This window comes from Pezoporus flaviventris, unplaced genomic scaffold (assembly GCF_033815535.1).
Source record: "Pezoporus flaviventris isolate CSIRO_AGI_PZ_B2104156 unplaced genomic scaffold, CSIRO_AGI_Pfla_v1 ptg000148l, whole genome shotgun sequence".
Lineage (NCBI taxonomy): Eukaryota > Metazoa > Chordata > Aves > Psittaciformes > Psittacidae > Pezoporus > Pezoporus flaviventris.
Window position 1 is genome coordinate 264,876 of NW_026892696.1, and position 70,284 is coordinate 335,159.

Here is a 70,284-nt window from a genome sequence, read left to right on the forward strand (position 1 = left end):
TAAAATCACTATTTTCTTAACCCATTTTCAAGGCTGAGGAGCCTTGATTGAGCATTAGTGGGGTTTTCATGGGAAGGTTGGGAAAACAGTGAAAAATGGAGCATTTTTGTCTGTATCTTGCGTTGTTCGGTGGAAATCAGTTTGGTGAAGATGAGGATGGATGTAACCCCCACCAGCTTAAGCCATGAGGCTGGTCCCGAGCAGCTTTTGAGGCCTTTTCACCCATCTATTTGCAGCATCATTTTAGTGCAAAAGTGGGGTTTGGGTAAGGCTGGACAATGGTATTTTCCATTCCTACTGCAAGATGTGTGGGGATGGGGATGGAGATGGGAAAAGTGCTGTGGACAGGCTGCCTGCAACTTTTAATCTTATTTATATCCACCCCATGTCTGTCATCAGCCTATTTATACAGCTGTGAAGATGTCCTCTCCACAGTCTTATATGTAGCTATATCTGTGCAAATGCACTTGTACATTTATATAGCTCCTGGGAGGATTCACTTAGTGATGGGAGATGTTGCTTGGGGCTGTTTTGGGGTGAGCACAGTGGTTCTGGGATGAGCATCCTATGAAAAGCAGCAAAATACTTCCAGTGGTGGTTGGTTTTAAAGGAGCTTTTTTCCCCTTCCAACTTGGAGAAGCTGCAGGAGTATCAGGTACAAAGCACAGCCCCAAGTACAGCACCTAAATTTGGGGCCAGACTTGGGGGAGGTGATTCTAGGATGGAAAGGAATTATTAAGTTTTTTGGCAAATCATGGGGTTTGGGTGGGAAATGAGAGAAGTGTTTGGGCTCAAAGGCGATGTGAGCAGCTGAACTGTTTCAATTTGGGGCTTTTTAAGGCAGAAAGGGAAGCAATCTCTGTAACAAAATGTTCTTTTCAGCTGAAAAACCTGAAACCCTGCATTTGCAGGGAAGGAGGGAAAGGCCATGTTAATACTTTAACATACTCCCAGGTTTTCTAAACACATGATATTCAAACCCCAGCCCCCCCCCCCCCCCCCCCCCCCGAGTGACTTTCAGTCATCAGATACTGCAGTGCTGTGTGAAAAATCAGGGGGGTTCACTCCTCCACATCTTCGTTTTGGTGGAAACCAGGCTGAGAACATTGGGGCTGTTCAGCCTGGAGAAGAGAAGCTGCGTGGAGACCTCAGGGCAGCTTCCAGTGTCTGAAGGGGGCCTATAGGGATGCTGGAGAGGGGCTCTTCATCAGGGACTGGAGTGATAGGACAAGGGGTGATGGGTTCAGACTGAAACAGGGGAAGTTCAGGTTGGATACAAGAAGAAATCCTTCGCTATGAGCATGGTGAGGTACTGGGACAGGCTGTCCAAGGAAGTTGTGGCTGCCCCATCCCTGGCAGTGTTCAAGGCCAGGTTGGACACAGGGGCTTGGAGCAAGCTGCTCTAGTGGAAGGGGTCCCTGCCTGTGGCAGGGGGTTGGAACGGATGATCTGAAGCTCCTTTCCAACCCAAACCATTCTATGATTCCAAATCCAGCCTTAATACTGGCCAGTGGGCTTGGGGGACTGAATTTTGCCCGTATGGGAGGGGTGTTTTCCCCTCTCATGTGCCCATATATTTTGCTATAGGATCCCATTTTGGTGCCCAGATGAATGAAATAGGGGCTTTTAAAATGTCTTAACCACTGCCATGGATTTATAATTATTAATATAAATAATAATGGAATCATTATGGCCCCAAACACCAGCCCCGGGATTTAGTCAACACATGGTGGAGCTGAGGCTGGCTTGAGTAATGCTTTAAATTTTAGAGATTTGAGGATAAAAGCACGTTTATCCACAGTTAGGCAATGGGTTTGGAGGCCTTGGGGTTTGCTCCTGCCTTTCTGCATCGATGTTGGAGCACATTAATTGTAGTTTATTAATGATGACATGTGTGCTATGAAAAGCCCTGTCCTAACACGAGGATGCTCTTTTGCTCCTCGTGGTCTTCCAGTGCTCATCTTGTCAAGGGAGGAGAAAAGCATTGGGGAAATCACTTTAATTCCCTTCTGCATTACAGAGCTCAGATGCTTCATGTGATCTGGCCAGAGCGGGCTCCATCAAGGGCATTCAGCACTCAATGATACACTAAAAACAAAGGCAATGAGGTTTTTGAATGTGGGAAACAATCCTTTGGCTTCAGCTGCTTTGCTAAGGAAAACTCGTGTCAGGAATGCCAGAAAAGCTGCATTATAGAAACATGGGGTTCGTTTGTACAGTGGGGTTTTATTGCTGTAAAATGGGTGTTGTGGGTGGGAAAAGCCAGACCTAGGGCTCCTGTGATGTGGGCAAACGGTTTGGGTTAAGCATTATCTATTGGGTCACCCCATGATGATGGTTTTCTGCTTTTCCACTTCTGGTGTTTCGTGTTTGATGGAAAACTGCTTGTGAGGAAGAAAACGGATTATTTGAAGTCAGGCACCTGTGACTTGATCTGATTTTGCCCCATTTCAAGCCATTTGGGATGCAAAGAGGGATGAACTGGGCTTTGGGAGTGCTACGGTGGTGTATGTTTTTCCATGGGGTGATTAGCCAACGATAATGGGAATGATCTGCAGCCAATACCCCTTCACACCATGGCTTTGATAATGGGAATGTGGATGGGAGGATGTTTTGCTCTCCAAGCAATATGGGAAATCTCTCTCCTTGCCCAGAGAAGCTGTGGCTGCCCCATCCCTGGCAGTGTTCAAGGCCAGGTTGGACACAGGGCCTTGGAGCAAGCTGCTCTAGTGGAAGGGGTCCCTGCCCATGGCAGGGGTTGGAACTGGATGAGCTTTAAGGTCCCTTCAGCCCAAACCACTCTGGGATTCTATGATGATGGCTTTGCAATAGGGACTGCAGGATGCAGCTCAGGTGGGAGCTGGGATGCTGAGGGATGACGATGCTCTTGGGGTGAGAACTCTCATCCTTTGCCGCCCAAGTTAACTTATTTTAGCTCCCAGCAAGCATTTTCCAGCACCAGGGATGATGCAAGATCTGGGTTTTAGGGACTAGCTGAGATCCTGAATACATTACATAGAGTTTTCCCACCTACAAGGAAAAATCAGGTTATTGCAGGCTTAATGGGAACTTACTCCCCCAACTTGCTTTGCTGAGGAGCATCCCCCCAGTTTGGGATTTGCCCCATTTTGGGAAGCACTCAGCTCCTCTCAAAGGGCAGGGAGGGAGCTCTGTGCTGTTTTTTCCCCGTTTCCTCATTAATCTTGATTACAGAGCCCTTGTGCCCGACTTAATTTTCTTGTAGATGCCTATCAGTCATGTAGCTGGGAATCTTTCAAAAGCTAATGAGGAATCGCATCCTCGCCACGGTATTACTTGGATAATTAGTACACGGGCTGCTTCTGGAAAGGTCAGGAAAGAGGAGCTGAGAAATTTAGCCTTTTGGAGCCTTTTTTTGGACCAAATCAGGGTCAATGAGGACGGATGGAGGAGACTTGCCTGCAATACCCTGCCCTGGATTTAAGCTGCTCCCAAAGGATGTCAGGGATGAGATTTTGGACCTAGTTTTCCAGCTGGATCCGTTCCCTCGCAAGGATGGGAAGGACGGGGGGGATGACAGCTCCATCCCAGAATAGTGAGATTTTTAGGGTATGATGCCTAAAGGAAGTGATCCAAATGGGATGTGGTTGCAGGAAAACCCCTATTTATTAAAGGTATATGGAATAACCACCCTCATGGGCTGGATGGCTGCGTTTGGCTGGGAAAGGAGCATCACTCCCCATCGGCTCAGCTCATTTCAAGCCTTTCCAGGGGATGGAAACCCCAGGGGCTGTCAAGCGAGTGGCTTTTACCAGCCGCTGTATTCACACGGAATTAAAACCCAGGCGAAACCCAACTGAGCCAGACACCGCAATACAAACAGCAATATTCTTATCCAACCATTTACATCCCTTACTGTCTCCTTCAATGTCCTGACATCCGGCTGATGGCCCGGGCGCTGCTCGCTGGGTTTCCCTGCACTCAAATACTGAATCCGGAGGCTGCCAAAGACACTTTGCCGGGGGAAAACAAGCCCTGCTCTAAATGTTTCGGGATATTCAGTTTATGCTTCTCCCACTGGGTCAAGGCTTTTGCTCCAGGGGAAGGTTGTGCAGTGAAAAGGCAGAGCTGGAGAAGCGAGGGGCTGAAAAGCAGCTTGAAAAGGCATGGGGTTTGGTTTTGATTTATTCTTATGTTAGAATCATAGAATCATGGAGTGGAAGGGACCTTACAGCTCCTCCAGCTCCAACCCCTGCCACGGGCAGGGACACCTTCCACTAGAGCAGCTTGCTCCAAGCCCCTGTGTCCAACCTGGCCTTGAACACTGCCAGGGATGGGGCAGCCATCCCTGAAGGTTTCTGCCTTTACTTCCATGCCAGCAGCCCTTTTATTCTTGCAAGGAGGTATCTCAGAGTGTAACTATTAAACCACCTCCTTCTTTGGACAACCCTTCTCCACTTCCCACCCTTTTTTGCACCTTACCCATGGGTTACTGCATCCCAGGGTGGAAAACATTGTTCTGAAACCTTTTGTCTGAGTAGACGTTTACATTTAGAAGTACAAAAGGAAATTAGAAACTGTTTGGTGCTGTAGACTGAGATGAGCTCTTAGGCAGAAGCTCTTCCCTGTGAGGGTGCTGAGGCGCTGGCACAGGGTGCCCAGAGAAGCTGTGGCTGCCCCATCCCTGGCAGTGTTCAAGGCCAGGTTGGACACAGGGGCTTGGAGCAAACTGCTCTAGTGGAAGGTGTCCCTGCCTGTGGCAGGGGCTGGAGCTGGAGGAGCTTTAAGGTCCCTTCAACCCAAACCAGGCTGGGATTCTATGATTCTATGGGGATGGGAATAGAAAAGGGGATGAGCGATGGAGCCAGGGTTTGCAGCTCAGCACGGGGAATAAAACCCCCATCTCAGTGGAGACATCTCGCAGCAGAGGCTCTTACAGGAGCTGACAGCACCATTTGGGTCATGCGCGGGCTGTTAACCCACAGACCGGCCCTAAAACAGCAGCACGCTTGGCTTGGCTGAACTCGGTTTTACCTCGGGGCCACCTATTTAGGCTGAAGCTCTCTTAGGATGTGTGGGGATATGTTCCGCCTACCCCTGTTCATTGCATTCCCAGGAGAGTAAAGAAAAGGCACCGTCTCTCAGGGGGTCCATCAAATCCACGCTCAGATAAAGTGAGATTTGATTTCCAGACATCTCCGTGCAAGAATGAACTGCGGCTTTTCCCAGCGGATAAAAGGCAGGGAGAGAAGGGAGAGAAAATCCAGCTCACTCGAAGGAAATTCAGCACCTAATTGGTTTTATTTAATATTTGATGGACTGATCTGTGCAGAACCCGACTGCTTGCAGGGTGGTTATTTAAGAAACAAGCTTAACCCACCAGTTTTAGCAGATTGGTGTCTCCGGTTGTGCTGCAATCACAGCACAGGGACTGTTCCCCATCCTCATCCCAAGGAAACCTTTTGCTCCGGTGCTTCTTTTGGGCATATCTAAGCCCCAAAAGATGATTCTGGCTTCTTTGGGATGGATTATTTTGCATGGGGCTGGCTTTGTGCGGCTGGAGATGCGGAGGCTTTGTGTGATTTTGGGAAGCAGTAGGGTTAAGCTGGGCTTGAGGACTGTAAGAAAAGGTGTTGGGGAGACAGAGTGACCATATGGGACATGGGAAAATCAAAAGCAAATTGCAAAAAAAAAAGTTGATTAACAAAGAAAAGAGTTGTGTTCTTTAGGAAGTGCTGCTTCTAAGGTGGAATAGGAACAGAAAGGGGCATCCATCCTCGAGGAAAAGCTTCCTCCAGCCCCCTAATCCCTTCTGCCATGGCTGCTTGCAAGTCCTATCCCTCTCCCTCCCTACCTGGGCTCTTCATAAATAATAGTCACATCTCCCCCTGTGTCCAGGAACTAATTGGATCTGGGGAGTTGCTTGAAAACAAGGTCGTCTGAGCAGCAGGACAATGGAGGGATGCGCATCCCTGGCCAGTGTGTTGGTCTGGGGGTCTGAATGGCTCCAGGGCTGGATCCTGCTGCTGTGGGGCTGCAGAGAGAGGGGGATTGCTGAAGGAAAAGAGTCAAGTGGAAACTGCTGCCCCAGGGCTACTGGTGCCTGTAGCCCTCATCCCTCCCCATGCTGGACCACACATCCCTGCCTGCACCCCACAACCCTGCCTGCATCTCTTCCCATCCTGAACACATCCCTGCCTGCATCCTGTCCCCATTCCTGTATCCCTCTCCCTGCCTTCACCCCACATTCCTGCCTGCATCCAGCATCCTTCCTATGCCCCCATCCCCCGGACAGTGCCCCCCCCCCCGCCCGTTCCTGCACCCCCTCCCTAAACTGCACACATCCTCCTGCACCCCACGCCCCCCATACAGTACCCCCCCCCACCCCGTCACCCCCAATACACCACGCACCCCCCACATACACTGCACAGCTCCTCCTGCACCCCCTTCCGAGCCGTGCACCGCATTCTCCGCCTCGCACCCCCGTACACCCCACACCCCCTCCATTCACTGCCTTAACCTCCCCGACACCGTTCTGCCTCCTCCCCCTACCGTGCATCCCTTTCTCCACCCCTCATCCCCCCTCGCATCCCCTTCTCCTTTGACCCCCCCACTTTGCGAACCCCTCCTTTCATCCTTCTCTCCTTGGACACTCTCCAGAGACCGCTCCATTCCTATCTTCTCCCCTTGCATTACCCCCTTTGCTTCCCCCACTTCCCTCCCTCCTCCTCGCTCCCCCCCCCCCCACTTCCTTGCTTCCTCCCCCTTTTGCGACCCCTCCACTTCACTCCCCCCATCCTCCTCCCCTTCCCCCCCCTTCCTTTGCATTCTCCCCCTTGTACCCCCCCTCTTTACGACCCTCTCCCCCCTTACCCCGCGCTCCCTTCCATCGCTCCCGCCCCTCCAGCACCTCCCGGGGGCCGGGCCGGGGCGGGCTCAGCCGCCGGGGCGGGGTGGGGGGGGGACGGGGCCGGCCGCAGCTCGCTCCGCTCCCGCTCCAATAAATCGGCTTAAGGGCGGCAGCGCGGCCGAGACGCGCACACACGGAGCCGGCCCGAGCCCCCGCCGCGATGCCCGCCTGCCCCCCGGGCAGGGGGCTGGGGGGCCGGTGAGCCCCATGGGGCTGCCCCCCCCGCGGGCATCATGCGGACCATGAGCCCCTTGTGCCTGCTGCTCTGGGACATCCTCGACGTGGCGCTGGGTGAGTGTCACCCCCCCCCTCCCCGCGCACAGGGAGACCCCCTTCGGCCGCTGAAGTAAAGGGGTGCTCAGCTGCACCCCGATAAACGCGTGGGGTCTGCACCCCCCGAGGGTCGGGGGGTGATGGGGGGGGCTATAGAGGCTATAGGGAGGGGGGGCAGCCACCCCGTTTGGAGGTAATAGCGCACCCGTTAATAGGGCACTGGGTTTGGAGCAGCTGGTGGGGCACTTGTTAATGGGGCGCCCCTTTTGGACCTGTTAATGGGGCACCCCCCCTCTAAGGACGCTGGTGTTGGACCTGCTAATGAGGCAGTGGTTAATAGAGGACCCCTTAATAGGGCACCTGCTTTGGGAAGGGGTGCTGGGGGACAGGGTGAGGAGATAAGGGGATGCTCATCCCTCGTACCTTGAGCCAGCGTCATAGTGGGGGGGCATCGGTATCACCCTTCCCTGCTGCTCCATACCGCGGCTCTGAGTCCCAGCTCTGCTACTGATCACTCCATACAGGAAGGGTTCTGTGTCCTGGGGACCCCCATGAGATACAGCTTTAATTTGGGGGACGGAAAGGGAGGGATTGCAGCACCCAGGGGCACCCCAACCTCTTGGCCGTGCCCCAAACCCCATAGGTAGGATGGAGGGAAAAGCAGTCCTCGAATTCCCACTGTCCGAGGGGTTTACAGCTGGCTGAGCACCTAAATGAACATCTTGTGTCCCCAGGTTGCCCCACAAAGGTTTTAATAAGAGCCCCCCCACCTCCCCATCCCCAAAAATGGGGGCCCCAGGAGGCAGAAATTAACAGGGCAGGAAACTTTCCCTTCCTCGCATCCCGCAGGCTGTGGTGTGGTAGCAACTGAATTTCTTGTGCATTGAAGGCAATTTCCCTGCTCTTTCCACTTATCCCCTGCATGTGACCCCCCCCCCCCCCAGCATCACTTGCTGTTGGGTCTCAGGTGGCTGCTCTGTAATGAGCACAGCGAGCCCGGCTGCTCTCCGGGGGCGGAGAGGCTCCGGGTGCCGGAGGGATGAGCAGGACCTGCTCGGTATCCCCTCTGTTTTGGGTTAATAATATACTTTTTCCTCTCCGGAAAGCCGCCGTCAGCTGCTGCAGAGCACAGGGAGGGGGAGCAGCAGCCACGCTCTGCAGGGCTGAGCAGGGAGAGGGTCACACAATGGACCCAATTCTTTCCCAGCATCTCCAAACCCATCCCTCAAGGACCACGGACCATTGAGTTAGCCAGATCCCCACTTAGATTTGGCTGAATCAGGGGTGGGAAGGCACCCTGCATCCTCTGCATCCCTCTTTGATGGGTTTTATGTGCTGCCAGGCTGCGGCTGATGCTCTTTTTCCTCTTCCGTGCATCCTGAGCATCCCACTGGCATCGTGCTGCCGAACACACGGTCCATAATAAAACCTGTGTGGCTTGGGGTGGGGGGAACAGCAAATCCAGTCCTGCCTCCCTCCTGGATCTCCGCTCCACCTCCACCATGCTTTTATGGTCGCAGGTAGACGATTGTCATGGAGCAAGGCGTCCCTCCGGCTTCTCCCCATCCATCACTGGTGCATGGATCATTTTTCCTCATTTTCTCCCCTTTTTATCACTGTAAACTGGGTGATTGCTCTTCTGCTGCTGGTTTGTGAGAGCGGGCACGGCTAAATCTGTGCATGCAATGTGTATATAGGGGGGAAATAAGAGATAAAAGTTGCTTTGTGCTGGATCTAGAGGAAACCGGTGGCCCTGGGGGGGTCGTGGGTTATGAAGTGATGTGGGAGGAGGGTCTCATGGGCAGGTTCAATGGGCAACGCTTGTGTTTGGACATCCACGAGCCAAGTTTTGGCTCTTAAAATTGTGCTGGAACTTTGCTGCTTTCCCGTATCCTGAGGATCAGCTGCGTTAAGTGTCTCCCAGTGCTGGGCAGAGAAATGCTGTCCCGAAAAAGAGCCGATTTGTGCTCTGCTTTTCCAGTAAACAGCTAAAAAACCCTTGTTAGAGCCTGGGTTTGGGGTGGGTGCTCCCACCCCGACACCTCCCTTTGCTCGGGGCAGCAGGAGGCTGCGGAAGCCGAGCGCTGCTCCCGATATTCAGTGGGCAGATGGCTTTTCTGTGGCTGACAGCATCTTTGGCTGGAGCTGCAGTGTTGTAGCAGCAAGGGAGGATGTGCCCAAGGAGGTCCTTCCATTCCTTATCCCAGCACCTTCCTTTCAAGGGATGGAGCAGGATCCGGGTGGGAAGACGCAGCCGGAAGATGTGCTCTTCCCTGCAAGAGCATTTGCCCTCAGCATCTTCCCTATGTCTCCAAAAGCATTTTTAAGGGGGAATCTTGCCTGGTTTTACTGTCACCATATATATTGCTTGTCCGGAAGCTGCCCCAACGCTGCTGCATCCCGAAGACCTGCTTACAGCACAGGGGAAAGCATTACAAGTGCTTCTCATCCTGCAAAGCATCTGTACCTTCATGTGGGAGCCTTTTGGGGCTTTCCATCCATCTCCCCATAATGAAAAACCCTTTTCTTTACCCGAAGGGAACTGCTTGCTTCCTCAGTGCGCAGTAGGTCGGCTGGATCCTTACGGACGTGTTATACATCCCCCCGGGGAGCATCACCCCTTGTAATACAGCTTTTTGCTTTTCCTTATAACAAGCTCAATCTCTTCCCTTGGCCAGAAAACGTTGCCTAAGGCAGGGCTAAGTGGGTTAAGGAACCATCAAGATGAGAAAATCAGGGCATGTGGAGGAGGCAAGTGGCTGGACCATGGATAATGATGGAGCTGTAGCCTCGGGGCCCCCCCTTCCCTGGTTTTGGAAAGCTGGGAAGCCCCATCTGCAAGCAGAGCGATGGTTTGTTGGCATGGCTGAAACCAGGGCTGGCTGATGAGCCGGCGCTCAGCTTGTCACCTGAAATATGCTTCCCATAAAGGGTTCGTCGGGGTTTGTTTTACAGCCGTGTAAAATCAGAGCCGTGTTCTGCAAGCGTGGAAGGGAGGGCTAAATGTGCTGTGTTTTGATCTCAATGAGATATTCCTGTCCTCGTCCTCCGAGGGCTTTGCTTTAGCTTCTGTATTCCCCCCCCACGGCACCTCCTACGATGGGAATATTCAAGTGTAGCTCCTTATTTGAAGCTGCTTTGGGGTTTGCTGGGCTTTGCCCCAAAAGGGCAGCTTGGCTGGGGCTGGGCTTTGCAGGGATGTGCCCATGGGGATATCCCTGTGCTGCTTCTCCAAGCCAGCTCCTTCTCCAAAAACCGGCTTGGAAAAATCCCTTTGCAGTCATTGCTTTTATCAGCAAGCTGGATTTTTACCCCCTCTTCATTCCCAGAAATCCCCCAAAGCTTTTCCTTACAGGGATTTTCCCAGCTTACATGCAAGGCTGCTCCTCGCAAGCCTGGAAAAGCTCATTTTCCTCCTTTCCATAGGAAAATAATGGTGTGTGGCTTTTACCAGGGTGATGGGAGCCACTTGCTTGTGTCTCTGTTGAGCTCAGCTGGAGAAAAGAGGGATTTGGTGGGAATTCGTGTGTTTGGGGGCAGTGAGGGGAAAGGAGGAGCACCCTCTTTGCCATGGAAGCAAACCCTGCTTAATTCACCTGCAGATGCACGGCACTGACCTGAAAACCCATCCCACGCTCCCTCCATCCCTCCCTACTCGTGCTTTTCCCTGGCAAATCTTACGTTCAGCTTTAGGGTCAAGCTCTTTCCCACTCTTTCCATGAGTTCTGCGCTTCAGTGCAGGATCTTCCCTTCACCTGGTAACATGCATCATCGGGGGCTTATTAATAAGCATCACTGGGAGATACTCCAGGCTTCATTTCTCCATGGAAACCCTCACACATGAATTCATGGCAGGTCCTTGGCTGCCCCTGAGCACTCCTGAAGCTCCTTCATGTGTCAGAGCTCAGATTTGGGGTATTTACCCCCCAGATTCACTTGCTGCAGCAAGTATTTGGTATTATTAACACCCCCGCTAAAAAAATAAGCGTAGGGATACTGTAGGGTTTGGGATGTTGGTCCTAAAATATGGAAGATTTGGTTTTAGGAGCCTTAAGCTAAACAGCTTCTGCTATATGCAGTGTGCTAAATGCTCTATACAATGTGCTATATGCTAAATGCAACGTGCTAAATGCAGTGTGATACTTGCTAAACGCAAGGTGCTGTATGCAATATGCTAAACAGATCACAGCCCTCCTATATGCCCTGGAGCTTCTCTGATGCCTCCAAGCACTCCCAGGCAAGGTCCGCCCTTAGCGTTGCATCCAGGCTTGAGCAATGTGGAAATGCAGCTCAGCTCCTGCATGGGTGGGTTTTGTGGAGCATCCAGACATGATGCTAACCATGTTCTCACCAGCCTCCCCTTCCCATGGAGGTGTTTTGGGGCTTCACATGCTCCATCTGCTTTCTCTTTTCTGGTTGTCTTGGTAGAAATGGTCTTTTCTGTCTGAAAAGCCTGGACTGGGACTGTTTGACCCGCTGTCGCTTTGCTCTTTTCCCCAAGTGCTTCAGGATCTGCCAAGGAAAAGCTCTCCACCGTGTTGGGATAAGAGCAGGTTTTATTGAATCCAGATGCACGGATGGCTTCAGAATTAGGCTGAGACAGGGGCAAGGATCATGCTAGGGGAAACGCCTTCCAGTGAGGTGGTGATGGAGCCAGTGCCTCACCCTGGCAAGGATGGAGATGGCCAGGACCTGTCTGGGGCCATGTACAGGGAGGACAAAGCATCAGCCCTTTGGGACCCAATGGTGATGAGATTTCCTCAGTGCTTTGGCTTTTCTCCCCTATCTTCTACGAGAAAACGTTGATTTCAGTGCCACCAAGCCAGGCTCTTTGCTCAGACATCAGCAGAGAGGGAAAGGCAGGGAAGGAGCCCCCAGATCCCTATTTGTCGGAGGCAGGAGGTGCAGCTCTCGCCTTGCGAACTTCTCTGCTCATAAATCCTGCTGCAAAGAGCCGAGCGGGGAGGATGCAGCTGATGTGGCTGGTTTTGTTCCCTTGCCAAACGGCTCTCTTTGCCCTTTTGTTTGCTTTCTGCCGAGGCACTTGGAGTACTGATGGGCTTGTTTATAACTAATGACTGGTGCTCACATTATCTCTCCGCAGCATTATCTCCTTCCCACTTTTCCCCTCTCCTTCCTAAAATAAACCGTCAATCACAGACTTGTTTTCAGCGCTTTGGGGACTGGGTTTACCGTAAGTGCCAAGGGCAGGCAGGCTCATAGCAAAGTGCGGGGACAATAATCCACCGCTGTGGATGCCCCTATGGATTTACCACGTCAAATTAGGTTTTTAGGGTCTGCAAAGCCATTTGGGAGGAGAGAAGGTGCGGGTGCTGCTTGTTTCCACTCTCAGCTGGCTGAGAAATGGGGTTCATCCCCTCTAAACACTGCATCAGAGCCCTCCTGATGTGCTTGTCTGGTGGGGGGACTTCAAGTCCTTTTGGGATGACTCCTTGCTGTGTCCCTGTGATCTTACAGGGTTGTCAATGGGGGTATGTGTGTGTTTGCGGCAGAAGCCAGCGCTGGAACTGGTTCTTTGAAATGCAATTAGTGCTTGTATTAGCTAGAAGCAAAACTATCATTAATAGGGTCTTGCCAGCCCCAGCAAGGGAGGTTTGAAGCGGGGAAGGAGGTTTTTTCCAGCACTGGGTTGAATCCACAGCAACGCTCTGCCTGAGGCCTCCAAAGAGGTTTGGGGAACATCAGGAAAACCCACATTGCCCAGCAGAGGGATGCTGCAACCCAATGGGAAGGGGCTGTGGGGGTGGAAATGTGGCATTGCCAAGCCCTTCCCAGCCTCCAGACCACACATTTTGTCCCTTCTGGTGCTGGAAGCACATCCCCATCTGCAAAATCCTTCTTGGCTGGAAGAGTGGATGTCTCAGAGGCACTGCAAAATGGAGCAGGGGAGGCAGGGATTTAGCTCATCTCCTGCCCAAACCTCTGTCTAATTTCCCATTTATATAATGCCTTCAACAATATACTTTGGAGGGGAGGGTGAAGGGGATTAGCAGTGGTTATTTCAGCCCTGCTCCTCCTTCCTGGGCTTGTAGATAAATCCTGATGCTGCATCCTATCGGGCCAGGACAGGGGAAAATGAGAGCTGGAGAGCTCTCCGTAGGGACTCACCTGCTTTGCATGTGTATTTGTACCTATTGGTTTCTTTGCCAAGGAATCTGCAGCCACGGGGATGGGCTGGAGTGATGCAGAGATGCTCTGTGATGGGGTTTTGTTCTCCCCAGGGGAACAAAATGATGGGTGAGATGCAGGGTGACAGGGGGGACATGGTGGGTGGCACTTGGGTTCACCTCTAGGCGGTCTATCACCCATGGAAATGCTTTTTGGAGGGATGGGTTTCATGGGTAACCCTGGGTTTGCTGATAGCAACATTGCTTTTGATGGTGCTTGTGCGTCCCCAGGGTTTTTCTCTTGTTGCTGATCATACTTGAAAAGAGGAAGATGAAGAAAGGGGCAATTTTGGCTGCTGGTTGTCATCATCACGGGTGCCAAGTGATGGGTTTAGGAACCGCTGGCTCCTTGCTGGGGGACTGAGATGGACCATAACAGCAGGAGCACCTTCTTCATCACGAGTGAGCTGTTGGCTATGTCTTTACTTCTACAAACTAGTCTGGAAGGGCATTTTGGTGGCCAAGTGGTTTAGATTTCCATCCCAGCTCTACAACTCTAGAGAGTGAGTTTCAGAGCTTGGCTCTAAGTCATGCTTAGGAAGATTTCCATCCAGAAATCAGGCAGTCCTCTATGTACTGTGATCTGAGGTACCTCTCCTGCTCCATCAAGCATCTTTCTTGTAGTTTTAAGCCCAGGAAAGCCCTTTTCCCTGCAGATTTAGCTTCTGCACAAGCTGTCAGGAGGGGGGAACCACATGCACAGGCTTTGCCATCCCACTCCTATGCCCTGCTTTCAGCACCGAAAGCGTCCCAAGAGCTTGTGGTTGAATCTGTCTGGTTTCCTTGCTTTTTCTCCTAAAGATATACCTGCCAAGTTGTATTGCAGAAGGATGTGGTGACTCAGAGCAGGGTGGGAGGATTTTGGCACCCCAAAATACATACAGCCAGCTGCTGGGGAGCAGGGGTTTTTCCATGGAGGACGGATAACGGACTAGGTCTGCTGATGGAGAAGCACCATGTAGCGGGTAGATGCTGCTCCAGAAAGGGTGCAGAAGATGTATCACCACCAGGAGGAAGGTTGGGTGATAACGCTGCTGGTTTGGTTTCCAGACAGACCATCGTTCATGGAGGAAAACCCTCTCTGCTCGCATCATCCTCCCCTTGCAACTTGATAATGAGATGTTTTCTGTAAGTGCTTTCTGAGGTGCCTCTTTCTCGTCTCGATTTGTGTCTTCCTGCATTATTATGCTATTAGAGGAGGGAAGCCCTTTGCAAGCAGTTGATGTGTGCAAACTGGCTGGAGATAGTTGGGTTTCCTCCTGACGGGGAGTGAATTTACACCGCTGTAATTATAGCAGCGGCGTGGGAGTGGAGTGATGCTCGAGGAAGCGCAGGCGAGCCCCATTTCCAAATTAAACCCTTCTGCTCTTAGAAATGTGTCTTTTAGTTCTGTTGTCGCTTGGTTTTGGGGCAGGAAAACCGTATCTGGGTGACTTCCTGGTGGGAAATGATTTGGAGGGAGCAGGAGTTGGGCACTTGGATGTTAAAGGATGCTTGTGCCTCTGTGTTTGTTTGCATGGACCCCCCTCCTCTGCCTCCTGATCTGCTAAAAGCTCCCTGCCGCGAGAAAACAAGCCAACTCTTTAAAATGGAAAGGGCTTATTTAAACAATGTTATCTCTCTGGTGAAGGGAGAGAGCATATTGAATGGTTATATTTAGTGCCGGGTGTAGGACAAAGCAGATGCAGAGAGATTTTTAACGCGGGGATGTTAATCACGCCACACCGCCCCGGAGATGTGTGTGTATATATATATATTTATATATGCAACACACACTTGCTCAGACACCCGTGTACTACTCACTGAGGGTGAGGATGGGAGCTGAACAGCCCTTCCTGATTTGCTTGTTGACCTTTTTTCACCCTGGAAAGCCCATCCTGGCAGGGCAAAGTGATGCAGCTCTGGGAGCTGGGGGCCCCTTGAAGGGATGTGACTTGGTCTACGGGGATGTGCACAGCCCGTTGTCCCTTCTGCCCCCCAAAATGGGATGGGGATGGGAAAGAGAGCACTTAAAGGCTTGCAAATGGGCTGTTTAACAACCCAGCAGTGCTCTCCCCACAGCAAGCCGTGAGGAAAGCCTACTGCATTACCCAGCCTCTATTACCCACCCTCACGGGAGCACTGAATTAAAGGAAATATTTTATGATCCCATGCTTCATTATGTTTTATTAAAAGCAGAGCATCGGCCTCCCCTGCCACATTCATCAGAGCAGAGGCTCTGTTGGCCTTTTTTTTCCCTCCCTCCTAAGCTCTTTCTGCTGTCGCTGTTGCTCCCAAAGCATCTGACTGCTTGGGTTGGTTGTAGGGCTGGTCCAGGGTCTCCCGGCGCAGGAGGATAATAAGCAGTGGGGTGAAAAATGTGGCTGTTGGTTTTATCTAAGGATGCTCCGTATCTGAACAGGCTCGGGGATGTGAAATGCTGCGGGAAAAGGGATGGATGCAGGAAAGTGGAGTCACGGGGAGGTATCACCCCATGGAGGTGTTTGAGTCACGGATGGAGCTGAGCACATCCCCATGAAAAGATGCTCAGAAAAGCCTCCCCCTGTTTTTCTTCTTTGCTCCATCTCAGGCTGATCAAGCCTGGCATGGAATGGCTCCATTTTGGGGGAAAGACCCCCCAAAAAAGCCAAGAACCTCTCTGCAGAGGGTTTGGAGTTTGCTATATAACCATATATAGAAATTATATATATATATATAACCTTTGAGATCAGCAACAAAAAGCCAGACAAATATTGATAGCTGGGCAGATCTGGAAGCAATTGGGAGACAGAAAGGTATTAATTAGCAGTGATTTCTCAATGGTGCAGAGATGGATAGGGATTAAGGTAAGACCCATGTGCATCCTCTCCGTGAGAGCGGAGGAGTAGTGGTAAATCAGCGTCATGAATCAGGGCTGTAAGAGGGAGATATTCTTTAATCTTATTAGCAGCACGGCATTACTGGGACACCAAAGGGATTATTAATCACAGAGTGTAAATCGGGGTAAAGAGGGTAGCTTCAAATTAGCAATCCTGCTCTGGACAGCGAGAGGGGTAGCAGGGATGGAGGAGAAAAGGCAGTGGGGTGAAGGCTGAGTCAGGTACCAAGGGAAAGGGAAAAAAGCCCATGCCAGGGGATGAGGGTGAGGTTGGGATGTGGCTGCCCCTTACCTTGGCCAAATTGGTGCCCAGTGCCAAAGCCCAGAGCTGGAAAATCGCTGTAAATTGTGTCCGTTACAGGGTATGCAGGTGTCTGTTTTATCAACCCGACTGTGTGTCTGTCCCTCCATCCTGTCCTCTCATTCCTTCACCCTTCCCTCCACCCATCCCTCTGTTGCTACCCCCATCCCTCTATTCTTTCCTCTATCCTCTTTCTCCATCCCTCCCTTTCTTCATCCATCCATCCATCCAATCGTCCATCCATCCATCCTTTCATCCCCATCCATCCATCACTTCTTCCATCTCTCCCTCCCTCTCTCCCTCTCTCTGTCCTCCATCCACCCCTATCTTAACCCCCCCCATTCCTCCCTCTCTTCATCCCTCTCTCCATCCTTCTTGCATTCCTCAGAGTCCTTCTCTGTCCCTTTCTTCCTCTCTCCATCCTTTCCTTCATCCCTTCATTCCTCCCTTAATCCCTCCCTCTATTTTGCCATCCCTCCCTCTGTTGCTCCTTCCATCTCTCTCCCTCCATCCTTCTCTCCACCCATCCCTCCCTCCCTTAATCCCTCTCTCTATTCCTCTATCCCTCCCTTTTTCCATCCCTCCTTCTGTCACTCCTTACATCCTTTACCCCATGTACGATGAGCAGAAGACACCAGCTGCCTCTGGACTGCTCCCGATGGGAACACAGTGGGTTTTGCAGCACTGGAGCAAAGAAGCACTGTGGCTTTGCTGCTTTTTAGCACTTAGCTAAGGACGGTGCCAGTCTGGCTACCCCAGGCTCCCCCAGGGTCTTTTGGGGTAAAAAGCTGTGTTTCACACCTTAAATCGCAAAAAAAAGAGTGGATTTTGTGGCATTTGGGACTTCTGCCCAGCAGCAGGCTTTATCTTCTGCCTTCCTCTGCCTGAGGTTGTGCCTTTGGAGAAGTTGTGCAGAAGGAGGATGTTAATACTAATACTAATCCTTTTCCAGTTACACGGAATCGATGGTGTGGGAAGAGCTGGCTCACGGCAGACACCCAGGGAGGGAGGGGAAGGATCGATGGCTGCCTCATTTGTCACCCATCAGAAATGAGGGATAATTGAATTTCCTGCAACTAGAGAAATAAGTAAGAGAATTCATCATCTGGGTCATGGTCAACAGCTGCCTCGACCACATTGGCACAGCCAAACCCTGCTGGGGCCTTGCTGGGACTCTTAACTTAGTGGGAAACCTGATGGTGGCATCTAAACCTAAACCCTCATTGGTGAAATCAGTTTTCCCTCTTCTGCCCTTTCTGAGCTGTTGTATCAGCAGCAAAAGCTGGAAGAGAGGAGGTTTAGGGAGGATTGTGGTGTTTCAGGTGGGAAAATTCAGAACTATGCTTATTTGTTGGAGTAGCATCCCTAAGAACCCCTTGCTCTTACTCCAGGATGGCATTTTGCATCTCAGATGGGTTTGGAAAGGGGCTCACTTTCCTCTTTGCAAGTGGGGAAATGGAGGCACGGAGCAGGACTCGCTCCAAAAGCATCCTTTGAGCAGCTTCCTGCTGCTTCCAGCGTTGCTAATTACCCCTGCCTTGGATTATACTCTAGATTAACACCACAAGCCTGGTTTCATACAATGAGCTGCTGCGGTTGTAATCCTCACCCTGAGGGCTCAAAGCAGCAGCAAAACCATCGGCTGCTGCCGGCAAAACCATTCCCAGGTCCTCCAAGAAGTGGATCCGGCTCTGGGGTTCAGGCATCTTTTATCGCAGGTTCTAACATCTGTATCTAACCCATCTGCTCCAGTGTGGGGCTCTGACAAACCAGGCTGCCTACACGTAATTGCCTTTTCACTCCTGAATTACATCTAAGGGATGGGTTTTGCTCACTGGTGCTTTCAGCTCTGGCTGGACACAAGATCCTTGATCCCAGGTGAGGTTTTCCGTAATCCCCTGTGCCTGGGGGAAGCATCCAGATGTTGCATCTTCCAACCCTGACCCTTCTGTGATCTTCCTGATGCCAACATGGGTAGACATGCCAGAAGGGACCCAGCTAATGGGGAATCTCTCCTGTGTCAGGATAGAAAGCTGAGCCTGCTGCTGGAAGTGTGGTGTGGGTAAGAAGCACATTCCCAGTCCTTTGCAGCGGAGGATTATGATGTGGTATCTCCTTCTCCTGCCACACTTAATTCTGGATTAAACGCTGCATCTGCGTGGGGAGGATTTTCCTGGGCAGTAAGTGGAGCTGAGCAGATCCCACTGCCCTCACTGTGATGCTGCTTGCTTAAAAGTACTGGAAAAGCAAAGGGATATGAATTGATGAACCAGATTGCAAGGAACCCGGACATCCCGGTCCTGAGCATTATTCCACATCGTAGCCAGGCATCAGGGAGGCATCTATTGCAAGGTTTGTAGGGAGATTCTGCATCATCCCAGAGGCATTGCATTGAACTTGGTGGCAGGTGATTGTTGCTGCTCAGCAAAAGGGGGATTGTAGGAAAATTCCTTGTCTGGTGAGCTTGGGATTTGCTGGAGAAAGAGAAAATCCTGCTGCAAGACTTTGTGGGAATACTTGTAATTGCCGAGCTTGGAGGAGTGGTTCAGAGTGCAGCATGGGGGAGAGCTGGTCAATGGGGTGAAATAAGGATGACTTGGGGGGGTTTTAGCAGGTCCTGAGGTTAAGTGGGATCTGCAATGAGGCATTAGTAGGCAAAGGAGAAAGCAAATCTCTCCTGGGAGTTATTAGCAGAAGTGGCACACAGGGGGGAATTATTGCTCTGTACTCGAGGCCGGGGGGTGGCAGCAGTTTTGGGTGGAAAAACTTTAAGGAAAATCCATTTGCCACAGAGGAAATCTGCAGGAGAGTGAGAAATCCTGCGGGAGCTGGGTTTGCTTCATTAGGGAAGGGAAAAGAGGGGGTGAAAAGGAAGGGATGTGTACTTAGAGCTGGTGCAACACAGCCTGCACGGGTGGCATCTCCTTTGCTCCTTGTTTAGCCAAAATCTGTTGTCTTTAGTTCATGGGTTGGAAGAAAAATTGGGGCGCAATTTGTTTAAAAGACTCTGCCTTGAATAGCTGTGGGCTTTTCAAGCAGCATTGCAGGCAGTCAGCCCCTATTTGCATACATGCAAATGAAGAGCACCGTCTCCATTTAAAAAATGGGGCATCTGAGGCCCAGGTTGACCCGGGCACGATTTGAGCTTCATTTTGGCACCAGCAGCTGCTCACACAGCTGAGGAGAGGCCAAGAGGTGCTGGCAAAGGCATTGAATCAGTGATGCCATTGGGTTTTCAAGGTAATTTGGCTCTGCTGCACCCAGCTTCCTTCCTCTCCTGGAACAAGACATCATTTAGGACCCTAAAACCCGCCCAAACTAGGCACCCAGGATGGCCAAATCCTTAAATAACCTGGAAATGGGGATAAAGGAACAAGAGCGATGAGCACCATAACGATGACAAACATCCTCCCCTTCCAAAACCCAAACCCAATGACCCATCACAGGTCGTGGCCACCCATTTTATCAGCCATAAACCACAGCTGGGTGCTTCAGTGCTGCACTAAAGCACTACATTTTAATGGCTGTATCAGTAGGGTGAAGATGTGGTAGTAAAATAGACTCACTCCCCCCCCTTAAGCATCATTAGGAGGTGGAGGTGTGTGTTGTAAGCTGTTGGGGATGCGCTGAGCACGCCAGCTGAGTGGGGAGGAGATAGTATAAATAAAGTTTTACTGTGCTAGAGTAAATGCTGCTAAACATACTTCACGTCTGCGTGGTGGTGGGAGATAAATATTCAATCTATAATTTATGTACATGGCTTCCCAGCCTGTGCAGGGTTTGGGAGCAGCTAATAAAATGCAATATATCAAGAAGACTTCTCGATGCAGCAAGTGCAACCCTGCTGATAATCTGCGTGGGGTTGCAAGACCCATCTTCTTCATGTTGGCTGCTTCTTCTGGAGTTGATTTATAGGGCTTGGATGGATGTTTCCCAAGTGGCTCTTGGGTTTGGTTGGGTCTCTGGGCTTTCTTCATGGGTGTTTTCATGGTTGGGTCTCTGGTTTTTCTGCAGGGACTCTTCATCAGGGACTGTAGTGATAGGACAAGGGGTGCTGGGTTCAAACTGAAACAGGGGAAGTTCAGGTTGGAGACAAGGCAGAAGCTCTTCCCTGTGAGGGTGCTGAGGCGCTGGCACAGGGTGCCCAGAGAAGCTGTGGCTGCCCCATCCCTGGCAGTGTTCAAGGCCAGGTTGGACACAGGGGCTTGGAGCAAGCTGCTCTAGTGGAAGGGGTCCCTGCCTGTGGCAGGGGTTGGAACTGGATGAGCTTCAAGGTCCCTTCCAACCCAAACCATTCCATGATTGTATGTGTATGTAGAGAAATGCTCATCTAACGCTCTTCACCCTTGGGGGTGCTGAAGTATTACCCAAATGGAAAATATATCTCATTCATCCCAGTAAGGTACCCTCAAAATCCTCCTGCTCCCTGTTATCCACTGCCTCTGCTTCCCTTCAGATGTCCTTATTCTTGCATTCGCCCCCAAAATGGCACTTCACCATCTCTCATGTTGTAGTCGGTGGGTTTGGCTTTGCAGTGGCTTGCGTCTCTAGGGTGGGCAGCATGTGGACCTTGGCTTCATGTCTTACACCACCAACATTGTGCCTCAGAGTTTGCCTCTGGGACACCACCTGACTTTTAGGTTGAGGGATCCATTGAGAATCAAAATGATGCATCCAAGGTCATCCGGAGTGTTTGTAGCAGGGCAGGGGCTTGCTCCAGATGAATGCTTCAACTGTTTTGCCTCAGAACTTCCATCTTTTTACTGGAACAACCGATTTCCCAAGGCTATCAGGCAAATGCCTTGACGGAAATGTAGTACAAGCACTAACTTGGTGCTGTGAGTAAAAGAATCCAAGCTAGAAATGGGCTTTCTCATCCTGTGCTCCGGTGAGCTGGAACAGCCTTGCCGATGAGCCTTCACTTAGGAAAGGCGTGATGAAGATGTTAAAGCAGGGTTTTGTTCCAGTCCGTGCCCAAGCCACGTACCTCATACAGATGGCTCTATCCACCATGGATTTGTTTGTCATGAGACGTGCACCAAAGGTGACAACAAGCTTGTAGAAAGCTGGTGTTTCCATCTATTTTATTAGCCAGCCCTTGGTGATGGATAGAGCTGGGGCTTGAGTAGTTGATAGAAACAAATAAGAGAGGGGAAGGGGGAGATGAGATGAGCAATGGAAAGAGAGAAGGAGACACTGCAGCACCCCAAGGCTCCCACAACCCAAATGATGCATTGCGTTTGCATGCCCAAAGTGGTCCAAACTCTCCCTTTCTGTGTCTGAGGTCATTTACCATGCCAAGGTTGTGCTGATGTGCCGGAAAACCCTACCGAGCTGAAGCATTTGAAACATGGTTTTAGCCCAGCATGATCCATTTTGAGCCTGGGTCTTTGTTTCTCTGCAGCTTACGATGTTACTGCACCATACCAGTGCTTAGCTAGAGGCACTGGTATATAAGAGCCAATCTCTGCCCTTAAGAATATCAAGCTGACTCTAGTGTTCATAATGAGGACAAAACTAGTGTAAGAATTGATTTTTCTGAAGGTGTATTGACAGATCTCTTTGGGAAGCCCTTACTTGATTGCTCGGTGTTGAAGATGCTCTCTGTGATACTAAGACTGCTGCATACAAGTGGTGTTGAGTACCATGGCACGGCGCAAAATCAGGCATCATTTCTTTCTCTTTCCGACTAGGATACTTTTTCTAGGAGAAATCTGGGATTTAAGGAGGAAAGGAAAGCTGTGGACAGTGTCCAAAAGTCCAATATCAATTGGGTTTTGGCACCAGCACTGAAATAATTGGGAATTGGGTTTGGTTTTTGCATTGGTGATAAAATCTGATGAGTAGATCTTTATTGTTTTGTTGTTTTGACCCATTTTGATTATGAAATCCTAACTGAAGCAGACCCCTTATGGCCTGTCTGTCCCCAGGAGCCCCTATGAAGTGGTTTTCTCAGTTCATCTTGATTTAAAGGGGGTCAAAAGGCCAAACCAGCCCTGCTCAATCAATGCATTGATTAGAATTATTGACTTACATTACAAGGAGCTAACATGACATGAGATGCATCCGTAGGACCTGTCAGGCTCAGTGCACCTATTGCATCCTACTTAGGCAAAGAAAAATGGACTAAAGCATATCCTATACATATTCCCTTTATATTCTATACATCTTCTCTGCATTACCTAAGGATCTAGGGGCTGGTTTGGTCCAGTAACCCCCCATCAAGCACAATCAGAGCTACAGCTGTGAAGTGTTTCCTCCCACTTATGCAAATGGCTGAGGTAAGAGGCATCTAATGAAATGTTTGTACTTTAATACACCACCATGTGAAGGAAGATGAATTTTAATTATGGGCTCTTAATTGTTTGGTCGGCCTGTTAATATCCTATTTACACAGTATTAATACAATTTGCTCTCTGCCAGCAGGGCTCTTCCTCACAGCGGGTGATGTTGTTTCAGTGGGTTTACTTCACGGACCAGCTCCATTATGCAAAAGCCAATGTGATTTTGGGATGGGCAGTGATGGGCTGCAGGATGCTCAGCTCTGCTGGAGCTCAGCTTTTGGATTGCTTGAAGGAAAAGCTAAAAATCCAAAGAAAACTGAAGCAGTTTATGCCTTTACAAACACGAACAGGCTCCCCGCAACCCATTTTTGATCCCCTTTGCAAAAGGACTGTGCCCTTTGGAAGCACGATGCTGAGTCCATCTGTCACATCCTATTCCACTCGCTGTTGTTAAACCTGTGTTAAAACACTTACTCCATCATTTACAAAAAACATAAATAAATCAGTGCGGCAGCTTTCTAGGAGGAAAAGCTCCAGATTCAGCAAAATTTGGCCACTCCAAACTGGGGCAGATGCGAATCCTTCACTGGTTCTTACCCCTTGCAGGCCTCCTGGGTTAGCAAGGACAGACAGCAGCACATTATCATTGTAAATCGACGTGGAATATCATAAATAAGGCATCGGCGGAGCTTGGCAGGGAGGGAGAAGGCATTTGTGGTGCTCCCAGGAACGGGAGCAACTGCTGGTGTTTAATCTTTAATGAACAAGATGTTGCAAAGTGCTGCGAGTCAAAGCGCGTTTGCTTAATGCTCCTCACGCCTCGTGCAGCGGGTGACATCCCTGTTTGCAAGGCTCCACTCGTGGCCATGAGCCCTTGCACGCTGGTGGCTTCCCCTTGTGCTGGCCATCGCCTTCCTGTGGTTATGGATGGGGAGCTGGATCACTCCCTGCTGTTTTGGGGTGTGATTTGTGAGCATCACAGCTGGCTCTTTTGCAAGGGGCAAAGTGCCTCTTTAAGCAGCAAATGCCTTAAATCCTAGAGAACAATCAACTCTGCACTAATTAGGGAGCTCCTGGTCCCTTTTTCCCCCCCTCCCTCCTTGTATTTGCACCCCAAAATACCATTGTGGGCTTGGCAAAGTGACTGCCGGAAGGCTGGGGAGAAATTGGTGTGAATTATGTATGAGCCCTGCTAATCACAGGCTGATTAAAATGATGATGTGTTAATATTATCTCTCCCTGTCGCCTCTGCCGAGAGGGATGTGTTGGCACCTGATGGATGGGGGGGACACGGTGGGGGCAGATGGGGCAGCTGCATCCCCACGTGTCCTCTTCTCTGGCTCCATCCCAAGGTGTTGCTCTGCTCTGATCCCTGGAAACACCTTTTCTGCTCCAAATGACCAGCACCAAATGCAAGGATGGGGATGGGTTAAAGGCTGGGGATATGTCCCAAGTGGCTACAGTCCATCGGTGGTTTGAGGTTGGCTTTTTGGGAAGTGCTGGGAGGTGAGAAATCAGGGAACAGGAGAGATTCTGAAAATCCAAAGGAGCTTGAGCAGCAGCTCAGGGAGGGGATCCTGCCCCTCTGCTGTGCTCTGGGGAGACCCCCCCTGCAGCCCTGATCCAGCTCTGGGGCAGCAGCACAAGAGGGACCTGGAGCTGCTGGAGCGAGGCCAGAGGAGGCCATGGAGATGCTGCGAGGGCTGGAGCAGCTCTGCTCTGGAGCCAGGCTGAGAGAGCTGGGCTGGGGCAGCCTGGAGAAGAGAAGGCTCCTGAAGGGGAGACCTGAGAGCAGCTCCAGTGCCTGAAGGGGCTGCAGGAAACCTGGAGAGGGGCTTGGGACAAGGGATGTAGGGACAGGCCAAGGGGAATGGCTTTAACCTGCCAGAGGGGAGACTGAGATGAGCTCTTAGGCAGAAGCTCTTCCCTGTGAGGGTGCTGAGGTGCTGGCACAGGGTGCCCAGAGAAGCTGTGGCTGCCCCATCCCTGGCAGTGCTCAAGGCCAGGTTGGACACAGGGGCTTAGAGCAAGCTGCTCTAGTGGAAGGTGTCTCTGCCCATGGACAGGAGCTGGGTGAGCTTTAAGGTCCCTTCCAACCCAAACCATTCCATGATTCTATGTAGGTTAAAAAATACCAGGCACATGGGGAAGATGCAGAAGGGTTGCTTTGTGGTGCTGGGAGACACCAAAAGGCTCCTTCACCCCGAGGTTTCCAAGGGCACCCACGCGTGCTGTAGTGGCTTGTGCTTGAGTGCTTGCAACCCACCCACTCAGCCACTCTCTCATTCCCCTTCCTTAACAGGACAGGGGGGACCTCAGCCTATTTGGGATGCTCCCATGGGGCAGAAACAGGGCTTTCTGCCAGTGCCTTGGTGGAAGCATCCTTTTGCATCCTCCGCTTGCGTGGCCGGGGTGAAACCTGCCCCCTCCTTCGCAGCTATTCTGTGATTGAAAGCACTGAGCATGTTTCAATGTGCTCTTTTTATTAATGTGTCACTCCTGATTTAAAAGGACATTTCATTTATCTCTCCCTTCCCCCTCCCCTCCTTTATTTCCACCCCCCTTTAAAGTGGATGTCGCAAGAATTCCCACCGCTCACTAGCAAAAATACTCTTCTTTCCCCAGGGATGAGATCTAATCAGAGGGCTGGATTTCCATAGGGCTGAATCTAATCCGAGGGTGGCCTGGCATAGCTTGCACTAAGGAATATGTCTCATTTCAAAAGAGCAAAGGGGAAGGAGAGGAGCCTCGGGGTTCAAAGCTGCTTTTGGGATGCTGATAACACAGAGGATGATGGAGACGGTGGGTTGGGCTCTTCCATTGGAGGTGCAAATCTGACGCTCAGCCCTGTTTAAATAGGACTTAAAAGTCAGTAATAATTGTCACTGCTGGTTTCTTCTTCACAGTAAATCCAAAAAGGGACCAAAGTAGGGGTTTTGAGGACTGGTGACACTTTGCCATCCTCTGCTGTAGGAAAACAAAGGGAAGGGAGGGGATGAGGGATGAGATTCAGGGTATGAGGGATGAGATACGCACATCAGCCACAGCAAAACAGCAGGTTTGGGACAGCTCCATCTGGATTCCTGTGTTATTTTTCAGTACCTGGCTTTATTTTCACTGCTTTTCCCTCTCCCTTACACACATCCTTAGCATTTATGGGGCTGGCTCCTCCAGGGATCATGCATCTGTTTCTCTCCTTCATCTCCTTCTTTTTCCCACTTTCTAGGGTGATTTTGCTCTGAATCTGGGCAGCTGATGCTCTTCAAGCAGGTGGATTTTCACCTTCCTTCCCCTTCCAGGTGCTGCTGGGGCTCCAGCATCAGCCGTTGTGGAGTCCCTATCCCCCTAGCACTGGTGCAACAAATCACAGAGCTCCAGAGCTTTGTCTTTGCCATGCAGGATCTGCTCAGGAAAGCCAGAGCATCCTCTGGTTACACTCTGGTGTTTTTAAGGACCAGATATCCTCCCAGCACAGCTGAGCCCAAATTACTGGGCATGGAAATGGGAGCTGATGGCCTGGTGGCCATCTCAAAGAGGGTTTTGTGGCTCACGGAGGGAGCAGGGCATATTTGGGCTGTATTTGGAGCCATCTAGAAGGTGCAGGTTGGGAATGTGTTTGCAGGGGGATTTACTTGGGTCAATGCATTTGCTTCACGTGAGTGGAGGTGATTTATTGCAACCATCCCCAACTTGGCTGGTTTTGAATTTAAAAGGCACCAACCATCAGGAGATGGCCTAAGCACCACCAAAGCACTTGGCTGGGCTGGAATGGGGATGCTTTAGCTTCCCATTGTTGTGCATAGGGTGTGAAGCCCAATGACATGGGAAGAGGGATGGAAAACCACCTGGAGATGATGCAGTTATGAACCAGGATCTCCCATCTCTCAATAATCCGTGGACACAAGGGAAAATGCAATCTTAACTCTGTCGTTGTCACCCATTGGCTTTGTTTTATCACCCTGTTGATCTGCACCGGGGCAGAAGGAAGGTGGAATCTTGCCTGCCTAATGAAGAGGCAGAGCCTTTCCAGACACATGGAGGCTCCATCCCTGGCTTGAATCCATCCCTGCTTTCCTCTGGGTGGCTGCAGAATGTTTGCTCATCCCTTTCCCTTTGCTCTCCTGCCTGTTGCTCACCTCCCTATTGGAAATGTCAAAAGAAAAGCAAGGGGAACTGGGGCACCCGCCACGAGACCTCGCCTGACCTTCCTCGCATCCCTCCTCCTCTTCCCTCTCCCATTGCTGCCTCTCTGTATCTGCAGAGTCCGAGGGGGTTGTGTGCTCTGTTGGCAGCCGCAAGGAATTAATCCCTGCTTTAGCGTGCTAAAATAAACCCTGTCCAGGCAAGGAGAGAGGCTGGAAAGAAGCTGGCCCGGAATGAATGTGAGGATCGGGGTTGCTGTCAGCAAGGAGGGAGGCATCAGGCTGGGGGTGCAAAGGTGCAGTGTTAAACCCCATCGTGCTGTGCACTGTTTCAGGGCTAAAACAACCTTTCATTCAGCCCCCATCCCTGCCCAGTGCTGCTGTCTCCTGCAGCGTAATGCTGCAAATGCTCACCACCACTAACAAAAACCATGGTTTATCCCATTTCCTTGCATCCAGCAAACCTGCTCCCGTAGCTCCCCCCGGAAAGCAGCACAAAGAGGGTTTCTTGAGTTTTAGAGCCCTCAATATGCCAGGCCACGCTGCTCTGCTGTTGCAGCAGGCACGTGTGCGTGCAGCATGCTCTCCCGCAGGTCGTGGTTGAGATCATTGCAAAAACACCAGCAACTTGGTTTACAAGGGATGGGAGCCTCAAATCGCTGCCTGTGGGACATAGGAAACCACCTTCCCCTATTCCAAGGGATCTTCTGTAGAGGAGTCTCAGTTTGTGCAGCCCCATTTCCAACCCTGCTCCCGTTATCCAGGTGCTCTGGGGTTTCTTTTCCCCATTGTTTTTCCACCTGATGCAAGCAAATAACGGCTTTTTGTGGTAGGTTAAGTGCTGGTTTGGGGTGTCCTGGTTGCAGACACGGATACAGTCAGGGCAAGGATGCTAAAGGAGGGTTTGGATCTGCCCGGCTGTCAATCTGACATCTCCCAGCAGCCAGAGGAAATAGAGGAGAGTAAAACAGAAATGTGAATGCCTGCCCTCCTGACCCTGCTGCTCCGTGCTCCTGCAATCCTTCTGCAGCAAATCGAGGGGAAACAAGGAGAAAAGGGCCAGACAGAGCCGCCGTGCTCTGACTTCCCGTCTGCTACAAGCACAGCTCCTGCATCCAGCTATAGGGAGATGGGGAAGCAGCAGGCTGTCAGCCAAAGCCAGGCTGTAAAACCACAGGTTGGGCTTTGCACATCCTCTGATTGATTTCTTCCTGTAAGAAATGAGTAATTTAGAGGGTTTTCAAGCAAAGCAAGGAATTTGTCCTGCAATGGGGAGAGAAGCAATGGGGGAGGTGAAGTAGAAGCTGGGTTTAAACTTGAACAGGGGAAGTTCAGGTTGGATTTAAGGAAAAAGTTCTTTACTGTGAGGGTGCTGAGGCACTGGCACAGGGTGCCCAGAGAAGCTGTGGCTGCCCCATCCCTGGCAGTGTTCAAGGCCAGGTTGGACACAGGGGCTTGGAGCAAGCAGCTCTAGTGGAAGGGGTCCCTGCCCATGGCAGGGGTTGGAGCTGGATGGGCTTTAAGGTCCCTTCTAACCAAAACCATTCCATGATCTTCATAGGAAGGGTGGGTTTGGGTTTGCAGGTGGGGGAGGTGGCCAGTGGGACCAGGGCTTTATGTGTGAAACAGCGTGAGCCTCAAAATCTGCGTGCCCAGGGTTTATTTGGGCAAACGTGCTCAGTTTTACAAAGCTGGGGAGGGGAGAAGCAGCTGAATGCTTGTTCCTTGCGTTTTGGTGCTATAAGCTGGTAAATAAGGTCAAGAAGGATTTTTCTCCCATTTTCTACTTCTTTGTTGTATTGGGAGCAGCCAAAATTCATTGCAGCAATGGGGCAAGATTCCGCTCTGATGGGCTTCCCTATGCGTTATCCCTGTGTGGGATGCAGCCAGAGCTATTAATACTACAAAACCACTTGAGAACAGTATTTAACCCCCTTCCCCATCCTTCCCCAGCAGCTCAAGCCTCATTTTCTCCCTTTTTTGTACCTTTTCCAGCCTACCTGACAGTGAGCATCGAGCCGCTGCCGCCCGTGGTGGTGGGAGATGCCGTCACTCTGAAATGCAACTTCAAGACAGATGGGAAGATGCGGGAGATCGTCTGGTACCGGGTAAGCAGTGCCAGTGCCTCTTCCTTGCCCTTGGGGACAGGGACATGAAGCCACCCGGCTGCTTTGCTCCTGTCCAACAGAAGGTCAAGGCTGGATGGTGGAGAGAAAGGCAGACGGTGCTCTTGCCGATGGGAATATCGATTCGGTGAAGCGGGCAGGCAGCCTGGCCTTTGAAAAGCTGAGCAGGGAGAGATGTAAAGGGGATTTGTAGTATCCTGAGGGCTCCACGAGGCTTCTTCCAGGCATTTTGTTCTGTTTTCCAGGTGGATTTGGGGTTGGCAGGATTGGTTCTGGGGTGCTTTGCACTGAGGGGTTTAGGAGCGGGGGCTCAAGTTGGCACCGCTGTGGGAAGAGGATTTGCATGTTGGGTGTGGAATGATGCAAAAAAAGAGAGTGGTTTTCATGCAAAATCAGGCAAAATTGAGGGTGTTCAGGGCTTGGGCAGCAGTGCTGGGCTCTTCACGCTGGGCTCCTGAAGGAAAACCTTTCCCCTTCCTGTCCCTGTCCCTAAAATACTCATGGATGCGGGGTGCTGATCTGGAGCAAAGCAAGACTGGTTTTATCTGGGGAAAGGGGGATTTGGAGGCTGTGGCTGTTCCCCCCTTCCACCATCACTCCCATCTGCACCAAGCCTGGTTCCAGCCTCAGGTATAACAGTCCAGAGCAGTATTCTTGCCTTTCTCTGGGGAATTTCAGCATAAGCTGTCAAACACAACTAAACCCCCTATGATGGTTTGACTGGAGGAAACTCAAATTCCCAGGATGGGAAAAAAATCAGCTCTTTGCCTGGATGTTTGCTCACAGAGGAGGCAAAGAAAGAGCCAAGGGGGCTGGTGGCATTGGGTGAAATCACTGCCCTTCATCCGAGGATATGTTTTGGTTTACCATCTTGTTTCTGCTCCCCAAACAAGGAGCATCTTCTGCCTTCAAGCTGTTATTTGCCTCCTGGCAGGTTTATCTATAGGGAAAGGTGCTCTCTGGACTGATATATATTGAATTGCTGAAGCGTGGTGCATGCAGAGGAATATTTCCATCATGTCCTGGCTGTTTGTGTTTAGGTGTGTAGGGAATGCAAGCAGAGAAACAGCAAAATACAACCCAAAACCTGTCCTGTACCTTAAATGGCACCTTGCAGTCGGCTTCGTCTCCCCCTTATTTTGGGGAAGAGGATTTTTGTGCAGTGCTTCTTCCACCATCTCCACCAGGTTTTTCCTTCCCTTTCCCACTCGGTAAGATTGGATTAACCCACTTTCCCGCGAGCTGGGGATAGATTTGTTTAATCCCCCTGCGTGGAGGGATGTAGGAGCCCTTGGTGAGAGGACGATGTGCTGGGGTGGCCGAGCAAATTACACTCTGAGTAACCACAGAGAGAGTGAGAAGGGAAAAAATAACCCAGCTTTTATTTTTATCATCACAAATCCCCTTTTCTTCCCTTTTTTTTACCTCCCCTTCCCTTTTTCTCCTTTCCCAGGGATCTTCCTGCATTCGGGAACTGATTTTTCTCATAGAGCATCTTAGGATTTTCCAAATTCCCTTCTGATTTTAGGGTTTTTTCCCCTTTTTTCCTCCCATCTTGTCTTGCTCATGGACTTTTGCAGCCCAAACCCCTGTGCAGAGGTCATGGATGGTCTCCTGTGGGCCAGGTGGAGATGCTGGGGCTGTGCAGTTCTGTTCCTACCATTTGTAAACCATCCTCACAGCATCTCTGTGAGCGCACTGAAGCACTGGAGCGGGGTGTGGGGGGTCCCTCTGGGGCTCCCCTTTCCCTTCCCCATGTCTCGTTTTACAGAGGGCAGAGTGAGCTCCGTGAGTTTAAGGATGCAGAGTGGCTCCAGAGGCACACACTGGGTTGGGGAGGGAGGGAAAGCAGAAGGGGCAGCACAGCAGCAAGCACAGTGGCAGCAGTTTGGTGTAGGCCATAGGGTGGGTGCATAAGCCATGGGGTGCATCCATAACCCCATGACTTATGAGGTGCATCCATAACTCATGGGGTACATTCATAACCCATTGGGGTGCATGCATAATAACGAGTTGGGAGCATGCAGAACCATGGGGTAAATGCTTAACCCACTAGGAAGCATGCATAACCCATGAAGTGTTGTGTGTAACCTGTCAGGAGCATGCTTAACCTGCTGGGAGCATGCACATCCCATTGGGATGCATGCATAACCCATCAGGGTGCATGCATAACCCATCAGGTTAGGTGACACACGTATCTCCAACCCATCGGTGTGCATGCATAGCCTGTTGAGAGCATGCATAGCCTGTCAGGGTGGGTTTATAACCCATGGGGTGCATGTATAACCCATGGGGTGCATGTATAATCCATGGGATGCATCCGTAGCCAATGGGGTGTGTACATAACCCATCAAGGTGGGTGTATAACCCATGGAATGGCTGCATAACCCATGGGGTGGGTGCATAACTGATGGGGTGGGTGCATATAACCTTTCAGGGTGGATGCATAACCCATGGGATGGGTGCATAACCCATGGGGTGTGTCTATAAGCCATGGGATGTATTCATAACCCATGGGGTGGGTGCATAACCCATTGAGGTGCGTGCACACCAAGGCTGTGAGGTGTAAACCAGATTCTTACCATGGGTAAGGCAGGTAAAACCCCACTGAGAAGCACCGTTGCTGCAAACCAGCACCCCCAAACCCCCTCTGCAACATGGGAGCCCCATTGCTGAGGGGCAGCAAACAGGGGTGGCAGCAGCAGACAACTTCTCCCTCAGTTCTCGGCATGAGCCGCTGCTTTAGGTTGCTTCATGCAAGGACTGAAGGAGACCTGGGATGAGCAAAGGGGGCTTTTTCACAGCCCAAACAGGAACATGCACCATCTGCAGAGGTGATAATTAATATTCACCCACCCCTCCGTGCTGAAGTCATCTCCAGAAGGCGCGATGTGCCTGAGAACATGTGCAAACATGGGTCTGGACCCCTTGTGCGTCAGGCGAGCACCGAAAACCCCTTGTGCAGAGGACAAGGGAGGTGGCATCCTTGTAATGAGTCCAAGGAAGACACGGAGCTGTCAAGCTGTTCTCTGGTGTCTTGGGGGTCACACTGAGACCTGATTAGTATGGTCAGTGCCACGCTGCAGCAAGGGATGGGGAGGGAGGAAATGACTTTTTGCAGCAGTGCAGAGCTCTAAAGGAAAATAATAGGAAGCGGGAGAGGGAGGGAAAATCCTCAGGGTGTCTGTTGTGGCTCTGCACAGACATCTGGCAGCAGCCTGTACACACAGCCGGGGGCTCGGATGATGGCAATCGCAATAAAGTCTTTTGCACAGCTCTGGTGGCAGGCGAGGGCTGGGCAGGATTCCCTGGAGGAGGGCAGTGATCCTGTGCTCAGCATCCCTCTGCCCAGTGGGGCCAGGGGTTTGGCTTAGGGATGTACAGCTGGAAGAGCCGGGGGGTGGAGGGGAGCCCTTGGGTCTGGGGTTGCTCTGCCTCAATTAATTAGAGTTTGGTGCTCAGTCTAATTAGCAATAAGGAAAAGAACAGAGAGACGGGGATGGTGGTGTTGTCTGCAGCACCCTAGGCAGGCATTGCTCTCCATAGCACCCATGCGTGAGGACTTATCTACTCCTCTGCTGTGCTCTGGGGAGACCCCCCCTGCAGCCCTGATCCAGCTCTGGGGCAGCAGCACAAGAGGGACCTGGAGCTGCTGGAGCGAGGCCAGAGGAGGCCATGGAGATGCTGCGAGGGCTGGAGCAGCTCTGCTCTGGAGCCAGGCTGAGAGAGCTGGGCTGGGGCAGCCTGGAGAAGAGAAGGCTCCTGAAGGGGAGACCTGAGAGCAGCTCCAGTGCCTGAAGGGGCTGCAGGAAAGCTGGAGAGGGGCTTGGGACAAGGGATGTAGGGACAGGCCAAGGGGAATGGCTTTAACCTGCCAGAGGGGAGACTGAGATGAGCTCTTAGGCAGAAGCTCTTCCCTGTGAGGGTGCTGAGGCGCTGGCACAGGGTGCCCAGAGAAGCTGTGACTGCCCCATCCCTGGCAGTGTTCAAGGCCAGGTTGGACACAGGGGCTTGGAGCAAGCTGCTCTAGTGGAAGGTGTCCCTGCCTGTGGCAGGGGTTGGAGCTGGAGGAACTTTGAGGTCCCTTCAACCCAAACCATTTCATGATTTACACGGGCCACACGGGAGGCGAGGGCGATCTGGAACGTGGAGTGGCACTGCAGGATCTCCTTCAGGATAAAAAACACCACCTGGCACTTCTGAGCACTCAGCACCTTCGGCTCCATCTCCATCAGCGGGTTCCTGTAATCCTGTGGGAGATGCCGGTGCATCAGCATCCCTGAGCCCCTGTGCTCCCCATCCCAAACAAGGGGGTCTCCCACCTGCAGGATGCGTTTCAAGGAGTCCACGTAGCTCCGCTCGCTCTGCACGATGGAGCCCTGCCTGGCAAAGGCTGGGGCGGGGGGGGGCTCAGAAACCAGAGGCCAAGGCAGGTAGGAGCCGATGCATTACAGATGTTGGTGGTACTTCTCGGAGCTGCCTGATCAATGGTGACAAAGCTCAGTCCCTGCGGGGGCTGCCTCTGTCGTTGCCCATTAGGAGCAATGAGACGTTACAGCTCCGGCCGGCGTCTCCCTCGGTGGCTCCAAGCGGGAAGTGTTGCTGGTGACAGTGATAAAGTCACTACTTGCAGCGGCATCAGCTCCAGGGGAGGGGGAAGACAGGATGGAGGAGCCAAGTGAAGGACACCCAATGTCCTGAGGCTGTTGCAAGCCCTTCCTATACCGTACAATGCTGCTGGGACAGCCCAGATTTGGGGGGGTTGGTTTGGGGGTGCTGGGGATGGTCCAGACAGGAGGCATCGGGATGCTGTTTTTTACTTCTCACCCCTTGAAACTCACAGCCCCCTCCTTATTTTCAAGCCAACCCCATTTATGGTGGGTCGTGCCTCTGATTTATAAACCTGCTCTTCTATAGGGTAAAAAACTCGAGTTCTAAGGCTGCAGGGATGCTCTGTAAGATCTGAGCAAAGCTGCTGATGGAGAGATCTTGGGCTGGTAACTGCGAGAGGTTTGATTCGTGCCATTCATCTGCCTGGGAGATGATCATTTACATGTCAGTGTGGGGAACTCTTTTAATTCCTCATGCTTAGGCAGGGAGAGGAGGTCACAAGCAGCAGCACAGTTTATTGAGTTCTTTATTACGTCTGGGTATGGGCATCACTCTGGCTCCAGGGATGCAGTGGGGAGCCTGGGCTGCGCTTCCCAGTACCTGTTTGATCAAGCATGTGATTTAGTGATGCCAGAGGGGGGCACCAGCATGGGTGCTGCCCTTTGGGAGATAAAGATGGGTTGTAGTGCTCATTTTGGGATCAAACCATCCGGATTTGGGCAAATAAATCAACTACTCTGTATTTTTGGAAGACAAGCGTGCTGCTGGTGGTGTTCTGGATGGTTCTGAGCAAGGAAGGACTGAGTGGTCCGGCAAGCTCAGGGCAGGAGGAAGGATATCAGCTAGAAGAGAGGTTTCCCAGCACGATGTGTTTCTCCCAGAGGCTGTGACATGGTTTTGGATGTAGGGATGCTGCAAACCCCTGGAAGCACACTAAGCATTGCGCTCACGCCCTACAGCCCCTTCAGGTTATTTTCCCTCTTGCCGTAGCAAGTGCTTGTTGCAGCTCCTTGGGGAAAGGGTGTAAATTCAGCCCTAAGACTGGAGCCCAGTGATGCTTCATGTCCCAGAGTGCTATGGAGAGGCCCTGTCCCTTTATAATCACTTTGTCCTCCACAATCCCTCCCCACCGATCCCCTTGGTCTCCCACCCATCTCTCCCTGATGCTTTTCTAACCCGTGAGCGTCCCAGCGAGATGCTCCAGCAATATTAATGGTACCAGTGTATTTTGGGGACAGCAAAGGGCCGGATCACCAGTGAGAGGAAAGAGGCAGGATGGGGCTGCCTCTGTGACAGCAGGAAGGAGCAGGAGGTTAATGTCTCCCTGTACAGTGGCAATTGCTGGTGTTATGTCAGGAATAAGGTTTTTACTAGGGCTTATACATAATGCAGCAGGCAGCCTTGGGCTGCCTGAGCTCAGCTCTGCTGCCCTAAACCTGCCTTTTCCTTGTCCTGTGACCCTTTATTCCTACTCCTCAGTGTGGGCACATAATGTGGGGCAATCACTGTTGCATGCTGCTGAATTGTCATTCTTTTTTAACCCAGCAAGAAGTGGCTTGGCTGTTTCTGCACCCCTGTGGCTTCACCAACTTCATATGCAGCTCCTCTCCAAAATAATTGACCCCAGGGCGCACATAAAAGGCTGAAAGTAGGTCTAATCCCTGGAGAGAGTCTATTCTATATGTGCCTTTCCACAGGAGCTTATTAACTGCCTGTAATTCCCTAAGGATACAACCAGGCTGCAGCATCTTGCCTCACTGTGCATCCTCAGGGGGATACAAGGGGTCCCATGGGTGGCTTGAGTGATGCTTTGAGCTTCATTTTCCACTCCCATCCTTGGATATAGCTTCATGCTCCCTGGCTTTGCCCACATCTGTCCAGATGTGCTGGGGAACTCCTGTGGCTGCAAACTCCTGGTCTACGAGCATCACCTCCACTGCTCCCCATCCCCATTCCTTGAGCATCCCTCCTTGAACCAACCACTCTGTTGCATCCCCAACATAATCCCTTTGAGATGATCCATGAAGAGCTTCTCAGCCTGGGAGCAGCTCCAAGGTTTCTCCCCACACCTACCCCAGGGCATCAATAAAAGCCAGGGAAAATCAGACACGTCCTTGAAAACTTCCCCTCATTCCCAAGGCCGAAGATTTACAACACTGATAATTCTTCTTGCAGTTCTTTATCCCACATCCGTGCCAGCATGTATTTTCTTTGCAATAAAAGCCTCAGCCTTGACAAATAAATGTGAAGAGGTGGTTTTAGTGTCAGCAGTTTGGGTTTTTTTCCCCTTTCTTTTAGCCATAAAAAAGGGGAAAAAGATCAAATCTGGAACCAAAGACGAGCTTTGTCCAAGTGGGGAGAGAAATGCTGGGTGGCAAAACTGGTTTCCTCCCTGAGACATGCTGGTTTTGGGGGATAATCCCCCAAATCCCTTTCGTCTGCACCTGGCTTGTGTTAAAAAATAACTATTCTAACCCTCTGATGGACCGATCTGAGCTGTTACAGCCCCAAAACGTGCATAAACACACACACACACACACATTGCTTTCCTCTGCCTTTTCCTCCTAATTTTGTGCTAAACTTTGCTCCTCAGAAGGGATGAAGATAAATCTGAGGACACTGAGGGGCACAGGGAAGAAATGAGCCCTCCCTGCTCCTAAAAAGAGCCTTTTTCTGCTTAGAGCAGACAGAGATGGGAGTTGGCAACATGATAACGGGATGGAAATGCACTGGATTTGCATTTGGATTCAGCAAGCTCATACTAGATACATAATAGTTATTGATGCTTAAGAAAAATAGTGAAGAAATTAAAGATAAATATAATAAAAACATATTACAAATGAAAAAGTGGGTGTGAAGATGCTCGTGCATTTGCAAACATGACCTTGGGCATCTCATATCCTGGTTTTACTTTTGCAGGTCACCGACGGTGGCACCATCAAGCAGAAGATCTTCACCTTCGATGCCATGTTCTCCACCAATTTCTCCCACATGGAGAACTATCGGAAGAGGGAGGATTTGGTCTACCAGTCCACCGTGCGGTAAGTCACCTTGACATCCTCTTCTCCAGCATGCTGGCTGCTTCCTGATGCCTATTTTTACAAACCTGGCCCTATTTTGGGGTAGTTGAAGGTATTGAAGGACATGGAGCTGTTGGAGCAAGGCCAGAGGAGGCCATGAGGATGCTCAGGGGCTGGAGCAGCTCCTGTATGGAGACAGGCTGAGAACATTGGGGCTGTTCAGCCTGGAGAAGAGAAGCTGCGTGGAGACCTCAGAGCAGCTTCCAGTGTCTGAAGGGGGCTGCAAGGATGCTGGAGAGGGGCTCTTCATCAGGGACTGTAGCGATAGGACAAGGGGTGATGGGTTCAAACTGAAACAGGGGAAGTTCAGGTTGGATACAAGAAGAAATCCTTCGCTATGAGAATGTTGAGGTACTGGGACAGCCTGTCCAAGGAAGTTGTGGCTGCCCCATCCCTGGCAGTGTTCAAGGCCAGGTTGGACACAGGGGCTTGGAGCAAGCTGCTCTAGTGGAAGGGGTCCCTGCCCGTGGCAGGGGTTGGAGCTGGGTGAGCTTTAAGGTCCTTCCTAACCCAAAGCATTCTATGATTTGGGCAACACTTGACTCTTTGATTGTCTTTGTCTGTCTCAGGGATTCATTGCATTGCAAAGAAATTACCACGCCTTAATGCTCCATCACCACATATCCTAGGGTTGTCCAAATGTTCCTTCTTGTCCCTAGGGAATAGGTGACATTGGTGGCGATTTCCAGGGGTGAAAAAGGACAGAGAAAAGCAAGGCTTGGGAAAACAACAAAATCGCTATCTATATTTAAAGCAGGCAGCATGGAAGTTAGTCTTTGCTTCTTTTCCAAGTGCAAAATCACTTGCAGGGGTGTCAGCTTTATTACTAATTACACACTTGCTTTATTGCCAATGGTATAAAAGGAAAACCAAACCTGGTAAAAACTGCCAGGGGGAGACTTAATTCAAGGTGAAAAAAGCCAGGGTGAAGTATTTATTTTCCACAATTATTACTTTTTACCTCTTTGTGTCCTTTTTAAATGAGAAGTTGCCAATCGCATTCCATAGCTCATGTTTCCCAACGTCGTAATAAGAATTCTGTGGCTGATGGGGAAAATACAGTTGTTTCACCAAGGTGATGTGATGTTTCCAACTCCAAATGTCTGTGTGTGGTTGGAAAGGGCTTGGGCAGGGCTGGTCCCATCGGATGAGTGTGTGCGCAAGTGGAAATCCCTTCTAATTTCTTAGAATTTGAGTTTTAGGGGTTTTTTTTTGCTGTTTTTTTCTGTTACACTCAGAGGTGGGTTTTTAGTACAAGGAAGAGCAAGTGTGTTGGGTGGCTGCATGGGAATAAAGTGACTATGGAGCGGAAAACAAGCAGGAAAGCAGGGCTGGAGAGGACATGGTATGGGGTTGCTTAGATGATGCTCAGGGGAGTCTCAGGGTGCTCAAGGGTTGCTCAGGGGGACTCACAGGGGTTGCTCATGGGAAGCTCAGGAGAAGCTTGGGATGTTCAGAGGTTACTCAGGGGTTGTTCAGGGAATATTCAGGATACCCAGGGTCTTGCTCAGGAGATGCTCAGGGATTCTCAGAGGATGCTTAGAGGTACCATAGGCTTGCCCAGAGGATGCTCAAGGATTGCTGAGGAAGGTCAGGGGATGATCAGGAGATGCTGTGGGGTTGGTCAGAGGGTGCTCAGGGGCTTGCTTAGAGGATGCTCAGGCAATAGGTTGCCAAAGGAACGTTCAGGAGATGGTCAGGGGCTTGCTTAGAAGATGCTATGGGGGTGGGCAGAGGATGGTCAGGGGCTTGCTTAGAGGATGCTCAGGCAATAGGTTGCCAAAGGGATATTCAGGAGATGATCAGGGGCTTGCTTAGAAGATGCTGTGGGGGTCAGAGGATGCTCAGGATCTTGGTCAGAGGATGATCAGGCAATGATCAAAGGTTGCTCAGAGGCTTGTTGAGGAAATGCTGTGGAGTTGGTCAGAGGATGCTCAGGCAATAAACAAAGGTGGCTCAGATGCTTGCTCAGATGCTATGGAGCTGGTCAGAGGGTGCTCAGGGGCTTGCTCAGGGGATGCTCAGGCAATAGGTTGCCCAAGAGGATGTTCAGGAGATGCTCAGAGGCTGCTCCACTCTTTTATTTTGTTTCCCCTTGGAGCACAGGCTCTGCTCAGCAGCTCGCTCTGATGTTGTACACATTTCTGACACAACTAATTGTTGTTTAGAGCTTGTGTTGGCGGCTTCACAAAGGGATTACACATTCCCTAACTCACCAGCCTTGCTTCCTGCCATAAACCCAGTGGTTTCACTCAATGCTGGATTTGGCCATTGCTCTCCTCAAATAGGGAAGCAGCAGGAAAGTTGGGGTATTAAACCAGACTAAAACATCCCCTGTGCACGGAGCGAGACAACACAAGCATCCCTTGATCAAGGGACAAGGACACGCCATGTTCACCCGGTTATGGCACACTGCACCAACCCCCAGCTGCTTTTTTTGGCTCAGAACCCTCCATTTTCCTCCCTTTCACCACATATTGTAGAACTAATAGCATTTGCAAGCAGAAAATTTCACCGCCCTAGGACCAAGAACTTAAAAGCATCGGTAATCATCGGCACGGCGCCGGCAAATCATCCGTGGAGCCAGGGATGTTCATGGTAAAAGTCTTTTCACACAGTCGCCTTTTTACAGAGGAAAACAGCAAGTTGCCTGGAGAGAAAGGAGATATTTCTTGGAGGCTCTGAAAAGACTTGTTTTCTGAATCATTGGCTTGATGCTCTATTTGGAGGGGGGGGTCTCCTGCCTCATTTTGGGCTCTGGTGAAGAAATGGAGCACTATTAGGAAGGGTTTAGTGATGGGTCAGGTGCTTCCCAGCCGTTTCCACTCAGTTTTTCTCCCCCTTTCATTTTACCCTTCTGGATTTTCATCTCTTCTTTTCATCTTTGCAATGGCACGGGCACGTCGGTGCCGTCCCACGGAGCGTTATCCCGAGCGGCGCGGCTCTTATCTGCACGGCACAGAGGGCTGCCGGGGCTGCCTCTTTTCATAGCGGCTTTGAACGCCGCCCGCTCAGATGTGAAGAGCAAAGCTGAGAGATATCCAACCCTGGATTATTTCCTTTCCCCTCCTTTGATTAAAAACCCACCCTTGTCGAGGAAGGCACTGCTTTATGAATATCTATATAGGGTTTTTTTCCCCTTATTTCCAGCATGCTTAGAGGACACAAAGGACATAACGGTCAGCGTTTTGGTTTCGCAGGGCTGGGCAGCCCCTCCCTCCGGTCCTTACCCATAGCAGAAGCATCGAACCGACCCAATTAGGACCATTTTACACCCAAATCGACGTGCAAACCCAAAGGGCTTGTCCTTGGCAGCCACTGGGACACGGTGTCCCCAGCTTGGTGGGGACCAAAACTGCTCCTGCAAGCCACTAACGAAGGGTGCGGATGATTTCCCACTTGATGCTTGGGTAATTAGAGACTGAAACAGATGGAGGAGGCTTAGTTGAAAGCATCAAGGCCATTAAAAGGAGTTGCCAAGTGACTGTTCGCTTCGACAGGGCCTTGTTCGTGCTGGTGGGGGGCTCGTGTAGCAAGGATGAGGCATGGGAAGGCAGCCAGAGGCTTCCAGAAAGGATCCATCAAACCAGAGCCAGATTTACCCCAGGACAGAGAAGCCCTGTGAGGTGCATGCCTCAGTTTCTCCAGAAAAGCGGAGGGGATTAAGCAGGGAGTGGCTTGAAGGGTGCTCCATGTAGGAACTGATCCTATCCTTGTTGCTGTGGTGGGATTCTGCTGACCACTGAGGTGGGATAATGCTGGCTGGCAAGGCAGGATGGTGCTGCCAACCGGCAAGGTGGGATGCTACTGTTTGGTGAGGTGGGATGCTGCCAGCCAGCAAGGTGGGATGATGATGCTGACTGATGGGGTGGGATGCTGCTAGTCAGCAAAGTGACTCCTTTGCAGCTGGTGTGATCATCTCCACCTCCAGCAGCACTGAGCCTTTTGCACATCTCTTCCTCTCCTGGTTTTCTTTATATCTCTATAAAGACCCTAGATAATCTATCGATCCATGTGTACTCTGGGTTTGCTTGGAGCATTTGATGCTTTTCATCTGCCACGCTTTGCTGCAGCCATTGCATCGCCTGAGCGGTCTGTAATGTTCAGTGTTGAGCCTTTAACATTGGCGTTCTGCAGGTGTTTGATGTCCAGGCTTCGTGGGCTTCTGCTCTTGGTGGTGCTTTTAGCTCCCATATGCTTCCTCTTTCTATAATACAATTACTTCCCCTCCTGAGGAGCTGTCAGTGCCGCTGAACTCCAGCTGCTGAACCACATTACACAGCTCTCTCCTGCAGCCGCTGCAGTTATTAATAGTGTATTGATCCCTGTCACCAGTAAAAAGCAACCCCGACACCTTGAGATCCGGATGCTGACCACTGCATCCCCCGGGGAAATGGGGTCAGGATGAAGGGGGAGCAGGTGGTGAGCTCTATCTCTCCTCCCCAGCCTCCCTGAGGTGCGCATTTCGGACAACGGTCCCTACGAGTGTCATGTGGGGATTTACGACCGAGCCACGCGGGAGAAGGTGGTCCTGGCCTCCGGGAATGTGTTCCTGAACGTGATGGGTGAGTGCAGCCCTGCATGGGTAGGAATAGAGGGGAAGCAACTGCAGGGTCTCAGGGCTGGGAGACAGCAGGGATTTGGTTCATTTTTCCATCCCCAAGGATGGGGGTGAGGATGAGGATGGGGACAACAGGTCAAAGGAGGTGATCCTGTCCCTCTGCTCTGCTCTTGTGACACCCCATTTGGAGCACTGTGTGCAGTTCTGGGGTCCTCAGCATAAGAAGGACATGGAGCTGTTGGAGCAAGTCCAGAGGATGCCACAAGGATGATCAGGGGCTGGAGCAGCTCCCGTATGGAGCCAGGCTGAGAACATTGGGGCTGCTCAGCCTGGAGAAGAGAAGCTGCGTGGAGACCTCAGAGCAGCTTCCAGTGTCTGAAGGGGGCTACAAGGATGCAGGAGAGGGACTCCTCATCAGGGACTGTAGAGATAGGACAAGGGGTGATGGGTTCAAACTGAAACAGGGGAAGTTCAGGTTGGAGATAAGGCAGAAGCTCTTCCCTGTGAGGGTGCTGAGGCGCTGGCACAGGGTGCCCAGAGAAGCTGTGGCTGCCCCATCCCTGGCAGTGTTCAAGGCCAGGTTGGACACAGGGGCTTGGAGCAAGCTGCTCTAGTGGAAGGGGTCCCTGCCTGTGGCAGGGGTTGGAGCTGGATAAGCTTTAAGTTCCCTTCCAATCCAAACCATTCCATGATTCGATGGAGATAAGGACTAGGACGGGGATGAGGATGGAGATGGGTGGGTGTTGAGGACATCACACTAATGCCCCTGCTCTGCTCCCTGGCAGCTCCTCCAACGTCCATCTCGGTGCTCGCCGCTGACACACCAGCACCCTTCAGCCGCTACCAGGCGCAGAACTTCACCCTGGTGTGTGTGGTGTCTGGTGGCAAACCCGCCCCGCTGGTGAGCCCCCAGGGGTTTATCTTCCATACGTATCTGTGAAGCAAACACAAATATATACATATATATGCTAAAAATATATCACATCTGTGTGCTGATTTTGAAGGCAAAATAAGTCAAATAGCTGCCTGCTACCCCAATCTCACCCTTCAGCATCTTTCCATGGGGACCTTGGGAAGCAGCTCCAAGAAAAGCCACCCAAGGGGTGGGATGTGGGGATGTCCGGGGTGGTGACCGTCCCCACTGGTCTCACTGCCCCTTTTGTCCCCTCGCAGGTGTACTTCAAGAGGGACGGGGAGCCCATCGAGGCCACGCCGCTGCCGGAGCCGCCGGTCGGCACCGGGAACTGGGCACCGCGTAACCTCCTTCACCGCGACTTGGATGACACCAAGGTGCCAAAATCCCTGACGGATGAAGGCGAGGTGGGAGCTGGGCAAGCCCCGGCCACATTGGACCCCCCAAGGGGGCTGGCGGCCGAGCGGGATCCCGTCACCGAAACCATTCCCGAGACGGTGGTGAGCCGGGAATTCCCTCGGTGGGTGCACGTGGCAGAGCCCATCTACTACTTCCGCCACACGCATGCACCCGTCAGCGATGGGACGGTGGAGGCGCGGGCCACCCTCACCTGGACCCTCAACCCCCAAATCGACAATGAGGCGCTCTTCAGCTGCGAGGTGAAGCACCCAGCGCTCTCCATGCCCATGCAGTCCGAGGTGACGCTTGGTAAGGTCCATGCAGCCCGTGGTGGCTTCGTGGGGTTGTTTCTTGGGGTTTTTGCACTTTTTGAACCTTTTTTGTACTTTTTCCTCCTCTTTTTATTGCTCTTTCTGTTTTCTTTTGGGCGTCTTCGTACACCCGCAGGCCAAAACAAGGTGCTACATGGGGCTGCATGATGGTCGAAGGTGGTGATGCCAGGGTGTCAGAGTAGGAGTGTGGGTCCGTCAGGCATGAGAAGGGCTCGTCCCCCTTCCTGTTACGGATGAGTAAGGGGGTGGCCTGGGGTCTATGGGGTGCAGAGACCCTTGTGAATGGGGAGGGAAAGAAAGAGGCTGTGTGGATGCTGCCTCCCCAAGTCCTCATAGTCTCAGGGTGCCCCATACAAAGGAGCAAGGCCTGGATTCTATAGGGTGGGTTTGCTGTGTTGACATAGGGCTGGGGAAGGAGGTCAAGATGCAGGTAGTGGGGGGCTGGGGGGATGTGTGGGGCTGGTAGCGGGGAATAGAAGTTCCTGGGGTATCAGAGCAAGGCAGTGGTGTCAACAGCAAGGGGTAATGTGGGCACAGCCCTAGATTTTGGACGGGGGTGGTCTGTGATGCATGAAGCCCCCTTGGTGAGAAGGGAATGGGTGTTTGCATGTAAAGGGGAGGCATAGGACCAGGGCAGGGGGGGGACCAGGAGGGGCTGGTTTTGAGGGGAGCCAGGGCTCTGCTGGGTGTAGGGATGAGCAGGGAGGGGGGTGTTAGACCTGGGGGCTGTGCTGGGGGTCCCTGGTGTTTGGTGGGTCATTGCCTTGGGTGCCTGCAGGGGATGTGGGGAGGTGGGAGCTCCTTAGTGTTACCTCCTATGGGAGGGGATGGGATGGAGGAGCTCCTCCGGACTGGGGTCATGTTGTGGGGGGAGCACCTTTATCCCATAGTGATGTCACCTCCATCCACCAATACCCAGTCCCAAGAGACCTGAGGACATGCCATGACCCTTATTGGCCATCACCACCAAACTCATCCCATGGGGATTGCTGGGGATGAGCCAGGCTTGGCCCTTGCATGCAGGGAGCCTGTGGGGCTGGTGAGGCCCCATCTGTGATAGGGCAGTGGGGTTGATGCCAGGACCTCCCTGTTGGGAGTGCTCTCCAGTGGGGTTGCCACACTCCAGGGTACCCTCCCAAACAGGCTGCTCCAGCCTTCCTCCCCTTGAGCTGGGTGAGGAAGACTGGGCTTTGTCCTGGCCAAGTGGGGCACTTGGCTCACTGCGTGAGCAGTGATGCACCATCTCCTGGAGAGCTTCACCCTGTTGGCTCCCCACCCATCCTTGGCACAGGCTTCAGTGTGCACAAGCCTCTCCGTTCTGGTGCTCTGTCTCTTCAGCTCATCAACCACCACAATTAGTGTGAGCTTGGTGCCAATGAGGAGGTCAGCAAGACGCTGGCAGTCAGCAGGGAGGAGCAGCAGCTCCCTTGGTAATAGAGGGCCTTGCATTATCTGTTCCTCCCCACAGAGCTTTAAAGCTATCTCCCAGCATACAACCGGCCAAAAACCAGCCCAAGTCCTGCATTTTCACACCTTCTTCTGCTCATCAGGCTTAGGTGTCCACTCTCGGGGGCTCCCCATGACACCAAGACCTTGATGGCTTGCTACTTCTTCCCCAGTAGCTCAAATACCTGTAATAGCAAAGTTCACCCAAAACTGCCCCCCAAGATCCACAGCCCTCCTCATGCCCTACGATGCCTGCAGCCTGGACGACTTACTGGGCACCCCACTGCCACCATCTACACCCAGACTTTGGGCAACCTCCCAGCAGATGTCCCATTAAACCCCTCTATATAAATAGTATATAAACACTATATGTATTCTCAATAAAAGCCACATTGAAACCAAGACAAGCCACTCGCTTTGGTACAGAAAGCTATCTTTTGGTGCAAACCATAGCATGGTGCAGCACCTGCAGGCCATCCGCCCTGCTCCAACACTGGAAGAATGGATTTGCATGGGTGTTGCAGCCCAGGTGCACAACCATGGTCCCTGGTGTGTGTCCATGCAGGGCATTCTGGGCCATGGATGCCCTTTCCAAGAGAACAAAGTCCACCACCACAGACTGATGTGTTTTCTGGTGGCTGTTTGTCCCTTTGTGTGCTGCTGGGGTGATGCTCAGGCTCAGCCTGTCCCATCCACAGCAGTGCTTGAAGATACAAAGGATGAGATACGCACTGTTAGCAAACCACAGACTCCTTCCTGCCCTTTTTCCCCTTTGAGCCTCCAAAAGGCTCCTTCCATTCAAAGACCAGGCAGCTCCTCGTGCTGCCCCATCCCACCCTGACACAGGTGGGATCCCCTCCTTTGTGCAGGGCTGTGCTTGGCGTTTGGTGCCAGCAAGGCTTTGTGGCCATCTCCCATGCTAACAGCACTCGTTCAGGACTCACCAAGGCCACCTTGTCTTGAGGATGCTTTCCTGAGGTGTCCATCTCCATGGCTTCAACCCAACCTGACCCCTCTTAACTCCTGTTTCTGAGAAGAGAAAGGCACGGTTAGGAAATGTGTCCTTCACCATCAGTGCGTCCCCTTACAGTCATCTATCAATCTCAGTCTTCCCATTCATCCTCCTGCAGAGTCCTTGACTACCTGTCTATCAGTCATTTGGACATCCACCAGCCTGTCCATCAATCACCAAGCCACCAGCCCGCCCTGGGCTGGCATAGGCCATGCCACCCCTCACCACAGTCATTCATCAAACCATCGTTAACCCCAGCCAAGAGCACCCACCAGCATGGGGAATGCTGTGCTCAGCTGACGTCCCTTCTTGTCCCCTTCCCTTGCAGTTGCTCCGAAGGGCCCAAAGATCACCATGACCCCAACGAGAGCCCGTGTCGGAGACACCGTGAGGATCTTGGTGCAGGGCTTCCAGGTCAGCATCTCCATCCACACATCCATACATCCATCCCCATTGCCATGGGGACAATGCCATGCCAATGAACAGCTTTGCATCCACACCAGCACTTTATGGGGTCGGCTTGGTGGTCTTGGGCTGCATTTCAGCAGGACCCCATCCTTGCTCCAGGCACACGACGGGGTTTGCTCACTCCTTACACCCATTTCCCTGCAGAATGAAGTCTTCCCTGAGCCCCTCTTCACCTGGACACGGGTGGGAAGCCGGCTCCTCGATGGCAGCGCCGAGCACGATGGCAAGGAGCTGGTGTTGGAGCGGGTCCCAGCTGAGCTCAATGGCTCCATGTACCGCTGCACTGCCCAGAACCCCCTGGGCTCCACCGACACCCACACCCGGCTCATCGTTTTTGGTAGGGCAGCAAACGGGGTCACCCCCCCCCCCCCCCACGAATCCTCACTCATTTCCCCTCACACACACTATAAACTTGTCTCTCCGCTATTTCTTTTCCATTAGAAAACCCAAATATTCCCAGAGGAACAGAGGACTCCAATGGTGAGTGGCGGGGACATTGGTATTTTGACCCAAAACACCCCGGGGAGTGAAGGACCGTGCAGAGCATCTGTCCTTGCATGGCCCCAAGCCCTTGGCCATCCCTCTTTGCATCACCCAAGCCCTTGCCTTTGGCAGCAGGGATGTCCTAGCACCAAAAAGGGTCCCACAGATGCTCCCTGCAGCATCCCTGACCTGCTGCACACCCCACACAAGCTCCAAAGCAGGTTTAGGAGGGTGATCCCCCCCACCCAGAAAACGTGGTCACCCCATCCTGCTTCAAACCCAAGCACTGAGATGTGGCTCCCTAATCTCCCATCCCTTTTCTCCTCCTGCCTAGGTTCACTTACCAGCCACTGCGGCTTCAGACTAGTTTTGGCGCTCACCCTAACAGTGATCCTGGAGCTAACGTGAAGCTTTGCCTGCCTCTTCCTCCTCCTCCTCTTCCTCCGTACGGCTCCACCCAGCATTGACACCTCCATCAATCGGTTCTATGCTCTCTTTTTGGTTTTCTATACTCTTTACAGTCTCGGTCTCTTTCTGTCTGTGTCTTGGCTTCCTCAGACAATTTAATTAAAAGGAAAAAGAGAAATCTTCCCCCTGGTAGAAGGCTGTGCTTCATGTTTTGCCTTGTGCTGGGGTATCCAGCACCTTCTTGGGGTACCCAGAGGCTTTGCAAGGGGTGTCCTCTGTGAGACAAGGACCAGATTTCCCGTAGAAAAGCCATTTTTACCATTCCCACTGCACTGCCACAGAAATGATCAGGGGGATGGAGCACCTTTCCTGTGAGGAAAGGCTGAGGGAATTGGGTTGTTCAGCCTGGAGAAGACTTCAGGAGACCTTGTTGAGGCCTTTCAGTTCTTAAAAGGAGCCTATAAGAAAGATGGAGAGAGGTTTTTAGCAGGGCTTGTTGTGACATGACGAGAGGTGATGGATTTAAACTAAAGGAGGGAGATTCAGGCTGGATGTGAGGAAGAAATCCTTTACACTGAGGGTGGTGAAGCACTGACACAGGTTGCCCAGAGAGGTGCTGGATGCCCCATCCCTGGAGACATTCCAGGCCAGGCTGGATGTGGTTCTGGACAACCTGACCTAGATGATGTCCCTGCTCATTGCAGGGATTTGGAACTGGGTGAGCTTTGAAGGTGCCTTCAACCCAAACTATTCTATGATTCTGTGTTGGAGATGAGCCCCACTCAGCCCTCATGCACACAGATGGTGGTGCTGGGAGCTCAAAAGCTTGGATCACTGGCTTAATCCAGGCCTTGTTCAGGTCAAATCAGCTTTGCTGGAAGACAGGCATCACGCACATCACTTGTCCTGGCCTGGACAGTCAATCTCTAGTGACAGGCAGCTCCCAGCCCAAAATGTCAGCACTCACACATGAGTGGGCAGCATGGGCCCCATTGGGCAGCACAGGCACCAGCTGAATTTAAAGCACCCACGTTTGGTCTGTTCCACCCTCTCCATCCCTCTTGGCTAATTGTCACCATGGAAACACGTAACAGTCCAGTACGGCCAGATCCTGGCCATTCTCATGGTGCCCTGTATCACCAGGCACATCCCAGTACAACATTCATCCTGCTTTGGGATGGCTCTTTGCAAAAACCAGGTGGCTTTGCCCTAATCCTGCCCAGTTTTCCTGGCTGCTTTCCATCCCCATGATGCTTCGAGAGCATCCAGACCCAGGCCAGGATCCCTGGGGAGTGGATGGTGATTGGGAGGAACCTGATGAGAGGGTGCTCCTTTGTCTTTTCTACTGGGAACTCTTAATCCTATAGGATTAGTCAGCAGCCATGTGGCGCTTCCTCTTTGCAAAGCCCCGTACAAGTGCTAAGCATTATTATTACTATTATGATTAATTATTATTAAGCAGATTCAGTCCCCACCATGCTCTGTTGCCAACCTCGCTGCGAGCGATTTCCCAGCCTCAAAGGAGCAGAACAGACACGTTTCTTCCCATACATAAAAGCACACGGGTTTACAGTTTGGGTTGGAAACAATGCAGGGACAGATTGGAGCTGGCTGGGGTGTAGGAGATTCAGTGGCTCTGCTTTCGTCCCAAAGCAACAGCATCCCAGCATCCGCATCCCTTTGGACCAGCTGCCCAAAAGCCTGCTCCCCCTCTGACTGCTTTCATTGCTCCAATCCATTGCACCTCCCTGGGTGAGAAGGAAACCTTCATTTTTTTGGGGAACCTTCATTCTTTAGGGAACTCTGCATTCTTTAGGGAAATCTGCATGATGCTGTTCCCCCCAGCACTACCGAGCAGACAGGAGAGCCCCACCACAGCACGGATGCTTCTCACCCTCTTCACTGCATTGGAGATACTCCGTGAGCTTCATCCCAACATGATTAAACAACCATTAGTCCCTCTCGCTTCGAAAAATGAGGATTTACAGACACCCAGACCTCCATTTAAATGCAAATGTGGTGGCTTTAGCCTGGAACCGTGGAAATGAGGAGCATTACAGTGGCAGTACCACCATCATCCAGCTATACTTGGTGATATCTTGGGAACAACATGACCTTCACATCCAGCAGCTGGGAGGAGATCAGTGGGCACTGTGGTCCTGCATCCGAAATCCACCCCTCCATGGGCATGCAGGATGCTTAGCTCTTTCCCCAGGGATGCTGGCACGGTGATGGATCAAGCTATAGTCTGGGACCTTCTCAGCACCAGCACAGCTAAAGCAATGAGGGAGGGGACATGGGAGCCTCTCATTTTGGGCAGTGAGGCTGTTTGCTTTCCTAGAGTCCCCCCAGGGCGATGGACACAAAGAGATGCCATCCCATCCAGCAGTGATCCAAAGAAAACCATGCACACTGTGCTGGACCCTGCCTTCACCTCCTGCCCTCTCTCAACCTTCACCCACCACCTCACTCTCCATCCCCATCCGCCTTCCTACAGGTAATTATGGAAGACATCAGTTAAATCCCTGGCTCCCCCCTACCACACACCCCGTTGTTTGGGAGCCTGACAGTGAATAATGCAGGAGGCTGGAGGGGGAAAGAGCTGCTCAGGTTGGTTCATTATTGATGAGAGATGACAGATCCACGGCTGACAACCTGCCTATGAGATATGATTAGCTTGTGAAATATTAATGGTGCTTCTTGGGGATGACGCCAGTGGAAAGCCCCAAGGAGCAGCGTTGTCGATGGTCCCTCATTTCAGGGGACTTTGAACAGGGTTTAGCAAGATTTGGAAGAGGCAATTACATTCAATTAGAGTCACAAGTGACGAGGCATCACTGCTGCTCTGAGATGCAGCCCCTGCTCCCTACGTGGCTGCTCATGCTCCTCACCTCAAGGCACACGTTTATACGTCAGACATGGGGATCCTCCTTCCTGACATCAACTCCCACAGCTCAAGCTCAGCAGACAGACTTTGGTCCCCCCCTCCTGCCATATGTGAAGGCAACAGCAACCATAGCAAGCTGCCTGCTGGATACACCCTCATCCCTCCCTGTGCTCCATGTGTCATCCTCCCAAGGTCCATAAAATGACATTGATAAGCCTGGCATGCACCAGACTCGGGGTTTTGGTAACCCAGCCTTGCTTCTCTCAAGGCTCATCCAAGCCCCCAAGCCTTTGGGATGTGGGGGACACAAAATCAGGGATGCTCCCACTCAGTGGGGCTGGGAATACTGATGGGAGCAGCAGTGCCTTCCCTGCCTCCCCTGCCTCATTACTGGGCACAGTTACTGCTATGGCCATGTTCATAGGACCACCAAGTACATGCAAAATTCACCCTTCCCAGCTTAGGAATGCAGGGATCTTTGCAGATCTACCTGCAGGTTAAAGCAGGCACCTGCAGCAGTGAGATGAAGACACCCGGGGGTCACAGCCCCAGTCGGGTGCCCAGACCCTTCACCAATTCACTGAGCCCCAGACACATGCCCAGCCTTGATGCACATGCCGGTTACCTCAGCTTCAGCCCAGCTTCAGGCTCCTCTGGTTTTGCAGGATGACAGGATACCACTTTCCATGAGGTTTTGGCCGTGCCAGAGATAGATTTTGGGTCCCCATCCCAAAGTCAATGGAGGGAAGCAGGCGAGTGGGTTTTGGCTGGTGCTGCTTTGGCCCCTGGAGCAAGCTTATGCAAAGGATGCATCCCACCAGTGCATACCCTGCTCCAAAGTCCAGTTCTTAATCTAAATATCTTCATTCCCCCAACATCTCCAATGCTGCGTTTCCCCACACTGCACCCATACAAGGTGGAAACTTCCCCAAGGTCCCCCTAAAAGCCACTGGTGGGCTCCCCCCATTCACAGCAGGGATGAGCACAGGGAGTCCCTGACTGCAGAGCCAGCATGAGGAGGTACCCCTCTGCTCCCTTTCCATCCTTTCTATATACATATATAAATACATAGAGAGAGATATGACATGGATAGCACATGGTCCTCCACCTCAACAAGTCTAGCAGCAGGTATACAACCACTCCCATCCCTTGGGCACCCTGTGCAAAGCCATGAGGTGAAATTCAGCATCTCAGCCCTTGCAGGTGCTGGTGATGGTGGGAAATGTGCCCCAAGGAGGTTCAGATGCTCCCCCCATTGCAAAAGGCAGTGCCTGACCTCATGCAGTGGCTGATGGAGATGAGCTGCTGCCCGGGAGGTGGTCTGGGAGGCTGTGGACACCAGGTATGAGCTCATGAGCCCATTAAAGATCATGCATAAAAAGCCTAAAGACCCCCTATTAAAGACCCATGGCAAGACCTCCTACCACATATACCCATGACCCATGCAGCAGGGACCCACCACACCTACACCACGTACAATGAGCTGTTTTAGCATCACCTGGATTCATTTCTCTGGCAAATCCCACTGGATTAAGGCCAAGCTAGTGAGTCCCTGCATACAAACAGGAGCAGCTGCCCACCCTCAGCTACATTTGGGCCTCGCAGGGCCTCATTGCTTCCTGCATCTCTCAGCATGTAAGACATTGCCCTCAGGGAAAAGGAAATTCATTCTATCCCTTCGAATTCAGCTCACTTGGCAGCAGTTACAGCAGGATGCCATTCCCAAGGCTCCCTCCTCTCTCCTTCCCCCGCTGCAAACCAAGCATTGGGACCTGGCTGCCCCAGGGACGATGGGGACAATAATTCCCCTGCGTCTTGGAAATCCAGAACAGGACCAGACACATCACTGACATCCTTCCAGGGGGACAGAGAAGCCGATGTGGCACCGTCTGGCACTCTCTGTGCCTCAGTTTCCCCACAGTGACTCCAATCCCTACGGACACCCCTCATGCAGCAACACATCACTTCAAAATGACAACTCCCATCCCTCCCATCCCAGATTTCTTCCTGGTCCCAAAGCTTTCATTTACTTTCCTTAGTTCATCCCTCTCCCCATGCACACAGATGCAGGTCTTTAAATGTGGCAGCTACCAGCTGCAGTTTAACTCCTGCTTTGATTTCTTCTCCAGTGATGGATCCCCCCCTCCCAAAACCCCCAGGTCCTTTTTCACCAGCTCTTAATTCTCCTGCCACTTCCACGCTGGCCTCGGAGAGACCCCAGAAGCTTTCAGGCTATTTCCTGTCACCCTTCATTAGCTAACATGCCGCAAACAAAGGCTACTGAATTAGTCACCCGCAGCTGCTGGGTGTCAGAGCAAAGGTCTACGCAGCACCGGGCTGCTTCTCCCTCCCTTTCCCACACCTGCACTCAGGGATGAGGGACCTTTCCCAGACAAAACGACTTATTTTCTCCTTTCATTGCATGTTTGCTTCTGAACAGCCAAAGAACCGAGCAGGCAGCACCACCGGGCTGCTCACAGGAGATACGTTTCCTCCCTTTGCTTCCGTCTGAGCCTCTCTGTTTACCAGCCTAATAAAGCCGGCTCTGTGCCACCAGCTCCGGGCTGCACCTTCTCCCCGGAGCCCAGCCCATCCCAAACACGCAAAGCTTGTCCAGAAGCCTCCTGCCAGCTCTGTCCGCTCAAAGTCACCTTGCCCCAAACCTTCAGCTCCACGCTCCGGGCTCGCTCGACAATCATTAATCGGCTCCTCCGCATTCCCGGCATGGAAAAATGCCCCAGCGGGTAGCCCCGTCCTGGCATTTCGACATGCCGCTGGCCGGCAAGCTGGTCCTCTCCGCTCTGCTCCTCCTGACGCTGGCGTACAGGTTCTATAAGTCCCGTTTGATTGCTGGGGGTAACATCCCACGGGCCAGTGAGGAGCACAGGGAAAATGCTGCCCGTGATGGGGATGGGGATGGGGATGGGGATGATGCGGTGGGGCTGCGGAGGAGGAGGGTGTTTGGGGAGGAGGCGAGGAGGGGTGGTGGGGATGCACAAGTGAGTGGCACTGGGACACTGAGCACCCCCTCCCAGTGGGACTGGGGTCTGCCGAAAGGTGAGGAGGAAGAGGAGGTGGTTTCTGAACTGGGGCTGGCTGGCAAGAAAGTGGGGATGGGCAGGAGGGCAAGTGAGCTGGGAGGTGAGGCAGGAACTGAGCCTGGAAGTGATCTCGGAATGGAGCTGGCAAGAAAACGAGGAAGTGAGGCAGGAAACAAACTGGGAAGTGAGGTGGGAAGCAAGCTGGGAAGTGAGGTGGGAAAAGAGCCAGGAAGTGAGTCAGGAAGTGAGCTGGGAAGTGAGCTGAGTTGTTATGAGTCTGGGGATGCAGCTGAAACCCTGAGCAGCTCTGGGGAGAAGGACCCGCTTGCTCCCAGCGCAGGGCTCTCCCCCAGGACTGCTGCTGATGATGACAGCCTTGCCCAAAGCATGGAGCAGGATTTGGCCGGCAGAGGCGTGAGCCAGGAGGTTGAGGAGCACGGGGGGATGATCCAGACCCTCAGTGTCACCTCAGACCTGGCGCTAACGATGACGACGAGCAGCATAGGGTCAGACACCTCCTATTCTTTCTCCTCGGTTGCGAAGATCCAGGTAGAGGAGGGGTTCATCACCGAGCAGCGGGCGAAGGACGGGGCCGGGCAGCCAGTCCCTGGCCTAAAAGGCAAAGTCTATGACTACTACGCCCAGTCCATCTCCCAGTCGGTGTCAAAGAGGAGGTCTCCCCCCTATATCCCCCTGGGAACATCCCAGTGCCACAGCTCAGAGCGAGTCAAGGAAGAGATACAGCAGCCAGACCCAACTTTGGCAATGCGGGATCCTACCACCTCTTCCATAGTTCCAGCATCTACGGGGAGCTTGGAGCCCCATCCTGAGCCCCCGTCTCCTGGCCGCAAGAACAGCATCCTCCACATAGCAGAGAGCCCCCACCTCCAGCTGCCCATGGAGGGGTTTGGGGTCACAGCACCAGTTGACACACGGTCTGCAAGCCCCTGCCCAGGGCTGGTGGCCAGTGCTGACCAAATGCCGCTATCCACCCACCTGGACCTGGGGAACTGCTACGAGGTTCTGTGCACAGCCAAGGTGCAGAAGCTCCACCACCTCCAGGAGGCTGCCTACAAGGTGATGAGCGACAACTACCTGCAGGTGTTGAGGACACCATCCATCTACGGCCGTCTCAACGCCGGCGAGCGGGACCTCATCCTGCGGCGGAGGATGAAGGGCAAGATGCGCGTGGTCGTGGCAGACGTCAGCCTGCAGGAGCCCGGCCTCCACACCAGCCGTCTCTGCTGCTATGATGAAGGAGGGGACTGCTGGCATCACCTCTGCCACGTGCCACCAGAGGTGGTCTCCCAGGGGTGTGCTATGTGCAGCATGTTCAACTACCTCTTCGTGGTGGCCGGCTGCAAGGGCACGGGCCGGAGGCAGAGACCTTCCAACCGTGTCTTCTGCTATGACCCCCTGACCAACATCTGGAGGGAGATCTGCCCCTTGAACCAAGCACGGCCGCACTGCAAGCTCGTGGCCTTGGATGGCCACCTCTATGCCATCGGTGGTGAATGTCTCTACACAGTAGAGCGTTATGACCCCCGGCAGGACCGCTGGACCTTCGCCGCACCCCTTCCCCATGATACCTTTGCTGTGGCCCACACGGCCACAGTGTGTGACGGGGAGATCTACGTGACAGGAGGCACCTTGCGCTACGTGCTGCTGCGATACACGGCCCGCTCGGACAGCTGGAGGGTCAGCCCGGCCAGCGGTGGCAAGAACAGGACAGCCGAGATGGTGAGCACCAACGGCTTCATCTACCGCTTCGACCTCCACCGTGGCACAGGCATTGGTGTCTACCGCTGCAGCGCCAAGGCCAAGCTATGGTATGAATGTGCCACCTACACCATGGCCAACCCCGGTGGCTTCCAGTGCGCTGTAGTGGGCAGCTTGGTCCACTGTGTTGGCCGGCACTTCCATATACGCTTCTTAGCCGACCATATCTCTCCACGCTTTGGGACCAAGGAGCTGCAGCCCTTCCCATCGCCCCACGGCAGCCTCCTCCCAGCCGTCCTGATGCTGCCAGAAGGAGGGATGCCACAAACGCAGGTTTGAGGGATCCATGCAGCAGCGGTGGTGGCTTAGGCATGATGTGATGGTGAAAGATGGTAGAAGCCACCAGCCCACACTGGACCATGTAGCATGGGACCAACACTACCAGGGCAACGTCACCCACACATACCACCAAGCAGGCATCCTTCCAGGCCCTGTAAGCAAGCAGACAAACTGCCCTTGGATACTGCCAGTAAACCCAGCCTTGAAGACACAAAGAAGAACAAAGCCGGAGCTGGGTGGACTTGTTTGCTTAGAGGTATTTAAACATAGGTGTGCTTGCTTGGATGCAAATAAGACACGGCTTGCTGCAGGCTCACAACTCTGCACTGCCTGCGGGGTTAATATTGACCTGGACACACAACACACAGGGGATTTTAGGGTGGAGGAACGTAGAGGGAGGTTTGATCGCTAAGGAGGTATCACACCATTAGCACCGAGCCACCACTGAGCCTTTAGGCTTGACTGTACACATCACCCCAAGGCTGGCGGCTGGGGTGCCCTGCTCCTATCAATGCCTTGTTACCTGTTATGTAGAATCCCAGCCTGGTTTGGGTTGGAAGGGACCTCAAAGCTCATCCAGCTCCAGCCCCTGCCACGGGCAGGGACACCTTCCATAGAGCAGCTTGCTCCAAGCCCCTGTGTCCAACCTGGCCTTGAACACTGCCAGGGATGGGGCAGCCACAGCTTCTCTGGGCACCCTGGGCCAGCGCCTCAGCACCCTCACAGGGAAGAGCTTCTGCCTTATCTCCAACCTGAACTTCCCCTGTTTCAGTCTGAACCCATCACCCCTTGTCCTATCACTCCAGTCCCTGATGAAGAGCCCCTCTCCAGCATCCTTGCAGCCCCCTTCAGACACTGGAACCTGCTCTGATGCATGCAGCTTCTCTTCTCCAGGCACAGATTTATCTTCTCAGCGCAGAATTCTATATATATTTATTTGTACGTGATGTAAATAGGCACTATAGATTTATAGACAGCTGGTCTTAAATGAAATTAAAGGGAACATTGGGTAAAATTAACCACGGCTACTGTTGTGCATCGCTTCAAACCGTAGCCAAGTCTAATGGGAACAAAGAGGCTGACGCATGTTTTACATCGCTAATTACTGCACGAACAACATCTCTGAGGAGGCAACCAAAAGCAAACCAAGGCCCTGGATGTGAGCAGCTGGTCTTTTATCCCCTTTTCCCTGGGTTTCACCAATGTCGCTCTGCTGTCTCCATGTCCTGCCTAAAGCCTACTTCAGGTAATTGCATTTTCTTCCCCTCAGAAGGTTTGTCATCCATCGTCTTTCAGCCCCAGACAGGTATAAACCAGCTCCCAGATGGATAAAACCCTCCTGAACCTGCTTCCTTGGTGGCAGTGGTTCAGGAGCATGAAGTCATGGATGCGCTTGAAGCACCTGGAGATAAGAGATGGTGCTGGAGCAACCCATGGTATCACCATTTACACCCTGCTGCCCACAGTGATTCAGGAGAGGTTAGGTTAATGTTCTTGTATAGTGATCCCCAAAATATTACTTCTCGCATCACTGTGTGGAGGCCCCACGTTTCTGCCTTCAGGGCTTCCTATGGAGGTCAGTGGCATCCACCCATATCAGGAAAGCTTGGGGGACTGGTTAATGAACCCAGCCTCTGAGGTTTGCTCAGTAGCTGCAGCATGTGGGCGATGCAGCCTCTCCCTGTGCTTCAAACTGCCGTGGTCCAGCCTCTTTCACCCACCTCTTCCTACACCCATCTAAGATGTCCCAGGGACTCCTGTATCTCAGCATCTCTATATGCTGGGATGTTTGGGCTGGTAAACCTTGTGAGTCAAAAACCTCTTCACTATTACCTCCCTGTTATTTAGCTACCTCCACAGCCAGCAATCAAGAGCAGCAAGCTCAACAAGATGGGTTCAGACATACCCCAACACATTTCTGCTCCCCCAGCAAAACCCAAGTCATGGCTGCTTCGCCAGAGCACCCCAGCCCCTTTGCAACCTGCAAAAACCTCTTGTCCCCATCAGCATCCCAGCTCCATGCCCTTCATCATCCCTGCCACAGTAGGCTGCGTGCTGGGGGACAGAGGACATGTTGGCTGGATGGGAGCGGGGCAGTTGGAGCCCTTCCAGGTGACAGCTTTTGTTTCCATCCCCAGAAAAGCCTTCCTGGGATCCTGCCCCTCTCACCATGCCCCTTAGCTTCCGCTTAATATTTCACCTCTCCTTTAACTCCTTGCTGCCAGGCTGCAACCTCAAAACCCAGCAGCTTTTCCTCCTTCCCCAGTGTGACAGTGAGCAATGAGCAATAACAGGCCATGGGCAGCTCTCCCCCTGCTCCTGCACTATCCAGTATTACCCTGATTCTCCTGGGGAGGCATTTAACAGATTAAAAGCACTGGGGACATCCTGTGCTGGGGCACTGCTTGCTCTGCAGGGAAGGACAAGCAGGTTTGGAGCAACAGCATGCAGGGATCCCGTGACTGATGGTAAAATGGCTTTTGGCTGCAGGTGAGTGAAAGCAAAGGGCAAAGGACAAATGCAAACAGATACTCAGGCCTGGATGACTGGGGTTTGCCCCCAAATACCAGCATAGTGTCACCAAATACCAGCTCCTGCCACCATGCCAGATGCTGGCCACTGATTTCCAGTTCTGCCAGACCCCCAGCTCTGTGTTTCTGATGAGCAGCAGCTTTAAACCACAGGCTCGCAGCTCTCAGGAGAGCCATAAGACCATTGAGCAGCTTCAGTGCAGCTTGTGATCTTCGGGATATTATTTATTTACACTGATTGGGCTGGTGAAGCTGCCAGGATTTACAGGGAAAAGGCTTGGGAAGCACGTGGTGCAAACTAATAAAGCTCCACCGCCTGCCCCATGGAGCTGCAAACCACCCCGAGCAAGCTCAATTAATGAGTACTTAGAGGTCACAATAAGCTCAGCCAGGCTGGGGGTTGAGCTCCTGCTCTTGGCAGCTTCTTTTCTTGCTGCAAGACCAGTCACTGAAAGCCAGGCCCCTCACTGGGGCAGGAACCATCAGGATTAGATGCTGAAAGAGAACACAACGACCACCAGGCTCACGAGAGCCGGGAAAACCCATTTCCACCATCCACCAGCAATTCTTCCATCCCTATAACTCCCTCAAGGATACTCCCTCCAGCACCGAGCTCCTTCATCACCAGTGCCTGGACCCATTGCTGCCCTCTGAGCCCCCCACTCTGGTGCATCCCCCAGATAAGGGTGCAAGCACTGAACAGTGCTGCTTTGCAGCCACATAGAACCTTTACACTAACTTCTTCTAATCAGGAAGACCCATTATCTCCCCTCCCATGTATATTTAGGCAATTACATAGTTTAATGTACATTGATTCTGATTCTTCATTTTGACATTTCTGATGATGAGGAGAAACCAGGGAGTGACGCAGTTCTTATTTGCTCAGTGCTCTTTTTCCCCTTTGCAACGTGCCACGCTGGCTGCGAATGGAAATTGGAAGTCAATTAAAGAAGTGCAAAAGCAGCATTTTAAACTCTTTCTTTATTAGTTCAACACGGTTTCCTCCAATGTGTCGGCTACAGCAGGGTGGGAAAGGAAAAAAACCTCAACCAGAAAAAGCGAGCTTCTCCAGACATGTTTTGCATTTAAAGCCAACGTGATACATGAAAGAAATATTAAACGTAGTGAACTGACAAATTAAGTCTCTTGTTCCTGACAAACAGGAGCAAACTCGTGGCAGTGGTTGAGGAGCCAAGGAGGAATTTCAAGCCAGGGGGAAGGGAAAGACCCATCAGAGCATCTCTAGGTGCCAGGAAGGGAGGTAGCATCGCTCAGCCCCTGGCCATGGTTTCCCCTAGACTCTCTGGAGTGCTGCCTACAGCACTATGAGCACTGCTATGGGTTGTGGTGCCATTAGGAAAGCCTCCGTGAGAGTTTTAAAACCAAGGAGAGGTGTCTTGTCCTCTCCCATGCGTTTCTTCACCCCTCCTGCACCTAATCCCAGCTGACCACCAGCACGGACCACCTGGAGGCACCAATCCCAACCAAGCTGACCACCAGCAGCCCTTCAGCAGAGCAGATCCTCTCTGCTCTGGTACACACCGGGGAGCAACCCACTTGTGTAAACAGGGAGCTGCACCCAAGCTGCAGAACCTACAAGCAGATGTTAATGAACCGGAGCTCAACACAACCCCACCACTTCTAAGCCCCAGCCGTGCTTGCCCGGTGCCAAAGGGACATTTCCTGGCAGCATCCACAAGGCACCACTCTGGGAATGTCCGCCAGCTCCTTGCGAGCGCGGAGAGGTCAGCGCTAATGAAAGATGCTATCGCAGAGCCGGCGTGTGGCCAGACAAACGTAATTAGCGGTATTTGCAGAAGACAAACCTTGGCGGGGACAGGGAGGGAGGGAGCACATCCCCTTGTGATCATTTTGGGGAGAAAACACGGCCATTTGGAGGCCTTCCAAGACAGAACAACAGCCTCGCCAGCGACTCTTTAATTAAAACGCGGGCGGCGTTCGAAGGGAGAAGGGCTGCGTGTGAATAAGCGCGGTGATAAAATATGCATCGACTCCAGCAGAAGTTCTCCCTCCCCGGCACAAGCTTTTGCTTCAACTGTTGATGGGGTTTTGATTCACAAGCTCCAGCGAGGAGGGAACGTTTGCCAGCCACTATTTCAACCCCGGCGGGTTATAGCCACGCTGTAGTTTAGGATGTGTCGTAAACACAGATCAGAAACGCTATAGAAGGAGGGGAAAAAAGCCAAACCTGGCTGGAGTTTAGCATCCTGAGAGCGCAGGCCAAAGGCACTTCTCTGTTACTGGAATAAAATCAATAAAGCTCATTTTTATTTACAGAAGAGCCAAAGAGGGGAGAAGGAAAAACTCCTCAAGCAGTAGGAAGGGGACAGGGGTGTTTATGGGTTTCAGTTGGGTTTCACCCACAAGGCACTGGGCAGTCATTTCAAGGTGAAAAGCAGCAGTTGGGCTCTTCTCAGATGCCTTTCATAGACCTTACTAAAAACAACCCCATGGTCTTTAGAGGTTTCAACCCTGGGGTGAAAACCTGCACCCTAAGACAAGCTGAGGAGATGTTCTCTCCCAAGAAGCTACCATCTAGCAGATAAAACCACATCTATTATTATATCAGCTAGTTTGGTTCATCACTCTCCTACAACATGCTCTGGGCATGGAGAAGCATTGAGCATGCGGTTTGTGGACAACGGATTCCATGCGGGGTCGCTTCCCACCGGGGTAAATAACCCTTTAGCTCATCACTGCTTTCCAAAGGGGAGGATTCGGGCTGATGCTCAAGTTGCTTCAAGTCAACATCATTTGTTCACTTCACACCTCCCAGAAATTGCCTTTTTGCCAAGCTTGAAGGCGCCCAGACTGGCCACAGCCGATAAAGGGCTTAGGGTTGATGCCAAGAGCCAGCGAGGCTCCAGAAAGGGTTTGGGAGGAGGGACACCAGCTCCATCCCAGCCACCCTATGGAAAACCCAAGCCTGCAGCAGCTCAGCCAGGTCCTGTATTTCCCTTCCCCAACAGGGACCTCTTCTCTTCCAGTACCTTCCCAAGAGAGGAAGAGTAGGGGGCGGGAGGATTGCATTTATCACGATACTCATTGATGCACAACAACTACCAAGAAAGCAGCTGGAAAGCCAATAAGAGAGAAAAATAATACAGTAAGGAATCAGTGGAAATGCTTCCACATTGGGAAGGAGCCGAGTAACTGGATGCTGCCCAGAACAACATCCCAGGCAGCTTGAGAGCTTTTAGCCATTGGAGGTGGAGGCAGGAGGACTTCAGCTCAGCTGCATTGTAGCAGCAAGGGGGTTAATTTGCTGCTGTGATGGATTTGCAGTGCCTGAGGTCGATAAACAGGGCAGTAATTATGTTGCATTTCTCTGATGGCTGCAGATCCTTAATAAAAATCAACACAATAGTTCACTAAATCTCAGCGACACACAAACTCCATCCATCATTTCGCTCCCAGCTGAAGCTTCCCAACTCTGCTGCTTTGAGGGTTGCTTGATGTTTAAACCTGCCATAAAAAGGTTTACATCAGTTTCATACCACTGCCACCCCTTCGGTTCCAGTGGGAGGCATCCAGGTTTATGCCTCCCTCCCTAAAAGCAGGATGAAATACCAGCAAAAGGGTTTTTAACAGGATGCAGCAGAGAAACAGGCAAAATATTCACAGGGAGCATTACAAACCTGAGGCTGGGAACAGCTTGGTGACATTGGTTTGGTGACAATAAATCCTCTTTCCTTTCTTTTGCCTCTCCAAAACTGAAGAAACTTCACCAAAACATCATCTTCACGGGGAGCATCCTAGAGGATTTATCGCACATGGATTTCCCTCCAGACATCTCACCAGGATGGAGGATGCCTTGAGTGACCAATGCCAACACAACCCCCTCCATCCCTGCTATTGTGGTACCCTGTATCCCTACTCCTTGCACTGCTTCACATTGATGTGGATGCAAGACTCCGGCATCCCCATCAGCGATCTGGCTCACCCTTTGCTCCCTTCCAGCCTGGAAATGTCACATCTGCACCACAAACCCACTAACTGGCACTTCTTCGTTAAAAGTAATTCCACAGACATGGGAGAGAAGCACACATGGATTCACAGACACCCAAAGAGCCAAACCAGTGCTGCCAGCTTCATCTAGAAACTGGATCCCTACAAGTAAGAGTTAAATTTAAAGGGGATTGACTCCAAGCTGCTGCAGGTTGTAATAATCTTCTGTGGGCTTCAAAACCTGGGCTTGCTTGGATTAGGAACGGTGCATCTGCATCTTTTGCCTCTGAAAATGATGCCCTATAGACACAATCACCAGCCCTGGGCAAGCATCCTGCCTGTTGTGTCCAGGAAGATGCAGCTTTCCTAGCACTGGCAACATCACTGGTACCCAGACCATCACCCTTGCTTATCCATTACTACCCTCCTCACCCATGCAGGATGCAATCCCACTGCTTCCCTGCAGGAGCAAGGGAGATTGATCTGGGTGGTTGGATACCCAACTCCCACTCCCCACATCAGCTTTAACCCCCTCAGTTTGCATGCCCAGCCTGGGGCTCCCAGCCTGACATCCAGCTGGGGCGAGGACACGGCCGTGCTGACACCAGATGTGCTGCGAAGAGATCTCCTGGGTTGCTACGCAGCTGCTCTCCCCCCTTTCCTTTGCAAACAGATAAACAGAGATGAAGCCACATCAACCATTTGCACAAAGAAAAGCATCTGCACCAAGCCAAGCATCCGAATTCTTTATTTCTGCATGATAGGCCTATTGGAGAGCTTTTTATTTGTAATTAAAATGCAGCCATCACAAGTATTTAGTTTCCTAATTGTTTTCTTTCCCCCCTCCTCCCTTCCTTGTTTGGGATGATAGACGAGGGCTGAAGTAGCAGGTTGGAATGGCTGGGAATAGCTCCTATAATAAACCCAGCCCTTAATAAAAGAGAATCAGGTCTTGCTGCTGCAGGGTTGTACTTTCTGACTTTCTTCTTTGTTGGGTTTCTTTCCCGTTCCCCAGCCTGTAAACAAGAGCTCATTAGGGCAGGGTGCCTCATTAGCAAGGGCCTGTCTGCCTTGATGTTTCCATCAGCAGCACAAGGGCACCAGGCTGTTTAAGCCAGTCTATCATCATCACCAAGCACTACAAATACCTTAATCCGCATCAGGCAAGAAACGCAGCTCTCTGGAGCATTGGGTTTAAAGATAATAAACAGGAATAATGTGGGAATGGCTCCTTAACAACCCAATTCCCTGCAATCCAAGGTGTGTGCGACCATCCCAAGTCCTTTGAGCTACCAGGCATTTGGTTCCCTATGGAGCAGGGGAAGTTTTCCCCTTTCCCCACCTTTTTTCCCAGAGCATCCATCGTGGAAAAAGGGTCAGTGAGCCCAACATGGCACACTGCAGCACCCAGCTGCTTGCACGGGTCATTTGGATGGGTAAAGAATAGCAGCAGATGGGCAATTCCCAGCCAGGATGGGCAGGGAGAAACCTGCAGCAGCTTCAATAAACACAAGGTCTGGGCCAAGGTTTGGGGGAAGCATATGCAGGGAGAGGAGATAGGGGATGATTCAGGGTGAGCCAGAAACAGCCTCTGAGATGCAGGAGGGTGATGGGTTGGGGCACTTCAGGAGCCCCAAAAGATGGAGAGTTTGACTTGGTGCAAGTAAATAGGACCTGGAAATCTCATCTCATCCCTTGGGGGCTCATGGACTGCTCCCTGCCCCCTTGCCTGCTGGGTTGGGGGAGCTGCTATGACTTCCAAAAGACGGCAATACCAGGAGCTGCCTGTGCTCCCTGGGTGGTTGATCCCACTCAGATCAATCTCCCTTTTCCTGCAGGGAGCAGTGGGATTGCATCCTGCATGGGTGAGGATAGTAGTAATGGATAAGCAGGATGATGAGCTGGGTACCAGTGATGCTCCTGTGCTGGGAAAGCTGCATCCTCCTACCTCTAGGTACCAAAACTGGTCACAACAGACAGGCTGCTTGCTCAGGGCTGGTGCTTGTATCTGCAGGGCTTCATTTTCCTGAGGCAGAAGATGCAGACACACCATTCCCAAAGCTCCTGCTGGACCAAGAGACGTTCATGTTGGCTGGGGCAGAGCTGTAGGAAGGGGCCCCCACAGTCACCAGTGGCACAAGCATCACCAGCCCTGTCTGAACGCATTAGGCACTTTGCCCCTTACATGGCAGCAAGGCACACTCAGAGCCACCTCAGCATTCCAGTCACTTCTGCTTTACAGCCTCTTTGCCATTTTGCTTTCTCGGCACCAACCCTTCCGCGTTGTTTTTCCTTGCTCTGCTGCATGGAAGGCGCAAAGTTGCCTCTCGGGGAGCATCAGCAGAACCGAAACCCAAGGAGCGGAAGAAAAGCTGAGCTGGCTCCAGGTTAACCTGAAGAGTTTTGCAGGGGAAGGATGCGGCTTTGTAGCCCCATTGCTCAGGATAAAGGGTCAGGATGGATGCTCAGAGGGGTATCGGGGTACTCAGTTACTTCTGCATCCCTTTGGGTGACCCTTTTCGTGCATTTCTGTCTCCATCCCTAAGTAGCCAAGCTATGGGCTTGCAGCCTTGAAGGGTCATTAGCCTTCTTTGCAAATAAGACACTGGAATCACAGAGGTAAAATGAATGAGTGAGATGTATCCGAAAGCATTACACCTGAACGTGAAGAAGGTAGAAACTTCCATCTCCATCCTGACACCTAACATGGGGATCTACCAAGCGCTGGAAGAGCTCTACAGCAGAAACTGGACCTGGGCAAAGCTGCCTCTGGCTGTTTCTTCCACCACCAACGCACTGTGGAACGGCCCTGCCTCTGACTGGTCAGGTCTGGAGATAATTACTCGTTTCTTGTTCTCAGATGTGACCTTCAGGGTTTTGCTTTGGCAAAAAGAAGGAAAACTCCTTCTGTGCTGCTGACAGTGCTCACACATGTCCCCAGAGGAAGGACGGATGCCATAGCAGGAGGATGCTTGCCCCAAATCAGCCTCCAGCCCCATGCGAAGGGCCCGGACTGAGCTTGGCCAAACACCCAGCAGGGACAGGAGGAAGATGTGGAGCAGCAAATCCCAGCTCTGGTTCATCAGCAGAGGCTGCAAACACCTGATCTGCACCTTCCCCGGGGGCACCATCCGTTCGCCTACCCCCCCATCCCCGTCATCTGCTGCAGCCTCCTGCTCTCGGCACACTTCACTGATTAATGACTAATGAGCAACTGGTTTGTGTCACTTCCCTGCCCTCGCCAGACAGCGCTGGTGCGAAGGTCTGGCGTGGTCCAAGCCATCTGTTCGGGCCGTGAACTCCGCACCACCACCTCCCATCGCTGCAGGGGAGGAGGAGCCACCTTTGTGCTCAAACCCCTCCGTGCCGCAGGAGGACAGACAGGCTGCGGACAGATGGGAGATGTCTCCCTCCCGGCCCTTCACCTCTCCAGCTGCAGGATGTTTCAGCGATGGAGATTTGCATCCTCAAGCTTTGGAAGCTTTACTGGAGCTTGGCAGAGGAAGCGGCACTGGCTGGGGTAGGCAGCACCATGAGAACAGGATCCTTCCTGGGCAGCTGAGGGTTCCTCTAGTGCTGGTAATTAACAGCACCAGTGTCAACACTGGAAGGCAGTGGCATTTTGAAAGCTATACACTGAGTAATTTGGCAGAATATCAGCCAGAAGCCGAGCACCCCTGTTACCAATCTACCCCACATCACCTCTGCTAGTAATGGACATCTTCACCCATCACTGAATGGTTTCCTTGCAGGGCAGAAGGGATGTGGAAGATCCACAGGGGTAGCTGGTAGTCTTCACCATCCTAACAAGGACCGATGTGGTCCCCAAGGCCACTGCTACGGTGGTTGGTACAGGCGATGCTCTGAGTGATGGTGGTGTGGAGCAGAGTGCTCTGTGGTCCTCCCTTCTGCCGGTTCCTTGCCCGGGCATTCCCCTGCCTGCTCCCCTCGCAATCCTTGGGCTGTGCTGACCCCTCCTGGGCTGCAGCCTGCACAAGCAGCCGCCTCTCCTTCCTTACCGCTATTAGAAACCGGAGAATGAATCCCAACCTGCTTCCCTACTATCCTAAAGGCATCCGGGGGCTGCCTTCGGGCCAAAGTACACACGCACTGCCCAGCCTCGATGCTCCTAACCTGCTGCCGCATCCCAGGGGTAGCTGAAGAGCCTTTTGCCCACCAAAAGACATTGGAAAGACCATGGAACAGGTGAGATGTTCAACTGGTTTCCTAACTCCCCTTCCCAAAGCAATAATATGAGGATAAATAGAACAGCATCCACTGATAACAGCCCTGGACCACGTCCTGCAGAAACCACCCTCAGATGCTGCATACTCCTGGAAGAGCATCAGTTTAAGGGGGACTGTGGCCTCGACAGCATGAAGCAGAAGGGTGCTACAAGGATGTAGACATTAACAGGCAGTTTCCAGCTCTCAAGACCCCCTATCAGTGACTCCCTCCCCGCAGTCATCACCCTCAGTGAGATAATGAACTCCTGAGCACAGCACTCAAGCGACAGCTCTAACAGCTTCTGCTCGAGGAATCATTAAAAGCAAGTACCGGACTTCAGAGATCAGTGGCAGAAGAAGTCTAAATCCATACCTGCAGCCTCGCTGCACTCACCAGTGAACTGCTGCTTCCAGAGATAATGGAGCATCAGCTGGATGCTCAGCAGCCACATGGAGAGCACTTACAGGCAAGTGTCAATTGAGGGCAGACCTCTTGCACATAGCACAGGGAAGCCCAAACCTCCAGGTTGCTCCCCATGGGTACCACGACCCCCTTCTCAACCCTAGAGCCCTCTATAACACAGTTGCTTTGCTTCCCTCCTCCCAGCCCTCTTTCCCCATCAATGCCCTTGCAATGCCCTCATCTCTCTCTCCCACAGCTGATATGAAGGATGGCAAAACCTTTCTATTCCTTGGATGTGCATAAAACGACAAAGACAAAAAGCTGGTGGGAAACAGCGTTTTGAGGGTTATAAGAGGGACAACCACCACTCTGCTTAAGTTGCAATAAAGTGTTGCAGTAGTGAGGATTTATGGCCCATAAAAAGCACAAAGCACTGATCGGAGATGTCTTCAGCAGTTTATAAACACATAAACCCCTTCCATCCCCTTCCACACATCAGTGCTTCTCCTTGGTGAAAAATTAATGTGCTTTATGTGCTTGTGAAAGCCCACCAAAGCTTGCTGGACAGTCTGGAAGGCAGCAGGGGCCCTTATGGGCTCATGCAAAGCCCAACAAAGCCTTCAGGGTGCTCTGGAAGAGGAGATGCCTGAAAATCCGAGAGCGAACTGAGCATATCCCTGTGTTTCCGCAGGGATATGGGGTGGTGCACAACAACACAGCCTGGGGAGTGCCCTCAGAGTGCCATCCTGCAGGGCACATCAGGAAGAATGAAGCCACAAGTACCCCTTCCAGGGAGAAAACAGGTATCAGCATCGGTTCACTGCAGGCAGAAGTGCCCAAGATCCTGTCCCCACAGAACACAGCTCCTAGATAAGCTACCACGGTCAAGGGATCTTTTAACCAAGCTCCAGGTGGTTTTGTACCACTCGGCCATGGAGATTTCAGAGGCAAGGCTGGAAGACATGGAATGATGCTCTTTTCCTCCCTCAGGGGAACTAGGCTTTATAAAGAGGGTGTATAACTAGATGAAGCCAGCCCACCTCAGTCAGGAGGTCTCCTGCAGATGGCCGGGACCGGGCAGCAGAGCAGGGGGACCCTCATCACCTGCATCTTGCCCCAGATGCTTCCAAAGACCTTTTCAGGGCCAGCTTCATTTGCATTATTCGGGATTAATAAGAGGATCTTCCCCAAGACATTCAAAACAGGGAGAGGAGGAAAGGAGAAATAATCAGGCAGCCCAAGGACAAGCATGAAAAGAGGTTTGGTTTTAAGGTTTGCCAGGACCACTAAGTCATGGACCATGTTTCCCGCTGCATCAGTGAGAGCTGATCTCAGCATCTTCTTCCAAGTGGCTTTTCTATCACTAACGGTGGCAAAGTGCAGCATCAGGTGAAGATTTCTCCCTGCCCAGGTAAGTATTTGATGGAGTGGAGAAGTTCCAACACTGCTTTGCCCCAGCCCTTCCACGCACACGTTAAAGATGCTAAATTGCAACAGCCATAAACTGAGCATCGCAGCCATGTGCTGGATGCATTCAATGGCAGTGCTGGAGGGGAGGGAACATCCAGGCATCAAACGTAGGCTCAGCATGTCCCCGAAATTCACCATTCTGAGCATCTTCACGCTGCAGCCCAGCTGCCGGCAGGGTGTTCTTGCCATCTAGTGGCTCCTCGCTTGAGTGCAAAGTGGAATGGTTTGCTCCCCTCCCCATCCACTATTTCCACCTTCAAGCAGAGGATTCACGACATCAGTTTTGCTCTTCATCTGTATTTTAGTCACCAAATTACTTCTGCATGCATATTATATGAACAACCCGACTATGTGATAAGGAAATGTAACCCTGAAGTGCCAAGGACTCTCCTGACTCAGTCTGTGTCTGCTGGTGAGTCTAAGAAATCCTGGCATCTTCCCAAGGGTGTGATGTCTTGAAGGGCTACCCAGAGAAGCTGTGGCTGCCCCATCCCTGGCAGTGTTCAAGGCCAGGTTGGACACAGGGGCTTGGAGCAAGCTGCTCTAGTGGAAGGGGTCCCTGCCCGTGGCAGGGGTTGGAGCTGGATGAGCTTTAAGGTTCCTTCAACCCAAACCAGTCTGATGCTCTGATTTTCTCTTACTTTACTTGCAGCTTGGACCCTTCAGAGCTTTTCTTCTTTCACTCCTGCCACAGTCGGTGTTTTCCTGAGGTTTATCACTGCTGCAGCAAAGGATCACGTGCTTCTGCAGGAAAACCTTGGAGCTACAGAAGGACACCCCTGAGGCTCAGCTTGGGCCATAAAACTGCATTGCCAAAAATCATGCAAGCCACACAGTCATTTGTGTGCCCATCACAGCTCCCAAAGCCTTGGTCACGCCAAGACCCTTATTCCCTCTTCCACTCTACAATAGAGGACCCCCATTTCTTAATGCTATTGACCCCAGATACAAAGGAAAGGGCAGAGGAAAGCCCTAAAAAACAACCCCAACCTATGATTTCAGTGGATTTTGACCAATTTATGGTCTGACCCCTGGCTCTAGAAGGGTAAGGCTGATTTAGAGGACCCATGCATGGTGTGTTGTGATTTCAACCCTCTCAAGAGCCCCGTTCAAGCCAGAAATAGTGCCAGCAAGAAGCCTTCACAGCATCCTAATAATCCTAATAATATCACAGGCAATAACTTGCCTCAGTCTGCCATCATGTAGCCCGTGCTGAAAAATCAAATCACTGTTTGACAAGGCTCAGTGCTTACTCAGTGGCGTATTCTTCCTATCAACCCACTCAAACCCATGGTTAGGAACAAGATAACACTTGCTGCTGCTAAGTGAGCATGCAGGAATACTCCTCCTCCTTGGTGTGATATATCTCACTGCTAATTTTTTTCTCCCTATTTTCATTTTTAAGCAGTTAACCCCTTATACCCATCTTCCACAGCTGTTTTATGGGGGGGGGGAACCTGGATTTCACCATAGATATTCTCTAGAAGGAAAACAAGCACCAAAATACACACAAGGAATGAGAAGCTTGGAGAAAAACGCAGCTTAGCAAATTGATGAGGTGCAGTCAAATAGAGGAGAATCAAAGGCCATCTCTGTGCAACATGAAAGGAGAGATGGTATCGCCTGGGATAGTCGGGACAAGGGGGAAATCACACAATAGGATGCTGGGGAAGGCAAGGGGGGGGGAAAGCTTCAGCCAATCTTGTCTGGAAGTTTCTAAAGGCCATCTCTGCCCACATCCTTCCTACTTCCCAGGGCTAGGAACTGACCCAACTAAAGGAATCAGTCATCTTGAAAGCCATGCTCACATTGGCAGCTCTTTCCTGGCTTGATGGGAATCTCCAGTGGCAATCAAGCCTCCGGCCCAGCAGCAGGTCAGGGCAAGTACCTGGTGTTTTGTGACGTTCCTCTGTGGTTTCCCAGCGAAGAAGAGGTCACTGTGGGAACAGAAGCAAAAGGCTCTCCAGGAAAGCCTGGAAAAGAGAGCTCGGATAAGCTGCTCGAGACAAGATTGCCCTAGCCAAGGCCAGGTAGACACGTTGACCCCAGCTAGGATGCAGTGGTGGAAAGAGCATCTTGTTCTGCTCCAGCAAGACAGGAGGAAAGTGACTGTAGCCTAAAGAGAGAAGAGATGCTCTTATAGGTGCCTATGCAAGACTTCACTCCTGATTCCAAGAGAAACCCTGAAGGCAACAGCTCTTCTCACCACTGCAATGAAGTGGTTTTAAATCAAGCCTAGGGAGGAAGCTTAGATCAGCTCAGGTTTCCTTCAAGACAAGGGCACACAGATGGGGAAGAGAGCAATGGAGACAATCATTGCAGCTTCTGCCTTCATCCTGACTTGCTGTGACACAAGAGCTCAAGCAGGATGGCACAAAGTGGGGTAGGGATACATTTGCACCAAGGTGCCTGAACACAAGCTTTAGGAACCAAGGCAATGCTTTTGAAAGCAAAGAAATCCCCTCCCTTAGGTCAGAAGATCATTCAGGGGTACGTGGTCACACAACTGTTGTGCTGTTCCTGAGCTCAACAGACTGGGTACCTTGAGAGAGTCACCTCATCCTGCTCCAATAGTCCTCTGTAGTGTCCCACCTACCCTTGGCTACCAGGCTCCAAACCATTGTGTGAGCAACTCCAGTGCAGATCTAGTCTCCCAGACCTCTAAACCCTTCTACTCCACAGTAGGTCTTAAGCCAACATCTATCTTTATTACCAACCCAAAGCTTTTAAGAGGGAAGCTTCTCTTCCTGAGGATTATTGAGACCCAAGTCGACATCCATGAAGTCTTGAGGTGAGCAGCTTCTCCTGTAGCATCAACTGCAAGCCCCCAGCAGTGACAGGACCCATCTGGAGAATACAATCAGATACGGCCCAGCACTGCTTATATATAGGATGTATTTTAGGATGATCCAAAACATCTATTTAT

The 70,284-nt window shown here is 51.9% G+C and overlaps 2 protein-coding genes across 3 annotated transcripts; both read left to right on the top strand.

Moving 5' to 3' along the window:
- The first annotated feature begins 6,954 nt into the window (after window positions 1-6,954).
- On the top strand, window positions 6,955-46,955 carry IGSF21 (immunoglobin superfamily member 21). Its single transcript, XM_061479344.1, has 10 exons — window positions 6,955-7,180; window positions 28,930-29,042; window positions 36,591-36,712; window positions 41,198-41,316; window positions 42,098-42,213; window positions 42,486-42,933; window positions 45,743-45,828; window positions 46,027-46,219; window positions 46,324-46,362; window positions 46,700-46,955. The coding sequence occupies exons 1-10, from the start codon at window positions 7,123-7,125 to the stop codon at window positions 46,771-46,773; spliced, it is 1,368 nt and encodes a 455-aa protein (XP_061335328.1). The 5' UTR covers window positions 6,955-7,122; the 3' UTR covers window positions 46,774-46,955.
- A 3,836-nt stretch (window positions 46,956-50,791) lies between these two features.
- On the top strand, window positions 50,792-55,660 carry KLHDC7A (kelch domain containing 7A). Of its 2 annotated transcripts, XM_061479354.1 has the most exons (2): window positions 50,792-52,890; window positions 52,963-55,660. In XM_061479354.1, the coding sequence occupies exons 1-2, from the start codon at window positions 52,393-52,395 to the stop codon at window positions 54,757-54,759; spliced, it is 2,295 nt and encodes a 764-aa protein (XP_061335338.1). In that variant the 5' UTR covers window positions 50,792-52,392; the 3' UTR covers window positions 54,760-55,660. The 2 variants fall into 2 exon arrangements, with proteins under 2 accessions (XP_061335338.1, XP_061335337.1); XM_061479353.1 differs by having other exon boundaries at window positions 50,793-55,656.
- The last annotated feature ends 14,624 nt before the right edge of the window (window positions 55,661-70,284 follow it).

Excerpts from the sequence above, each read along its gene's own strand:
- IGSF21 (XM_061479344.1), top strand. The coding sequence starts at position 7,123 with ATGCGGACCATGAGCCCCTTGTGCCTGCTGCTCTGGGACATCCTCGAC. Across the intron at positions 42,214-42,485 it reads GTGGCAAACCCGCCCCGCTG|GTGTACTTCAAGAGGGACGG; the intron begins GTGAGCCCCCAG and ends GTCCCCTCGCAG. Across the intron at positions 46,220-46,323 it reads CACCCGGCTCATCGTTTTTG|AAAACCCAAATATTCCCAGA; the intron begins GTAGGGCAGCAA and ends CTTTTCCATTAG.
- KLHDC7A (XM_061479353.1), top strand. The coding sequence starts at position 52,393 with ATGCCCCAGCGGGTAGCCCCGTCCTGGCATTTCGACATGCCGCTGGCC.